The 72,089-nt window shown below is 42.8% G+C and overlaps 1 long non-coding RNA gene across 1 annotated transcript; it reads left to right on the forward strand.

Moving 5' to 3' along the window:
* Positions 1 to 1,918: 1,918 nt before the first annotated feature.
* Positions 1,919 to 34,417, forward strand: LOC117079381. Its single transcript, XR_004435410.1, has 3 exons — positions 1,919 to 3,632; positions 33,709 to 33,805; positions 34,111 to 34,417. It is a non-coding gene; the product is annotated as an uncharacterized LOC117079381 (long non-coding RNA).
* The last annotated feature ends 37,672 nt before the right edge of the window (positions 34,418 to 72,089 follow it).

Consider the following 72,089-nt stretch of genomic DNA (forward strand, 5'->3'; position numbering starts at 1 on the left):
TTTATGAAGTTAAGTATTTTTTATTCTTTTTAGAAAAACCAATCCTGAAATGAAGGATGAAAAGTAACATTAAGCACCTATATCCCAGGGTTTGATTTTGTTGAATGCCTGCTATAAGCCAGCATGGTCTGGCTGCTGGATATGCAGGAATACAAACATTACTTAAGGGAGTTTATACCTGATATAAATGACGAGTTGATGGGTGCTGACGAGTTGATGGGTGCAGCACACCAACATGGCACAAGTATACATATGTAACAAACCTGCACGTTATGCACATGTACCCTAGAACTTAAAGTATAATAAAAAAATAAATTAAAAAAAATAAGTATCATAGGTCACAAATTCTTAAGTAATGTTTATAGGTTAGAATTTTATTTGTTAAAGTGAAGCACAAAGTTTACTGCCCCAAAGTGTCTTTCCTTATGATGCTTCTGAAGGTGTAGTAAGGCTGTTGAAGAGTTGTAAAGAGAGGTTTATTGTTTTATATCCAAAGTGCTTTCTAATGAATATTTTATGATTTTTCTCACTGTTTGATAATTTTGTAGGATTCAAACAAGTGAGGAAACTTGATTTGTTTTGGAGAAAAAAAGAGAGAGAATCACTATAATTAATGACAGAGCCCATCTGTTCTGGGTACCAGAGAACCCCAGTTGATGACCCCATCCCTGACTACAGCATTAAGTCCTGAGTAATCTAACCCAATCAGCTGGTAGCATTCTTCTTAATGTCTCCTATTGTTTAAGCATGGTCATTTGCCTAAATCTATACAACAAGACTAAATTAAAGGATATATACTTCAGTATTTTACATGCTTCAGGTAAAGATTTCTCACCCATGCTGACATGAACATGGAGCACAAAGCTTTAAGACCACACATTTTTTAGCTGCTGTCTTGGCACTATGAGGGGACCCACTCTTAGGATGAAGCCAGGTGCTGAGGACAGCAAAGCACAGGAATGGAAAGAACTCATGTCTATGATAACATCTTTGAGCTGATAATTATACTGCACCTGGATCCCTCCTACCTCTGGACTTAAGGTTATGTGGGGCAATGGATTTCCTTATTCTTATGAAAACCAGTTTCTGTGAAACTGATCAATATCAAGCGTGAAGCATGCTTCATGAAGCAGCACCAGATGATAGAAAATACCAGGGCAGCTGCGGGTCACAGCCCTGAAATCTGGCCACCTCGGTTCATATTCTGCTTCCACCTGTGTCAGCTGTGTGGCCTTGGGGAACATACTCAACCTCTGGCGGCTTCAGTTTCTGCATCTGAAAAGCAATGATAATAATAGTGTTCCTCACAGGAGAAATGTGCGTAACACACACGATGTAGTGCCTGACCCATAGTAAGTCTCAGTAAAATCTGACTTGTAATTATGGTTCCCCCTAGGTGTGAAGATCATCTCAGGATCCACAGATTGATTCAAAAGTGAATTCTCAGTCCTCTTCCTTTCTGTCATTGACTCTGTGTCTCTTTATTACTTTGGGGTTTTCTCACTTTTCCTCTCCTGATCTTCTCTCCTCTCATTTCTTTAGCTATAATTGGGATTGATTGATAACTTTATTTGTTGTATTTTAAAATATGTAAATTTACATTTTCCCTTTTTAATTTAAGAAGTCAAAGAATGGAACATTTTATATTTCCTTCAATAAAAAAGAACCTCTTTATTTGCTTTATATATATATATATCCCCATTAAATTTCATCTGCTTGGCTTTGGTCCAGTGTTCCACCCTGTCAGAATCATTTTCCATCTTGACACTGTCAGTTATTGGCTTTGCCATCCTTTCTGGCTTTATTTCATCTGCCTTTTAAACATTCACCAAGTTCTTGACAAAACCTGCAATTTAGGATGGCTCTATCAGTTATCAGGTAGGTGTATGTGCTGGAAAACTCTAAATCAATGCTCCTTAAATTTCAGTGGCCATAAGAATCACCTGGAGAGCTTGTTAAAGCAGATTTGTGGGCTCCTCACCTGAGATTCTGATTCGGTGGGTCTGGAGTGGGGACTTTGCATTTCCAATAAGCTCCCAAGTGATGCTGAATAGGGCTGCCAGAAATAATAGAGGCTCAGTCAAGTTAGTATAACAGATTTCTTTCCTCTTATGTTGACGTCTGCAGGCAGGTAGTCCAGCCTAGTACCAAGGTTTCAGAACCTAGGCTTTTCCCCTCTCCTTCCTGCCTTAAATGGCATTTGGTTTCCTACTCATGCTTCACAGTGTTTGCTTGAGCTACAGCCATCATGTCCACATTCAAACCAGTAAGAAAGAGGAAGGGGGAAAGGATGTCTTCCCTCTTTGTAAGGACATATCTCAGAAGTTGTATGTGACACTCTGCTTACATCTTCTTAGCCAAAACTTCCTCACAAATCACACTAGCTGCAAATAAATCTGGAAAATATAGATTTTATTTGCGGTGTCGTATGCCCAGCTAAAAATCAAGGTTTTATGACCAAGGCAGAAGAGAATGTGTTTCTGACATTACTGGTTTTTAATGTTACAACAAACCTTTCCCAACTCTCCAGCCAGAGGTTTGCAATCTAAAACCTGCAATGGGCTAGGAAGTTCCAATAAAATTCTGAATTTCAAATTCTGATCCCCCCTCCACAGGTAAGTATTATTTCTTTCATTTCTGTGTTCAGGAAATTGAATCTCAGAGAGCTTCAGTGACTTTCCCGAGATCTCTCGGTAACTAAATGCCCCAACCAAGATCTAAACTCAACCCTGCCAAAGCCCAGGCTTCTAATGCGTCATTGACATCACAGGAATCATACATTTGTTTGCAGGATGAGCCTTGAATCAACCAACTACTGTTGCATGCTATGCAACCACAAAACTCTGAGACCTAGACACTTATTTTACTACTATGTCTATGAATCAACTGGAGACCAGCTGCTCTAGGCTGGGCTGGACTGGACTTCTCCAAGCCACAGCTGGGTCTGGGTCTGCTCCATGGTTCTGCATCTTCTTCAGACTTGTGGGCCTACCAGGGTGGAGCCTTCTCATGCCAAAAGCAGAGAAGCACATCTCACTGCTGCTTGTAGTGCGGTCTGCTTCCATTCCCTTGACTGAAGGAAGTCACATGGCCAAGACAAAAGCTAGGCAGTACAGTCCTCCAGGAGGGAGTAAATATTTCTCAATATGTTCTTATCTACCTCAAGTCCCTATGTGGATGCATTGGAATGGAAAAAGCCCCAGACTGAGAATCAGAAGTCCCTAGTTCTAGTCCCAGACCTGCCATGAATGACTTGTGTGACCTTGGACAAATTACTAGCCCCTTCTGGGCCTCAGGTTTGTTCTAGAGATCTCTAAGGCATATGCAGACTTTAACTTAAGAAGCTATGGCATGAAAAAACAAATCATTGCCTCTCAAAATTCTAATCTCCTCTGAATGTAGCTTAGTCTTTATGCAAAAATAAACATACACTAGAGTCTTTTCAAAACCACTGGGCTAATAATGTTCATGATTCTGCTAATGACCAAACTGGAGAACAGTGCAGCTGGTCCTGCTGGTCACGAGCTGGTCACGAGAAGGCCCTAGAAAGAAATGAAGCCATCAAGAAGCTATTGATGCTGTGACCTTCTGTTCACAGGGCCTGAATGCAGGCTGCTCCTCTACTTAGACAGGTGAGATTTAATTTTGGTGATTTATGATAATGCCTCTAAGTGCACGGGTAATCATGTCATGGTTTATTTTGCAAAATTAATGAGGTCTGATTAATCTCTTGGTCCGCAGCAGATTCTGCTCTGAGAAATGGAGCGAGACTACCAGGCTTTTGTGCAAATTATGGCGGAAGGATTGAAGGCATGAGAATCATCTGAAATCCACACAATCTGACCTTTTTTAATCCCGTGGATCCTTTAGTTGGATTCGTTGCCATCATACTGGATGACTGCTGACCAGGGAGAGACCCTTCTATGAACACAGTGTGCAATACCACAATTGCAGCTAAAGTTAATCAAGCTAGTTCCATGCATCAGGTACTTCACATGGTCCTTTATCCCAAGGATTGAAAAAAGCCACGCTTTTGACTTGGATGGATAGCAGTTCAAATCCTAGTCCCACAATTTAGAAGCTATTTGATCTTGGATGCATAGTGCAGGCACTGTTGGTGTTCTTCTGTGCACATTCAACCCTGTGTCTTCTCTGTCCATATGCATCCTACAGCATGGACAGTTCAGCATGTCGCCTTTTCATATTTTGGTGGGAGAGAGAAATATGTAAGCAACAAATTATATTGGAAATAAAACCCATGAGTGACTCTAAGCTGCAGATGGAAAAACTCAGTTTATCCACAACACTGGAGTTAAATCCTTCTTACTAAGAATTGGAGGCCAGGCATGGTGGCTCATGCTTGTAACCCCACCCCTTTGGGAGGCTGAGGCAGATGGATCACTTGAGTTCAGGAGTTAGAGACCAGCCTGAGTAACACAGTGAAACCTCATCTCTACAAACACACACACACACACACACACACACACACACACACACAATTAGTCAGGCATGGTGGCATGTGCCTGTAGTCCCAGCTACTTGGGGGCTGAGGTGGGAGGATCACTTGAGCCCAGGAGGTCAAGGCTGCAGGGAGCTGTGATCTGGCCATTGCACTCTGGCCTGGGCAACAGAGTGAGATACTGTCTCAAAGAAAAAAAAAAAAAAGAATTGGAGGTGGTAAAGATTCACAGCCGAATTTAGGGCTTTTGTGTGTCGAAATACACAAACAAGGTGGGAGAGATTGTGCTGCAGCAAAAGGAGTGCTGTGATAGCCATCAGGAATCTGGATTTGAGTCTTGATTCTGCTAACTACAAAAGATGTGACTGGGGGCAGTTACAAAACTGAAATCTCGGTTTCCTCATCTGTAAAGCGGGAATGATAATGCCTGCCCTGCCTATTGCACAGACCTTCTTATGGAGATTCCAGAGACAAAAGCTGTCAATGATTAGTAACTCCATTTTACAGATGAAGAAACCGAAGACAAAAATGTAGGCGGTGGAACAGAGACATGGATCTCGTAGTTCTTCTCCTACCTCATCTTGTACCACTGTTTTTCCCACTCACTCTGCTCCAACCACACTGACTTTTTGTCCTTCCCTTGAATAAAACAAGCTCATTTTCACCTCAGGGCCTTTGCTGTTTCCTCTTTCTAGAATGTTCTTCCCCTATGTCTTCATGCACTTCGAGGAGGAATTGGCCTTCCTTTCTTGATATGCAGGAGTCAGCACAAACATTTCTTCCTCATAGAAGTTTTCCACAGACCCCCATTCAAGGTGATCTCTCTCCTAGGCTCCCTTTTGCATACCAACCTGTTATTTTTTTGCTCTATCACTTCCCGAGATGATGACATTTATGTATTGACTTATTAATCATCTCTCACTACTCTCTTTCCTGGAGAAGAAAGATCCTGAATATCTAATTTTCTGTTACATTGTCAGTGCCAAGAACAGGACTTGGTATATTGTGAGCAGACAGTAAATATTTTTTTGAATGAGCAAATTAGTATGTATAGACTTATTTTTAATGACTTTATAATATGTTGCATGGATGTACCATCATTCATTTAACCAGAGCTTTAGAGATGGATACTCAATTTTTCTTTTCTGCTTTTACTTATTTTTATTTTCAAATTATTTTACTACAGCAAACAAATGAGTATAATCTGTGTATACTTACTTGATTTTATCCATAGAGCATATTCTTTTTTTTTTTTTTTTGAGACGGAGTCTCGCTCTGTCACCCAGGCTGGAGTGCAGTGGCAGGATCTTGGCTCACTGCAAGCTCCGCCTCCCGGGTTCATGCCATTCTCCTGCCTCAGCCTCCCTAGTAGCTGGGATTACAGGCGCCCGCCACTTCGCCCAGCTAGTTTTTTTTTGTATTTTTTAGTAGAGATGGGGTTTCACCGTGTTAGCCAGGATGGTCTTGATCTTGTGACCTCGTGATCTGCCTGTCTCGGCCTCCCAAAGTGCTGGGATTACAGGCTTGAGCCACCGCGCCCGGCCCATAGAGCATATTCTTAGCAGTGGGATTGCTGGATCAAAGGGCAAGTGCATTTACAAATTGTGATACATATTGTCAACTTCCCCTATAAAATATTTTCATCAATTTATGCTCCCATCATCTGTGTATGGCACCACCAGCTTGGCATTCCCTCTAAGTCCCTGACAATAACACATTATTGCTGAGAAGCCTTTGCTGCCTTTCAACTTGCTCTCCAAGTGCATCATCTACTTTCCTCATTACCCAGTGAGAGGCTGTGTGTGCAGCAGCTCTGCCCTATTTCTCTGAGATCTAAGTGCTTTGGGTGGTTTTCTCCTCTCATTTAGGTTGCATTCTCTAGCCTGCTGTGGCAAAAGAAGGGACATTTAAAATACATGGTAGTGTCTGTAAAGATTAGATTATTGTTCAGTAAATATTCATTCTCTTCCCCCTACCCTGTGGCAGGAAAGTAGTTTCTGTACTCCCTAACTTTGGCCTTGGCCTCGTGATTAGTTTTGGCCGGTAGGATGTTTGCAGAGGTTATATGAGCAGAAGATTCAAATATGCTAGTATTGTTGGGCTTGCTCTCATGCCTTTGTTTTTTTGCCATGAGAATAACATGCCTTATTTATCTAAATCAGCTAGATCAGATGAACTCCAGCTGTCATGTAGATGTGTAAACGTCTTGTCATATGACATCAAGATTTTTGTTCTTATTTGTTACACAGCAAAAGCTGATACAAATTCCAAAATGAAACTAGGGCTTGCATTTTGCAGCACTTGACACTTTCTATGTTAAATATTAAATATTCCCTAGGGCAGTGGTAGCAGAGGAATATTTGAACCTATTGACATTCATCTTTGTGTAGGTTTAATTGAGTCCTGAAGAAAGTACAGGGCTAAATGAGTCCTAGGTGAGGACTCATAGCAGGAGGAAAGGTATAGAAGAAGGACTGTGCAAGGCCTGTCTTAGGACTAGTGAGCAGACTAAAATATAGGCTATATGTCAAAGAGTACTGTAGGAGCTAAGGTTTGAGTCAGGAAACAAAGAAATTGAAGAAGTTAGAGACAGCTTTTATTCTCAGGCTACAGGTTCCAGCAAAGAAATATAAACTGCAAGGGAACCCTGGATGCCAATTATATGTCAATTATACCACAAGTCATTGACATTCCGAGGTCAACTATGTAATGAAAACTGGTAAGAGCCTAAGAATAGGCTGGCTGTGCCAAATAGAACAGGCTGGCGGGCAGCTTTATTCATACTTGTATTGTTTCCATTTAGAACATCATTATTAATTAAGCTGTATTTAATGTAGTACCAGCCCACACTTTTGCTCCTTAAATATTGTATGACTATGGCCCTATCTTCACAGAAAACAGACATCAATTGCAGTACTCAAAAGTTATTCTGAACGTAGCCTCATATTTATCCACTTTTTGATAGCATATTGTTTTTTTTTAGACAGGGTCTTGCTCTGTCACCCAGGTTGGAGTGTAGTGGTGCAGTCATGGCTCACTGCAGCCTCCACTTCCCAGGCTCAAGCAATCCTCCCACCTCAGCCTCACAAGTAGCTGGGACTACAGGTATGTGCCACCATGCCTGACTAGTTAAAAAAAATTTTTTTTGTAGAGATGGGGTCTCACACGTTGCCCAGGCAGGTGTTGAACTCCTGGGCTCAAGCAATCGTCCCACCTCAGACTCCCAAAATTATGGGATTGCAGGTGTGAGTCATTGTGCCCAGTTGAATAAAATTTTAAACAATTATTTTGTGAGTAGTTTTTGGTATTTAATCCAATCAATTGTGATAATATTCATTCATCCATTTTTAAATATTTAGCATCATGAGAAGTCATATAGATGTGAGTCTGAATTCCAGGTTCATCATTTACTGGTTATGTGCCCTTGAGCAACTTATTTTACCTTGATAAGACTTTCTTCGTCTGGAAAAGAGGGTGAATAAAATGCACCCCATAAGGTTGCTGTAACGATTAAATTAGTCAATGCGTATGGAGCTGTGTTAGTCCATTTTCATGATGCTGATAAAGACATACCCCAGACTGGGTAATTTATAAAGAAAAAGAGGTTTAATGGACTCACAGTTCCTCGTGGCTGGGGAGGCCTCACAATCGTGGCAGAAGGTGAAAGGCACATCTTACAGGGTGGCAGACAAGAGAGAATGACAGCCAAGCTAAAGGGGAAACCCCTTATAAAAACATCGGATTTCGTGAGATTATTTACAAAAACAGTACGGGGTAAACCACACCCATGATTCTATTATCATCCACCGGGTTCCTCACACAACACATGAGAATTATGGAAGCTACAATTCAAGATGAGATTCAGGTGGGAACACATCAAAACCATATCAGGAGCACATAGCATTATCCCTGGCCTAAGATAGGCTCAGTGAATGCCATCTCCTGCCATGCAGTTAAACATTTATTGAGAAGCATGAAGGGCTATGAGTCAGGTACCACGCTGGGCACAGTGAAGGAAACAGAATGTTTGTCCTCAAAAATCTCGAAGGCCAGGGACAAACCAGCCAGGGTTGACTTACAAACATAAGAAGGGAAGTGAGGGATAAGGCCTCAGTGTAGCAGCCCCTGCCATTTTGTCTGCCTGTTGTAGAGGGACGTCCACAAGTAGTAGCCATGATTCAATCACACAACCACATGCTTGGATGCCAGGTTCTTAAAACCCCACCATCGTGACTGACCCAAAGCTGGGCACCTGACCCTAATGGGGTCTTCAATTCAGTCTTCTCTGGAATTTTGTATTTATTCCAGATGGCAAATGGACTTATTCCAGGCTGCAGATCACTCTTTTTTCTCGAATTTGATTTTTTGGTTAATAGGAGTGTCACATACACCTTGAAAGCAGTACCAGATCCTTTGCTGCCTGCCCTACCTCTGTTCCTCCTTGAGGGGAAATGTGCATTTATTGGTTGGAGCCTGAAGTACAGATTAGGCTACACTCACAAGTGCCACTGGGGGGTTCACTGTGTATTGAAGGGTAGAGACTTGTTCTCATGTCCCTCTTCTCAATTCCCTTTTGCAACCACAGCTGGTTGGGTAAACTGAGCTTTGCCTGAACCTCTGAGACAGAGGGTCTGAGACTCTTCTCCCCGCTCCCTTTCTCTCTCTCGTGTCCTCTTGCTGCAGTGGTGGAAATTGCCTACATCTGCACTGTCTGCTATGGAAGCCCCTAGTTGTGTGCGGCTTTTGAGTACTTGAAATGTGGCTAATGTGACTGAAGACTTGAATTTTCCACTGTATCTAATTCTAATTAATTTAAGCCTAAATCTAAATAACTTCATGTAGCTAATAGCTCCTGTATTGGACAGCACAGCTGTGCCAGACAGAAAAGACTGGCAGGCAACTTCATTCACAAATTTTATCGTTTCCATTTAGGGGAGCAGTATTAATTAAGCTGCTTCTAACAGTGCCAGCCCACATTTTTGCTCCTTAAATATGGAGGAGAGAGTGAGAAGAGTCAAAATTGGTTTTTTTTTTTTTTGGCTGGGGCCAGGGGCTGGGGTAGGAGAGGCTACACTTAGCCTCTGGTCTAATCTGTGTGTTTTAATTCATCTGTACTAGGGAAGATTGAATTCAGGTGCCAGTTGCTGGCTCAGCTAATAATGAAAAGGTTTTTTGTTTGTTTGTGTCCTATATGACCACTGTTTCTTGTAGATCTATCTTTTAGGACTTCCTTACTCAGGAAGGGTAATTGGTGGGGCAGGATTCAGGCATTCCCATGGGCTCCAGAAATACTACCATGGCTTAGATGATGTCACTCCCTCTCAAGTGCGGCTTTATCAGATTCAATGGGACAAGGCAGGCTGAGGAACAAACGTGTCCCAGGAGTGCTGGCCCAGCTTGGGACTTTGAATTCCAGGTGCACCACCTCTTGATTGCAAGTCCTTGGACAAGTTACTTTACCTTGATAGGACTCAGTCATGTATGTATTATAGGTTGAGGGGCGGGGTGTCTTTTGTCTTTGCGCCAAAGGGATCTCCAGGTGAGATGACTCCAATTTGTCCAAGGGCCGTCCTCTGGAGAAGGCTGCAGGTGGGGGTGTCAGCATTATTAGCTACAACCGTCTCCCAATTTCTAGATCCCTGCCCTTATTTCTTTCATCCATTTCTGCCAATCTTGACTTCAAAAATTTCCCCAGATATGAGTTCTTATGCTTTCCCCAGTATCAGTTACCTTCTATGATACCAATTCTTTGATTTAAAAAGTGATTAACACTCCCTAAAATTGTGGTTTGAGTCTCCCTCCTAGACGTGAGCTCCTTAAGGGCAGGAATCTTGTTTCTTATCTTCACGTCTGTATTGCAGTATGGAGAAATGTGCAATGAGGCTCCATCATGAACCTGGTTTTCCTGGATCCTGATGTAGTCTGTACTCAGCTGGGGGCGCTCAGGACCCGTTTGGAATTAAGCAGACCCAACAGCCAGTCATGGCTCTGCTGCTAACTAGCTGAGACTGAGTAGATGAGTGTGGCTCCAAGTCTGTTTTCTTACCTGTGGAATGCAGATAGATGACAGCTACCCAACAGCGGGGTCATAAGAAAGGAATGTTATCAGGTATGTACAGTACTTAGTAAGGTGCCTGGCACACGGCAGACACTTAATAAGTGGAGTTATAACCATAATTAAACATTTATCACAGCTTGCTTTTGTTAGAAATGAGTACTAACCTGTTGTCCCTCATTTGACTGTTAGCTCGTCGAAAACAGTAACTTTGTTTTTTTCATTTTGGTATCCTTGTTTATCCTTTCCATCCCCCAAGCACTCAGCAAAGAGCTTGGGACATGGAGGGGATTCGTAAATACTTACTAGGTTGAAGTCTTAACACATGACAGTTCCTACAATAGGTGGAAAATGGAGTGGAAATAGAGTGAGACAGTTCAGGGAGGATGATGTAAAAAGACCCCGTGACAGTAGCATCTCCTTAGAAAAATACAGGAATGAACTTATCTATATACTGCATTCCTCAAAAGGAATTTTTGTAAATATACTTAAATGCCTTACATTCCCTAAAGGGGACTATTTCAAACAGACACAAATACTTGACTGTATCTTCTAAAGGACCTGTTTACTTAATTCGAGAGATGAAGAGAGAGGCAGGTGGCTGAGATTTTTGAAGGCAGGGCTGCCAAGAATTCCATTCTGCGGCTGATGAAATGCAGCACTTTCTTTGAAGGATGGTTCTTACTTTCTTTTACACAAGAGAGGAAGTTATTTCCAGGGCAGGTATTGTGTCCTTTGCAATTTTGCACCCCCACACCTAGCTCAGTGTTCAAGTGGTATAAGATATTTTGTGTTGGTAAGGTACTTGTTTAATTTTAATTAATGAGTATTGGATCCGTTGGATTGCGTTTCTTCATCTTTGTTTTCATAGCCTAAGAAAGGGTTCCTACCCTAACTGTACATGCGAGTCCTCCAGGGAGGTTTTAAGAAGACTACTGCTCCAATCTGCTCTGCAGATGTTCTGGCTTACCTGATCTAGGGGAGAACCTGAGCGGGTGTTGATCAGTAGCACCCCAGTGATTCCTCTGTGTGGTCCGATGTTGGGATCCACTGGTGAGGATGAAAGTCAGTAGAACTGGATTCCGGTCCATGTCACCCACTTGTTATGTGACCTGGGGCAATGACTGTCTCTTTGGGTCTAGGCCTTTTCATCTGTAAAATGAGAGCATTGGATTAGAACAGGCAGTTTTAATTTTTCTAGTACAGAAGCCCATTCAGAATGGGTTTTCCTTCTCTCCAGGAAAATAAGCATACTTATGCAAAATTTCCATGTATATCAAGGAATTGATGAAATTTCCTGTATTAGTTAGGATTCTTTTCTTCACGAGTGTCAGAGACCCAGGTCAAATTGGCACCTACCAAAAAGCAATGTAATAGTTCATGGTCCTCATAAATCCTGGAGTAGAAGTGGTCTAGGCATGCTGGAACCAGGAGCTCAAAGATGCCAGGAGGAACTTAGCTCCATATCTTGCCTCTGCTCTCTGAATTTTTGGCTTTCTTTTTAGGAAGAGTCTCTCCCAGTGATGGCAAAGATGTCCGTCAGCAGCACAGGCTGGTATTTTACCCACCTAGCAACCCCAATTGAAAGAGCACAACCTTTTTTTATGGTCCTGGTAAATATCTGGCCCAGCCCTGACATAACCTCTGTGGGTAGGGGGTTGGATGCTCGGCTGGCCCCATGCTTGTCACTATTACTTGGAGTGGATAGGCTCCACTTCATCTTGGTGGAGGGCAGAATGGGGGTGGTTTCCCAAAAGGAAATTAGGCCGTTGTTACCGTAAGACAGAGCAATAAATACTGGGAAGGCAAGGATACAGATAACATCTTACTTTGGAAGGCTGCACATCTGTGGAACCCAGAGAGGTGCATGGCCACAGGTTGAAAACACCTGCACCCTGAGCTCTGAAGTCACTCTTAGTAACGTATGATGATAGATAAGCGTGGTGTTCTTATCTTATTTCTGAAAGCTTTTGGAGATATATATGAGATATATATATATAATATATAAAATTCATATATAAGAAGGGCTATTGATTTTCCTTCCATGTTTAATTTTCTATTCCACTCACTTCTGGAGTGCCAGTTATGTGCTAGATCTGTTAACCCCATTTGTTTTGATGGCAGTAATGAAGCTTGCAGGCAGCTGGAAATTTGCAAAAACCCCACAGTGAGGAAGTATAAGAGCTAGAATTCAAATATAGGCCTCCCAATCCACACACAATGCTGCTTCCAAGAAAATACTGCCTGGTGTCCCGTCCTGTTTTTTTCTGTTTTGAGGGATTCACCCCATAGACTGCTGTTTAGCTTGAATGAATGGTTCCTCCTTGATCGTTTAGGTGAAAGTGCTTTCCTAGCGTCAAGGCCTTGTAACCCATCGTCTGACGAAACAGGGTAGTTTTGTCTGTTTAAAGTTGATCTTTTTATTTTAAGAAAATAATACACCCAGTGCTTTCTGCCTACCTCTGGGGACTATACTTATCTAGATTGTATTAGCCCCTGTTGTCTAGTACGTGAACCCGAGAGACATGCCTGCAACCAATGAGTGTGGCAATTATTCCTGTGTCCAGAAAACCATAGGTGATTAGTGGAAGAGGGGTTGTTAGGTTTGGTGCCCTGGAGCACCTCAGGTTTTTTGAAATGCTAAGACCAGAATACATAACTTGTCATTTTAAAGAGAGTATAATTTTAAAAGCAGTGGTCCAGCCCAAAGAAAATGGACGTGATTTTTGTCTGAACTCTCAAATAATTTAGCTTTTTAATCTAGGATCTCTAATAGTGATCTAATGAAAAAAGATTCACTGCTTAAGTTACCAAAAATGTGTTGCTCAACTTCCACAGATATCTGGAGAATGAGTCTAAAGGAAGAACAAAACATCCCGCCTTATTATGTGCAGAAATATTGTTGAAGAAAAGGAATAAAATGAATGATCTAGAAAAAAGGCATTAACTATTAAAGTCCATGGTAAAGGACATGGACACAAAATAGAGCTGACTTCTCTAAATAGGTTCTCTAGGCCCATGTCGTAATTCTAATACTTCTTTGCTTTTGAACTTTTCAGGATATTTGGGCACTTATTATCACATGCAAATTCTCTAACAACTCACCCACATTCTCTCTAAGCAGGGACACAGGTTCAAGTCCTAGCTCTTGCACTTAGTAGGTTGAGTCAATGAACCACTATTAACATCTTGTGATATCTCCTTCTAGCCTTTGTCTTTAGCATTGTCAACCATTGAGATACTAGTGCATGATTTTGTATGCTGACTTTGTCACCAAATATAAGCTGTTTATTTTCATATTGTTGAAAGCTCTGTTTTATATGTCATTTTAGATAGCTGCATATTATACCTTTGCATGGATACACAATGATTCTCATGTTTCTTTCTCTGCCATCAGAAGAAGTTCAACTAGGGAGTGACATGATGAGATTTGCGCTGGAAGCTTCTTGGAGGGTGACTGGAAAGAGTGTGGGTTCAGAGGGGCCAGGGCTACTGAGAATTCTTTTCATTAAATGATTATTACAGGAAAGTCTGAGCAGTGTCACTGAGGAAGGCCCTAAAGTCTATCAGTACAACTTTCTTGATTTATGATTGAAGAAGTGGAGATTCAGATGGATAAAATGACCTCACCAAGGTCTCCCAGCCTCACCTGGGGGATGTCTAACTCTCTGTCCACGGGGCTGTTTCTATTCAAGTTCAACATCTACCACAGCCGTATCAGAACTGAACATGGGCTAAACACATTCCCAGGGGGCTGTTTCAGTAAGAAGTAGATGGAGATCTAGTCTTGAAATGCATTTAGCTGTTCTTTTTTTTTTTTTTTAAACAAATTGTCGGTGTTATTAGTGATTACTGGCTGCTGGCTTCAAACGATTCCTTGCCTATTCAAACATAGCAAATTAAGGAGAACAAATGATGTAAGTAAATTTGTTTAAAAAAAAAAGCCATTGAAATGTCCCCCAAAGAGAGGAAGCTATTATTATCCCAGACTTATTAATGGGAAGATGTGAATAGGCTAGGCAACTTCTCCAAAGTAATCAGCCAGAATTAGAAGTCAAAATTCCTGATGTCGACCAAGGGGCAAGAGTTCTGCTGGCAGTTTGGCTTTGCCCGCTATAGGGAGGGCCAAGTCAAACAGGATACAATTAAGGATAGAATTCCCATGCCTTCTCCTGCTCTGTGACCCCCTGACCAAGCAGCTCTTGCCAAGTTTCTTTGCTGCTGTATAAACCTTCTGACTCTCATGCTGTCAGCAAGATTAAGTAGAAACAATTGGGCGGGGCTGAGTCTTCCACTGCCTCCTAGCCGTGCCCCACCCAGCAGTGGCTTCACCTCTTGGATCACAAATGTTCCATCTGGAACTGGAGATGACACCTAATTGCCTTCCCAGCTCCATAATCCAAGATGTAAAGTGAAGGCCGGCATAGGGGCTCATGCCTGTAATTTCAGCACTTTGAGAGGCCAAGATCATTTGAGCCCAAGAATTTGGCACCAGCCTGGGTAACATAGGGAGACCCGCCTCTACAGAAAAAAAAAAAAAAAAAAAAAAAATTTTCTGGGCATGGTGGCTCATGCCTATAATCCCAGTACTTTGAGAGGCTGAGGTGGGCAGATCACTTGAGGTCTGGAGTTCAAGACCAGCCTGGCCAACATGATGAAACCCTATCTCTACTAAAAATATAAAAATCAGCCAGGTGTGGTGGTGCATGCCTGTAATCCCAGATACTCGGGAGGCTGAGGCAGGAGAATTGCTTGAACCCAGGACACTGAGGTTGCAGTGAGCCGAGATCACACCACTGCCCTCCAGTCTGGGTGACAGAGCAATACTCTGTGTTAAAACAAACAAACACACACAAAAATCTGGGGGTGGGGGTGTGGTGGCATGCCCCTGTAGTTTCAGCTACTTGGGAGGCTGGGGTGGGAGGATCTCTTGAGCCTAGACGTTCGAGGCTGCAGTGAGCTGTGATCATGCCACTGCACTCTAGCCTGGGTGACAGAGTGAGACCTGGTCTTCAAAACAAACAAACAAACAAACAAAAACCCACAAAAAAACCAAAAACATACAAAAATAAGATGTAAAGTGAGAGGTATGCTTTCAAAAGGCATTTGCTAGGACTTTCTTAGTGGCAGGTAATAGAATGTCAATTCATAAGAGATTAGGCAAAAGAGAAATTCATAGCAGTTTAGTGCCCACCTTTCCCTGCAAAACATAGGATAATAATAATAATCCCTGCTTATAAACTGCATTAGATGGGGACCCAAGTCTTGAGTGATTTGTCTCATTAAATCCTTGCAAACTCTGAGATGCCTAGATTTTTTTGTTTGTTTGTTTGTTTGTTTTTTAGAGATAGGGTCTCACTCTGTTGTCCAGGGTAGAGTATAGTGGTGTGACCATAGCTCACGGAAGCCTGTAACTCCCGGGCTCAATGGATCCTCCTGCCTCAGTCTCTCAAGTACCTGGGACTTCAGATATGCAACACCACATTCAGCTAATGTATTTTGTATTAAAATTTTCTTTTTAGAGACAGGATCTTTCTATGTTGCCCAGGCTAATCTCAAACTCCTGGGCTCAAGCAATCCTTCTGCTTTAACCTCCCAGATTACTGGGGTTACAGTTATGAGCCACTGAGCCCAGCAACTGAGGTGCCTAGTTTTATCAACCCTGTCTTATACAGGGACAAACCAGCGCCTGGGGACCAGAAAGCTGTCAGGCACAACCCAAAAGCCAGTCTCTCTATGTGTCAGGCTCCAAGCTGCCACTCTCTCTGCCTTCTGCATCTGAGGAAGGACAGACACAGGCATTTGTAAGAACCTTACATCCTGGCATTGTGACAATTCTTTAGAGGAGGTATGATTATCTCCAATTGACAGACAAGAAAAGTGAGGCTGCCTCTACAAGAAGAAAGTATTTGTTTTATATTTAAAAGAGCATATGGATTATGTCTTTTTCTGGGTTTTGGGATCGAACCCAGTCAGGCTGCAAGGGTGTCTATGACTGAGAGGACAGCAGCTTGACCCTGGAGGGCTTGTGCTGAAGTTGGGCAAGCTGAGGATGGTAGCTCCCCAAGACTTGCAGGTATCTGTACGCATAAATGAGTGAATTAAAATTTACTGGTACCTTTGTTGGTCAGACCCTGTGCTGGCCAAAGTCACATTTGCCATCTCATTTAAGGTTCACAGCAACTGTGGAGTAGTAGTATTTCCATTCTACAGATGAGAAAATTGAGGCTCAAAGAGGTGATATGTCCTGGATCATTGAGCTAGCAAATGGCCAAGATAGAATTTAGACCCACGAATATCACATTCTGGATTTGGGGCTCATTCTGTTTTTCCTCAATGGTTTTATTTGGAATGAACACCAAAACTTTCTAGGTCCTTGGCCTAGAGGAGCAAAACAAACTACAGAAACACTTTATGTCTCACAGAATTACAGAATACCAGAGCTAGAAGGGCTGTTCAAGACTAGGAAATTTTGTATTCCTTGAATTTTGTGGAGTTTCAATGCTTTGACACTTAGAAAAAATCCACATAGCACAGATACACAAAATCTTGCTTACAGGTCTTGGGGGTGGGGGGAAGAATCACCCTTTGCTTCATTTTCCTGTCCTTCATATCCAACATGATTTAACATGATGAAAAGAAGTGGTAAAAAGAAGCTCACTAGACTATGAGCTTCTATACTATTACTTGTCAGGATTCTCCAGAGGAACAGAACCAATTGAATGTGTGTGTGCAGATTTATATTCAGGAATTGGCTCATGCAGTTCTTGGCGATGGCATGTCTGAAATCTGTAGGACAGGCCAGCAGGAGAGAAACTTAGGGAAGAGATGATTTTGTTGCTGGAGTCCAAAGACAGCGTAAAGGCAGAATTTTCTCTTCCTCAGGGACCTCAGTCTTTTTCTCTTAAGGCTGTCAACTGATTGGATGAGACCCACCCAAATTGTAAAGGATAAACTGCTTTTGTCAAAGTCTACTGATTGGAATGTTAATCTTATCTAAAGAATACCCTCACGGTGACACCTAAACCAATATTTGACCAAACATCTGGGTGGCATGGTGTAGCCAAGTTGACACATAACAATTAACTATCACAGCTGTGCAAAGCAGAGCCTGGGTCTGATTCACTCTGTGTCTCCAGGGCTGAGTGCAGTTCTTGGCAGAGAGTGGCTGCTCCTGACCCGTTGGCAAATAAATGAGTCAAATTCTAAAGCTCCCAGAATGACCTTGGAGGAAGCATGGTGGAAGGCAAAGAAGGCTATGCTCGGCCCAGAAGATTAGGTGTGGTTCCAAGAAGCAATTGGGAAGCAAAGGGTTGTGGGCTAGAGAGGTGACATTCAGGGACTTTGGCAGAGGTGTGGACTTCCAGTGACCCTGCAGGTGTGTCTCAGCGGAGCAACCCTGGTGGGGGCTCTGCGCCTGCTGAGATGCTGCAGAGCAACGGCTGGAGTGGAAAGTGGCCTGGCCTGGCAGCGGGAGCTCCAGTCCCTGTGCTGTCTCTGGTGATCATGCGCTGTGGGCCTGGCAGATTGTCTCACCTCTCTGGACTCAGGTGCTGCGTCTATGGAAGGGTCACGAACTGGCCATCTTCAGGCAGGATGTGACCAACAATCAGGTATGTTTGACCCAGGCAACATTTACAAAATGGTTTAAATAATTGCCAATATTAAAACATTGGCGGATTTTGGCCGGGCGTGGTGGCTCATGCCTGTAATCCCAGCACTTTGGGAGGCTGAAGTGTGTGAATCAGTTGAGTTCACAAGTTCGAGACTAGCCTGGGCAAAATGGTCTCTACAAAAAATACACAAATTAGCTGGCCGTGGTAGTGCACAGGTGTAGTCCCAGCTACTTGGGAGGCTGAGGTGAAAGGATAATTAGAGCCTGGGAGGCAGATGTTGCAGTGAGCTGAGATCTTGCCACTGCACACCAGCCTGGGTGACAGAGCCAGACCCTGTCTCCAAAAAACAAAACAAAACAAAAAAATTATATAAAACAATTGGCAGATTTCACACACAAAAAATGAGGATTTATGATTTCCCCGAAAATTCCCCTGAAGTCAGGCCAACAACTCTAGGCCTGGCTTTATCTGGTAGCCACCAGGCAGACAGAGGAGCCACTATGTCCTTAGCTGGGGAAAGTCCTTGTGCTGTCCACCACGAGGCTCCCATGGCTCCGTGTGGTCTCCCTGAGGCTGAGGTTGCAGTTAGCTGCCAGTCATCACTGAACTTGTATGGTGGTTTTTCACTCTTCTATGTAACCCCGCCAGGCCCTGGAGACCTTGGAGTTTCTAGACCTTGTTCTAGATGCTCTTCAAGGTCTCTAGATCTCTTTACACGAATATCAGTATGTTACTCCAACTGGGCCCTAACACGTGTCAGGCATAATCCTAGGCCGTTTATGTGCATCACAGAGGCAAAACATTCAAAGATTCTTAATTAAAATGCTGGACAGGCTTGGTATGGAGCAATCACAGGGTGGGGCTGGCACAGAGTGGGACGGAGCAGTGAGAGGAACAACACTGTCTGGCTAATTGCATGACTTGCAGTCTGAACAGCACTCAAATGATGTTTTCTCATGGTCCAGCTGCCCTGAGAGTTCTTGCATAACATGCCTTCTAAATATATATCTCTATACCTTTAAGAGTTTGAGAACATTTCATTTATTTCCCTAAGTCCTTCGAATGCCTGGGCTGGACATTTGCACAGCCACAGCCATTCCTTCATATGAGAGTGCCCAGGCCGTGTAGCCTTATGACCCCCTCTAGTTGATCTTTTGAGGCCGACTCTTGCTCAAGAATCTGTGGCTCTACAGTAAGAAGTAAACCTCCAAATTGTATTTTCTATGACTCTTTTGGTGGCAAGAAATCTAGTTTGAAATAGATCAGATGCAAGGGAAATTTTGTAGGTGAAGTTTCACCCATACCTGACTTTAAGCAGTTTTTGGGACAGTAGATGACAAGAAGACGTAATCCTAGGACTCAAGAAGCCTGTGCTCTTTCCCATGGGCAAAGGGAGCCTATAAGAGAAAAACATTACATTTGATTTTGGCATAGAAAGAATATGGGATTTGGGGCCAGGAAGCCCTGGCGTTGCCATATACTAGCTTAGCAAACAGTGCAGTCTCTACAATGGGACATTGATACTCCTTTCCTTGCTTGTTGATTTTGAGAATGGGCACGATGTGTGTAAAGTGTCTACCACATTGTCATCTGTCACACACTAAGAGCTTAACAAGTGACAGCTGTGGTTGTTCTTATTACCATAGCTAGTAGGTGGTCTTGGAGTTGTGGGGACCCCTGTGGTCTAATAGGTCTGGGTGGTTTCAGAAAGGAGCTGGGCTCTTGCTGGGGCTTGGAGGATGGGTGGGATGTGGCTGGGTTGTTAGCATTGCAGGTGAGGGAACAGCGTGTGCATGGGTGGAGGCAGAGGTGAGCACGGCATGTTCAGGGCACAGGTCAGACTGGCCTGGCTAGATAAGAGGGTTCACGTGGAGGCAAAGGGTTAGAACAATGCCTGGTTTTTGTGATAGCTGGTTAGAATTGCCCCGTGCTCCTCTCTGAAATATCTGTCCCCTTTGCCAAGTGGAAATTGGCATTCCTTGCTCTGGCCAGATACTCTTTTCTCCCCTGTCTGCCTACCTGTAGGCATAGGCAGTGGAGCCAATGAATTGTCCTTATTCTTTGCCAAGTTTCCAGTTAAGAGATTACATACCTGGCATTTCTATGGAGCCGGCCTAGGAGTGTGTCCTGAGTGAGAGTCAACCAGGCCCAAGGAGTCCCCCAGCTTGCAGTGTCCAGGGACAGTGGAGCAGACCAGGCTGGGGATCCTTTGACTTGGGGTGGCTGCTTCCCAGGTTTCTCTACCCCTTTCTGTGTGAACAAAAGAACTGGAAATTCAGAGAGGGAACTCTTCACCCTGGTACACAGGATATTTTACTGGGAAGAGCCCAGAGAAGACATCCAGTGCTTAGTCCAACTTCACATCTGACTTTGCAGAAAACACTGCAGAGCTTTCTGAATAGGTGGTTGCAGCTTCTACTTGCAGACCCCCAGTGCAGGTGCTCACTCCCTCCACAACAGCCCTTGCTTCTGTTGACGGCTTTAGCAGTTTGCAAACTTGTCCTTATATTGAATTATGTACCAATACTCCTTGTGTTTTCTTGTACTGCTTTTTGTTTTATTTATGTTTATGTCTGGTTATAAGATAGATAACATTATCTTAATAGCACTTCACAGAGAGCGCCTAAACTCTAGGAGGGGAGATGTGTAAATAAGAAATGCAGGCCAGGCATGGTGCTCACACCTATAATCCCAGCACTTTGGGAGGCCAAGGTGGGAGGATTGCTTGAGCCCAGGAGTCTAAAACCAGCCTGGGCAAACACAGTGAGTCCCCATCTTTACAAAAAATACAAAAATTAGCCAGGCCTGGTGGCATGCACCTGTGGTCCCAGCTACTTGGGAGGCTGAGGAAGGAGGATTATGTGTGCCCAGGAGGTCAAGGCTGCAGTGAGCCATAATTGTGCCACTGCACTCCAGCCTGAGCAGCAGAGCAAGACCCTGTCTGAAATAAAAAAAAGAAATGTGATAGAGAGGTTGAGAGGGGAAGGGAGTAGGGAAAATTCTGGCTGACGGTATAGGCAAGACTTTCTCAGGTTCCACACTGGGCACTCATCGTCAGGGGGCTCGTGGAGGCATGGCCAATAAGGAGAAGACCACTCAAGTTGTGGGAAAGGAGAGCAGGCTTGCTGGGGATAACTCTTCCTAGGTGCCCTTCCCCACTGACCATGGCAACCATCTTGTTTGTTTTCATTCCCTGGAGCTAAAGAACAGGTGTGGTCTCTGTCATACAGGAGAGCTCTTTGACATTTCCTTCCTTGGGGTGAGTAAGACATAGTCCCTGGCCACAAGGAGATCATAGTCTAGAGTAGAAGAGAGATCTAAGAGGAAAAGTATACGAAGATACTCTGTCCTGGGATGGGGTGTATGTAACAGCCAAGAGAAGGAAGACGAAGGCCCTAATCCACTCTGAGGCATGGATCTGTCCACCCTCTCTTCTCCACCTCTAGTCTTCTCCTGTACTTTGCTGATAGCATCAGGGGTCATTTTTATCTTTTCCATTTCTAGCACTCTCTGATAGTAACATTTTACTGAATACTTAGTGCATGCTGGGTCCTGCGCTAAGTGATTTTCTTAGATTATTTCACTTAACAACCCACCAGGAAAAGATTGCTCTTCTCCTTCCTTCATGACTGAAGACACTGAGGACAGAGAGGTAGACTAAACTGCTCCAGGTCACACAGCAAGAAGGGGCAGAGTTGGAATGTGAATTACAGCCACCTAACCACACAGCTTCCATTCCTTCCCCCTATACCAGTCTGAATACCTGATAGATAATACCACAACAGGTTTCTCCCAACAAATTAGGGTTGGCTGGGGAAGAGTTATTGAGAAGGAGAATAAATGGGTGGATGAAAATTGTGAAAAGCCTTCCATTTCATGGATTCCATTTGGATTCAATCTATAGGCATTAGGGAAGCCTATAGAGAGCAGTTATGTCAGATTTGCATTTAAGGACTATGTCTCTGGAGGTGTTGTGAGGGAATTGATTGCACAGAGGAAAAGTAGAGGCAGCAGGCACGGTGGCTCATGCCTGTAATTCCCAGCACTTTGGGAGGCCAAGGTGGGCAGATCACTTGAGTCCAGGAGTTTGAGACCAGCCTGGCCAACATGGCAAAACCCTGTCTCTACAAAAAATACAAAAATTAGCTGGGCATGGTGGCACACACCTGTAATCCCAGCTACTCGGGAGGCTGAGGCATGAGAATCGCTCGAATCTGGCAAGTGGAGGTTGCAGTGAGCCAAGATCACACCACTGCACTCCAGCTTACGGGACAGAGTGAGACTCTGTCTCAAGAAAAGAAAAAGAAAGGAAAAGAAAAAAGAAAGTAGAGGCAAAGAGACTGCTGGGAGGCTGTTTGGCTTTCCAGGTAAGAGTAAAGGTGCAGGGAACACCATTTGGCACTGACTGGGTACCAGGCATGGCGCTACACACTTTGCCTAATAAATAATTACATTTGATCTTTACAACAATTTTGTGAGGTGCAAATTGCAGCAGTGTTTCTCAACTCTGGCTGCCCCTGTAATTACCTGGTGAGCTGTAAAACAGTGATTCTCCAAGTGTGGTCCCTGGACTAGCAGCATCAGCATCCCTGGGGACTTGTTTACAACGCAAATTCTCGAGTCCCACCCCAGACCTACTGAATCAGAAACCGTAAGGGCGGGACTCAGCAATTTTCCGTTTGAACCAACCCTTCAGGTGACTCTACGTGAACTCGTGTGTAAGAACCACTGGACTGCAGGTTGGGGGTCTTCCCTAACCTGGAGATTAGGTCTCGTTGTTCCTCCCACATTCCCAAAGCGAGTGGCTGGTCTGAAGTTGTGAAGGCAGCGACATTGTTCCAGAGACACAGAGAGAGCTGCTGGATGGAATGCTTCAATCAGGAATTTATTAAGTGCCATGTGTGTACTCAGTGCCTTGCTACATGCTCTCAGGAATTCGAAAGTTAGGTCTCAGAGCCCACCTTCAAGCAGTAGAAAGTATGTTACTTATTCATCCATTCATTCTGTAAGTATTTCTTGAGCTCCTATCATGGGTCAGGCATAGTACTGGATGTGGTGAACAAGATACACGGTGAATTGTGAACAAGACAGATAAGATTGCCACTCTCAGTGTCTTTTTTTTAAAAATTTTTAAATTTTTATTTCTATTTTTTTTTTAGACAGAGTTTCACCCTTGTTGCCCAGGCTGGAGTGCAATGGAACAATCTCGGCTCACCGCAACTTCTGCCTCTCAGGCTCAAGCAATTCTCCTGCCTCAGCCTCCTGAGTAGCTGGGATTACAGGGGCCCACCACTAAACCCGGCTAATTTTGTCTTTTAATAGAGATGGGATTTCTCCATGTTGGTCAGGCTGGTCTTGAAATCCTGACCTCAGGTGATCTGCCTGCCTCAGTCTCCCAAAGTGCTGGGATTAAAGGCATGAGCCACCATGCCTGGCTCACTCTCAGTGTCTTAATCCTACGTTGGAAAAATCGAAGATGAACAAGTGAACAACTACATAAATGTAAAATGGTGATATTTACTATGAAGGAGAGGAAGCAAGGTCAAATGTCAGAGTAGGAGAGAGGTGGAGGGCAGGGGTGGGAGTGTCTCAGAGAAAGGGTGATTTGAACTGAGACCTGAATTACAAGAGAGGCTTGCAAAGATCTGACACAGGGCATTCCAGACAGAAAGAAGAAGGTTTGTGCAAAAGCGCTGAGGTGGGTGGGAGCTCCGTGAGTGTGAGGAAGAAGAAGGAGATCCACGTGGCTGGATTTTGTGGGGGGCAGAGTCAGAAGCTAACGTGGACGAGCACAACAGGTGGGCACCAGTGGTCCAGGTGAGGACTTCAGAGGTCAGCCCCTGAGAAAGTCTGGCGGGTCCACACAAGACTCGGAGATTATCCTCAGGCTGGCCAGACCCCTTCCTGTGATCCCCACACTTGGAAATCATGGGATCTGTCTTTGGTTCCTGAGATCCAAGGAACCTGTGGACTCTTCCAATCCAAGCTCAGTCTCCAGGAAACCCATTAGTGTGCATTTCTTTTTCTCATTCTCTTTCTCTTTTAAAGAAAAATAAACCCGGGAAAGGCTCCCTTCCAGAGGGGGAACCTGGAAGCCTGTTGAAGTTCGTATAAGGGTCACACTCTCAGAAGCTCTGGTGTTAGATATTAATCGTCTAGTGCTTAAGTCCAGTGTTCCAATTTTACAGATAAAATTGTGGCCCATAGAGCAGGGGCTTGCCACTGTAACCAGGAGATTGCTGACTGTGAGTTTAAATTTTTTTAGGGATAGAATCTCACCATGTTGCCCAGGCAGGAGTGCAGTGGCTATTCACAGGTGCACTCATAGTGCATTGTATCCCTGATCTCCTGGGCTCTTTGGCCATGTTTCAGAGTTTCCTCAAGTTGCAAGTGGTGGAGCCTGAATGACTTCAGGTTCTTTGACTCCAAGGGCACTGCCTGTCCTTCCAAAGCCTGACTGCTTGTCCTAATTACAAGGGAAAAATGCAGGATTCCCACCTTGACTTGCAAAAATGAGGTTATTGTGTTAAGTGATCCTCCTGCCTTAGTGTCCCAAGCAGCACACAACCACACCTGGCTCTGGCTACAGGTTTAATACTTTATCTTTTTGTATTGGACATTGAGTTACTGACTCTCAGCTCCAAACCCACCCTTTGCTACTCTGATTTATGATGCTGGGGCTGGGACTCTGCAAACCACATTTCTATCCTGTCCACTGGCTCTGAGTTTAGATTCTTGGATGGGGGTGTGAGAGAGGAAGAAAGCCTTGGGCATCTCTGTATCCTCTGTCCAAGAATGACCCCAGCAACAATAGTGGACTCCGGGAGTCGCCTTGGTTTCAGGTTGCAGGTGTTCCACACTCCTGGGATCAGCCTCCTTGCACCCCCAGTACCTACCAACTGGAGCACCTTCTTTAGACATTTGCATTCAAGCTCCAGAGGGTCTCCCTCCTCAGAGATTCTAAATTCTAATAATCCCAATCTTTTCTTCTGTTTCTTAACCCTTGGGTTGGGAGCTGCTTTGACAGTTGCTGCTCTTGTATTCCTTAGTGCTCCCCCAACTTTTTTTTCTACCCAGTACTTGGTGAACAATTCTTTGTATCAAGGTCTCTCTGTTAAAATAACTGGTAGAGTTTCTGTCTCTTGATAGGACCCTAACTAGACACGCTGTTTCTTTCTTTCAAATACGGTTTTAAAAGCCCCATTTGCATCCTTTTGCCTTTTCTGGTCTTTATTCTTATCTCATGAAGCAGGGTGTGTTAATGTTATCAGGGAAACTGAGGCTCAGGCAGCTTTGGTCATGTTTAGAAGTTCCCTCAAGTTGCAAGTGGTGGAGCCTGAAGGACTACAGTTTCTTTGACTCCAAGAGCACTGCCTGTCCTTCCAAAGCTTGATTGCTTGTCCTAATTCCGGGGAAAAGATGCAGAACTCCCACCTTGACTTACAAAAATGAGGCTATTGTGTGCTCTATTATAAGCATTATAAAGACTATGCTTTAAATTATATATTCCTTGGAAATGAAAGGGCAAGAACTAGAATTTGTTAGTAAGTCTTCATGATAAATTCCAAAATCCCAATAAAATAGGATTATTCTATGAGGCTTGCAGTACTAAAAAATTTTTACTGTGAAAATGGTGTAGGTTCTTGTTTATTTTTTGTTCATCTCTATAAGACATTTTATTGGTTATATATTTTAGGGGCACGTAATTTAGTTGTGTATTTTTCTGTATATCTTGTATTTTGAAGTGCATAAAGAATATGTGTGTTATCTGTAGTATCAAGGAATAGGATTTCTCCTTGAATATTCTGTTGGAGTGACTGTAATTGTTATATTGGCTAATCATTTGAAAATAATTAGAATAATGTTGCAAATATAGTATTTACAGTGTGCCATGCACTGTTCTAAGTGCTTTACATATATTAAATTAACTTATGTAATTTCCACAAAAACACTGAGAGTGGATAGTATTGTAATATTTTTTTCATCGATACCATTAAGGCACAGAGAGGATAAGGAACTTGTCCAGAATCACACAGCTGACAAGTGTGAGCTGCGAATTGAACCCATGATATCTGGCTCCAGAGTTCTTGATCCTATGCTGTATACTGACTCTGTTTCTAAGATCACTCCTTTTTTGAGTCTGCAGCTGTCATAGTCAGGTTATTTATGAGTGCTGGAAAATAAGAAAGAGAACAGCAAAGCCAAGTCTGTAGAGCATATAAACATGATGGTGCAGAGCTACTTTAACAAAGGGATGCCACCACCCCCAGCGCTTACAGAGTATGATGGATTGATTGCATTAATAGCCCTGATTATTCATGCCTCTTTTTATTCTACTTTTTGGTAATGCTCTCCCATGCTGACTCTGGGATTAACAATGTCAACTGCTGTATTAGATGTCTATGTTGTGTAACACATTACTACAATCTTACCAGCCTAAAACAATGTATCTTTCTTATTTCCCACAGTTTCTGTGGGTCAGGAATCTGAGCAGGGTTAAAGGGGCCCTTTTTCTAGGGTCTCACGAGGCTGCAATCAAGGAATCAGCTGAGCTATCTCCTTTCTGCAGCTTAGGTTCCTTTTCCATGGTCACATCATTTGTTGACACAAGTTAGTTCCTTGCTGTCATAGCACTAAGGTTCTCATTTTCTTGTTGGCTGGTAGCTGGGGATGACTCTTGGCTCCTAGATATCATTGGCTCTTCCTTGCCACACATTGGCCCTCTTACACTGTGACAGCTCACTTCTTCAAGGCCAGCAGGAGAAACTCTTATTCACGTTCGCTATGATGGAGTCTTACAGAACATAATGAAATCATGACAATGACTATTCCAACACCTGTATATACCATAGGAGGGGACTTCCAAAAGTTCACAGAAAAATGGAATTAAAAGATACAAATTTAAAAATGTAAACTTTATTTCCCAACACAAGTTCCATCAAGTTCAAGACACCTTTGTAAGTGATTATAAAAGTCATGGCTGGGCGTGGTGGCTTACACCTGTAATCTCAGCACTTTGGGAGGCCAAGGCGGGTGGATCATGAGATCAGGAGATTGAGACCATCCCGGCTAACATGGTGAAACCCAGTCTCTACTAAAAATACAAAAAATTAGCCAGGTATGGTGGCAGGCACCTGTAAGTCCCAGCTGCTCAGGAGGCTGAGGCAGGAGAATGGCGTGAATCTGGGAGGCAGAGGTTGCAGTGACCCGAGATCATACCACTGCACTCCAGCCTGGGTGACAGAGCAAGACTCCGTTTCAAAACAAACAAACAAACAAAAAAAGTCATTTAGTTCATCCCTAAAGAACTGAGGGTCCTAGGAATTTAACCATGTCAATGCAGTCTTTTAACATGATTAACTGAAGAAAAATGGGTACCATTTAAAGATTTTTTTAAAGATTAGGAAACAAAAAGAAGTCAGAAGAAGTCCAATCAGGAGTGTAAGGTGAATGCCTAATGATTTCTCATCAAAACTCTTGCCAAATTTTCCTTGGTTGATGAGAAGAATGAGAAGCAGCAGTGTTGAAAGACTCTCTGGTGAAGCATCCCCACGCATTTTTCTGCTAAAGCTTTGGCTAACTTTCCCAAACCACTCTCAGAATAAGCACATGTTCTTGCTCCTTGGTCCTCCAGAAAGTCACACAAAATTCCTTGAGCATCCCCCAAAACTGTTGCTATGACCCTTGGTCTTGACCCCTCCACTTTTGCTTTGACTGTAAACTTTCATCTCTTGGTAGCCAAGGCTTTGATTGTATTTTGTCTTCAGGATTATACTGGTAAAGCCACGTTTCATTTCCTGTTAACATTCTTTAAAGAAATGCTTTAGGGTCTTTTTTTTTTTTTTTTTTTTTTTTTTTTTCCCCTGAAACAGGGTCTTGCTCTGTCACCCAGGCTGGAGTGCAGTGATATGATCTTGGTTCACTGCAGCCACAACCTCTGAGGCTCAAACCATACTCCCACCTCAGCCTCCTGAGTAGCTGGACTACAGTTATGCACCACCGCATCTGGCTAATTTTGTTTATTTTTTATAGAGACACGGTCTTACTATGTTACCTAGGCTTGTCTCAAACTCCTGGTCTCAACTGATACTCCTGCCTTGGCGTCCCAGAGTGCTGGGATGACAGGTGTAGCCACTTTATCCAGCCAGTTTTAGCATCTTGATCCCAGATGTTTAAAATTTCCATTTAAAGCTTTTCTCTTGTCTGCAGTTGATCTGGGTGCAACAGTTTTAGCACCTATTGAATGGAAAGTTTGTTCAACTTTAATTTTTCAGTCAAAATTGTGTAAGCTGAACCAACTGAGATGTCTATGGTGTTGGCCATTGTCTCTGGTGTTAATTGTTGGTTCTCTTCAATTACGGTATGAACAAGATTAATTTATTCCTCACAAATTGATGTGGATGGTCTGCCACTGTGGTCTTTCATCTTCAACATCGTCTCGTCCGTTCTTAAAACAAGTTATCCATTTGTAATTTGCTGATTTTGTAGGGACATTGTCCCGTAAACTTTTCATAAAACATCAATGATTTCATCATTCTTTCATCCAAGCTTCACTGTACATTTGATGTTTGTTCCTGCTTCAATTTTAGTAGAATTCGTGTTGCTCTGATAGGGGTTATTTTCAAACTGATATTTTATCCTTCTTAGTGCCTCAGATTAAATCCTGTTCACATGTTATAACAAGGTAGTATGGTTTTATTTGGTACAAAAAATTTTGACATCCATGCATAGTTTTTAAAAAATATGTCTTGTCCATAAACTTTTTGAAGGCCCCTTGCATTCTACTGGCCAGAAGCAAGTCATAGGTCCCACCTGTATCCATGAGTAGATTATACATGGGTGTGACTCATTGGGGGCTCATCTTAGATTCCTTCCTACCACTCTTGTTTCAGCCACTGGAATGTACATACTTAATATTAGCAGAAATGTGCTCGCAGGTTTCTTCTGGGCCCCTAACATTGCCCTGTGGCCATGCCTGGGCTGATCTACTGTGAGAGACATGTAAAGGAGAGCTGAGCCATTCCAGCTGAAACTTAGACCAGCTTAGAGCCAGTCAAACTTCAAATGTGAGAAAGAGTCTGACCAAAATCAGAGCTGCCTATCCAACCTGCAGCTGACTAGATGTGTGAGAAAGCCCAGTCACGACTAGAATCATCAGCTACCTCATAAGTTTGTGAACAGTAATAGATGGTTGTTTTTAAGCTGCTGAGTTTAGGTGATTTTTATGCAGCATTGTGCTGTCAACAGATAACGAATACAGTGTTACCATTCGTTGCCTACCATTTCTTGCCAGGTATCATGTTAGTTTTTCCATGCTTGCTTTCTCATTTAACCCTCAAAGCAGCCCTGAATGAGGGCTTGTGTCTAATCAGTATTTTCACTGTAGACATTGGTGAGGACGTCAATATTATGATTGCTAATGGCCAAAAAGCTCCTGAAAAGATGCTCAACATCACTAATAATTAGGGAAATATAAATCAAAGCTACAATGAGATGCCACTTTGCAATCATTAGAATGGCTACCACAAAAAATAACAGAAAATAACAAATGTTCGAGAGGATGTGGAGAAATCGGAACCCTTGGGCATGGTTGGTGAGACCGTAAAATGGTGCAACTGCTGTGGAAAACAACATGGAGGTTATTAAAAAATTAAAAATAGAATTACTGTATGATCAAGGAATTCCAATTCTGGATATATACCCCAAATAATTGAAAGCAGGATCTTAAAAACAGTCTGTGCATGAATGTCCATAGCAGCATTATTCACAACAGCTAAAAGATGGAAGCAGCCTAAGTGTCCATCAGCAGGTGAGCAAATAACCAAAATGTCACATACACATGCAATGGAATATTATTCAGCCTTTAAAAGGAAGACAGTTCTGACACAGGCTGTGATGTGAATGAACCTTGAGGACTTATACTAAGTAAAATAAGCCAGCAACAAAAAGATATGTACTGTATGATTCCACTCCTATGAGGTATCTAGTGTAGTGAAATTCATAGAAACAGAAAGTAGCATGGTGGTTGCCAGGGGCTGGAGGGGAGAGGAGTAGAGAATTATTGTTTAACGGGTACAACTTCAGTTTTGTGAAATGAAAAAAGTTCTGGAAAAGGATGGTGGTGATTGCACAACCATGTGAATCTATTGACTGTACATTTAAAAATGGCTAAGATGGTAAATTTTATGTTATATGTACTTTAATCACGATTTTAAAAAGCAGACTATGGCTGGGCACAGTGGCTCACACCTGTAATCCTAGTACTTTGGGATGCCAAGGAGGGTGGATTGCCTGAGCTCAGGAGTTTGAGACCAGTCTGGGCAACATGGTGAAACCCCATCTCTACTAAAAATGCAAAAATTAGCCGACATCATGGTGCACACCTGTAGTCCCAGCTACTTGGGAGGCTGAGGCGTGAGAATTGCTTGAGCCCAGGAGGCAGAGGTTACAATGAGCTGAGATTGCACCACTGCACTCTAGCCTGGGTGACAGAGTGAGACTCTGTCTCCAAAAATAAAATAAAATAAATGAATGAATAAATAAACAAATGCAGACTATGATTACCATCTCTTCTACTTGCAGTGCAAATCCTCCTGTAAAAAGCCTACTTTTTTTTTTTTGAGACAGAGTCTCACTTTGTTGTCTAGGCTGTAGTGCAGTGGTGCAATCTCAGCTCACTGAGACCTCCACCTCCCAGGTTCAAGCGATTCTCCTGCCTCAGCCTCCTTAGTAGCTGGGATTACAGGCAAATGCCACCACACCTGTCTGATTTTTGTATTTTTAGTAGAGACGGGGTTTCACCGTATTGGCTAGGCTGGTCTTGAACTCCTGACCTCAGGTGATCCACTTGCCTAGGCCTCCCAAAGTACTGGAATTACAGGTGTGAACCACTGTGGCTGGACTTACTGTTCTTTAAACTACTTCCTCCAAGAAGCCCTCCTTGCTGACATGCCTCTCTCTCTCTCTCTCTCTTTTTTAATATTCCAGTTTATCTTTTGTTAGTAAGACCCTAAGTTTAAGGGTAAGTGATGCATGGAGTTTGCAAAGTCTGTAAGTTCAGGGTCTCTGATGTTGGACTCCCTGGGTTCAAATTTGGACTGTACCCTTGATCAGCTATGTGGTCTTGGGAAATTTACTTAATCTCTGTAAGCATCGGGTTTCTCATATGCAAAGTCAAGATAACAGTACAACCTCATAGCATTGCTGTGAAGATTGAGTGATGAGAGACATGTAAAATGCTAGGCACAGTTCCTGGCAAGAAGTAAGCACTCAGTAAATGTCAGCGGTTGTTGGTACCTGATAAAAGATAATACCTGCCTAGTGATCCTAAAAAAACACAAGATACTCATCATTATGCACAACATAGAGGACACAATTAACAACTTGGCAACTGAAAAAGTATAGCGTAGTTTCCTACCTATTGTGTGATCCTAAGAACAAACCATTTGTTCTTTTCCTTTTAGTTAGTATTCAAAATTAAGGGAAAATTGTCCACAATCAAAGTCTGGACATTATAGAAATGGGTCATAGTACAAAGCCTTCCACAGTCAAATGACTCAATTAGTGTTGAAATGGCCACATCATGGCATTAGTGGCTCTTCCCTGCTCATCTTATCTTACAGTTGTCTCTCACCTCTTGAAGACGTTGGTATGGGATGTCCTGTATGATCAGTGTTGTGCAGTCCTATGTGGCTCAAAGCAGGGTGAGCTTTTTGAGGGATGGGGCCACGTCTGATTCACCCCCTGATACATCACTGTGCTTGACACAAAGAAGACTCCTGTGAGTATGCACAGGATTGAATCAATGATGTTGTGAGGACTTAGGGGTCATAGTTAGAGGTTTCCTAAGAATCGGGAAACATACATGTACACATAGAGAGTTGAACTTTAAATTCCACACATAATGGATCAGAAAAGAGTAGTGCAAAATGTAGCAATTTTAGCATGAAGACACTCAGGCTACCTGTCTTGGTTGGCCAGGGCTGCTCTAACACATTATCATGGACTGACTGGCTTAAACAACAGAGAATATTTCTCACAGTTTTGGAGCCTAGGAAGTTCTAGATCAGAGTGTCAGCGTGATTGAGTTCTGTTCAGGGCTTTTTTTGTGGTTTTCCGACAGCTGTCGTCTTGCTGTGTCCTCACATGGTGGACAGCACAGAGAGGAAGCAAACTCCTATCTCTTCCTGTGAGGGCACAAATTCCATCCTGGGGCTCCACCATCATGACTGAATTACCGCCCAAAGACCCCATCTCTAAATACCACCACATTGGGGATTATGGTTTCAAAATATCCATTTTTGGCAGGGGGCAGGGGACACATTTAGTACACAGCCACTTAACACTTTACTTAGGATTAACCTTTAAAGAGAATGTGGGGATCGCACCCTTGCACTCCAGCCCTGGCAACAGTGGCCAGACTCCATCTCAAAAAAAAAAAAAAAGAAAGTGGGACCATCAGAAGTTGGCACTGCCTGGTGGTGTCAGTGGTGGTTTGTCAGACTTGGAGGGATGGCACAGGGTGTCACAAATGATAAATATCACCAGGACCCCACCCAGCTTTCATCAGGGTGGGAGTCATACTGGTTTCTGGGTCCACTGGTCAAGTCATGCCCATGGTGGAGGTAGATACCATTGACTATGTAAGCCTGACACCACCTAGGCTCCAGTTGCATGCTCAACAAGCCTGTGGGTAAGCCTGTCAATGGGGAAATCATGGAGTGGCGAAATGGACTCAAGTATTCTTTTTCTCATGTGTGTTAGGTGGAACCAAAGATGTCCACATCTTCACCCCTGGGAACTGTGACTATACTGTGTTACATGGCAAAGGCAAATTAAGTTTGCAAATGGGGTTATAGTTTCTAATTGACTGACTTTAAATTGGGGAGGTTATTCTGGATTATCTGGGTGGGGTCAAGGTAATCACAAGGGTCCTTAAAGGTGGAAGAGGAAAGCAGAAGAAGAGTGAGATTGGAAGGATGTAAGCTGAGAAGGATTCAGCTCACTGTTACTGGCTTTGAAGATGGAGGAAGGGGCCATGAACCAGGGAGTGCAGGCAGTCTCTAGAAGCCGGAGGAGAAAAAATAAGGATCCTCCTTAGAGCCCCCAGAAGTAATTTTCCTGCCAACAGTGAGACCCATGCCAGGCTTCTGATCTGCTAAACTGTAAGATCATACACTGGTGGTGGTGTAAGCCACTAAATTTGTGATTTTGTTACAGCAGCCATTGGAAACTAATACACCAGAGCAGTGATTCCTCAGTGTAAATGAGTAAATTAACATTTTTATTTGTTTCAGCTTCAGGATATGTGGTTTAAACTCTCCATGGGATGATACAACCCTATTTCTGACTCTGAAAAGCTGACCAGACTTTGCCCCTTGCAATGAACTGAATGTTTGTGTCCCCCCAAAATTCAAATGTTGAAGTCCTGCCCTCAAATGTGATGTTATTAGGAGGTGGGGCCTCTGGGAGGTGCTTAGGTCATGAAGGTGAAGCCCTCTTGAATGGGATTATTACCCTTGGAAAAAGGACCCCAGAGAGAACTCTCACTTTTTTTTTTTGGCCATGTGAGAATACAGGGAGAAGATGGTCGTCTATGAACCAGGAAGCCCTCACTAGACACCAAGTCTGCCAGCACCTTGAACTTGGATTCCTCAGTCTTCCCAACCGTGTGAAGTAAGTGTTGTTTAAGCCACTCAGTCTATGGCACTTTCGTTATAGCATCCTGACTAACATATTAGGACTCTCCACTAAGAGACCATAAGAATTGTCATCATAATATTGGGAGCTTCTATGTGTTGAGTGCTTTACCAGTGTGTTGCCTAGAATTACCTCTATAACCCTATGAATTAGGTGCAGTTATTCCCATTTTATAAATGTGATAACTGTGGTTCAAGCTGAGCCACACAACCTCAGATGATGTGATGTGGATTTAAACCCTGGTCTGGGTTCTCCACTCATGTTCTTTCGAACACCCCCAGCTGCCTCACCGCCATGCTGTCTCTGAGAAGACTCCATCTCTCGGAGAACAATCTTCCTTGTTCATGGCATGATGCATCAAGAAAAGCAGCTGGGCAGGAGAGGGACAGAAAAATCTCCCATCTTCCTGCATAGCTGAGGCTTTCTCCATTCCTAGGGAGAAGGCACTGGAGTGAATCCCATGAACATTCTCAACTATTTGCAAAATGTTGCCAATATACTTCTGTGTATTGATATTTTGAAACTGTAATTCCCATGCGGTGGTATATTGTATTTTAGCTGTTTTACAAATTGTATATGCTTCATTCTAGCTCGGTTTCTGTCATTCTCAATGATTTCTTTATTTTCTTAAATATTTCTGATTAAAAGGGCCTCCTTAGTTAACCTAAGACAGGTGTATTTAACCTGAACCAGGTGTGGTTAACCTGAATGAAGAGGAGGCAACTGACAAATCGTCAGAGAAAGCTGATTAGGAAATGAACATCCTATATGGTAGAGGTTCTTCTTTATCATACACACAACTCTTGATGAAATGAGAATACATAAAATCAGCACCAGCACACCTGCTTGGTTTCACCTGCTGCCTCCAAGATCATGATTGATCTGCAGAGCAGAGTTGAGAGCAGATACCATTTGTCTATGGTCTGTCCCAGTGGAATCATATGACATGTCATATCTGACTATGACTGCCCAAATCCTCCCGACTCACTTTGCCAAAGAGGGAACTAGGTCTTTGGGATTGGAGTGACTTACCTAAGGTCTTTCTATGGCAAGGTGGCAGGGCTAGAATTTAAACCCAGACTCTAGGTTCCAAGTGCACACCCTTTCTTCTATAGTATCATAGCCTCTTGTTTCCCTTCAGTGCTTAGCTCAGTTCCTTGAATGTATTGAGTCAGCTCTGTAAGTGCTTCCTGAATGAAGCTGAGGTTGTACACATGAGAATAGTGAATACGACTTTTTGTTTCCCAGCAGTTTTGCTGGGTGACTGCAGGAAGCACTTGGCTTTCATCATCGGCCAACTGGGGATATCCACCCCTGGCAGTCATTTGATCACTTAAGCTCTCAACTCACTCAGGAGGTTGCCTGCAAGGGCCTTGCAGCTTTGATCCAAATTTTCCATCCAAACAGCCATGTAAGTGGAGAGGCTCCCGATTCCACCCAGCCCCCAAATTGCCGCTCTCTTTCTCAACGAAAAGAAAGAAGATGTGTCTTCCATTGCGGCTGGGCTACTTGAACAGATCAAGTGCTGGAATGCACTGATTGCTTTGAGGAGCAGGATCCTTTTTGGCTTCATCTTTTTGTTTTGCTGCTGGGCTTAAGGAGACTCTGTGTTTATTGCTTATTATAAATCTCACCAGAAAATATTCCAATCTCATCATCTTCACCATTCAGGCTAAGGCCAATGCACGCAATTCAGTCCCAGAAACAGTAATCATGCACCATCGTATCCAAGCACTGTGTCAGAAGTAGGGATGTGGAAGTCAGTGTGGGGCCATATTCTCTCAGGGAGGGCACAATATCTGGCCCAGTGGAGGAAGAGTTAACCCAAAGCAGAGCTGTCTGTGTTAAGCTGTGACTGAGTAGCCTGACCTGAGCATGGAAGACATTTCCTTTTTTGAATTCGTACTGTGTGAAGCCTCATGTCAGCTGCCAGATGCTTTCATGACCTGAATCATCTTTGGCAAACCCTGTGACAGGAGCAATGTTCTTCCTGTTGTACAGACAAAGAAACTGAGGCCCAGAGAGAGAAGCCAGAGCATTGGAGTGGAAAGGTTCTGGGGGACCTGGGTTCAAACCTTAGCCACAAATCCTGAGGCTTTGGACACTTTTCTCAGCCTCTCTGAGCCTCTGTTGAGTCATTTGTAAGTGTAAGTAAGTGGTTGTGAGGTTCCACGGGTAGATGCAGGTGTTAGAGGGATTAGCTCGGCGCCGGACAGAGTCACTGCTCTCACAGCTCAGAAGATCCTGTGAGCGACAGAAGCTCAGGTGCCCCTCTCAGCTGAGCCTCATAGTTTTGAGACTACCAGTGGGTTATCCTATCACCCCTGAGGAAATGCCCGAATGGATTCTGGAGGAATGTGTTTATTGGTTGTGTTCTTCATTATTGATCTCTCTGGAGGGATGTCTGCATCACCCCTCTCTGGCAGGTTTGGAATTGATGGATGAGAAGGGAGGGAAGAACAGCCTGGATGGTCTCCCTGTAGGAGCCTGGTCCAGAGTCTACTTGCTTGGGGGCAGCCACCCATGCAGTGGTGGTCCTGCAGCATCCTAAACTCCTGACCTATCTTACTGCTCCCGTTTCCCACCTGGGAGGAAGTGGCTGAAAAACCCACTTGCCTGAACTGTAGGACATTGTCTGGCCCTGGTTGTGTCCTGGGTGGTGAAGGGACTACCTGGGGAGACTTTTATTGATTTGGGATGATTCTTCTTTTTCTTCCTTTCTTGTCTTATTTTATTTCATTCAAGTGATGGGCTTTCTTCCCACTGCCTTTGAGACAACCCTCTGGAGAGTCTGACTTGGGTCTTCCTCACTAATGCACATTGGCTCAGGACTGCTTTGATGGATAGAGGCAATTTTCCTTGGAAATCGGCTGTAATATTGGCAGTTCCATGGGACACACATTATATTCCTCTCAGAGAGAGATTTTCTGTGGGGTCTTGAGATGGAGTGATGCTGTTCAAGAGGGTTTGGGGAAAGTTGAAATCACCTGAAAGGAAAGGCATCTATTTCAATGTTTAGCATAGCTGCATCTCCTGGCGAATGGGTCCAGCCCACTCTTGCAAAGGGGCTCCTTTAGAAGATGAGGGAACTTGTCCATGTCTTGTTAAAGGTAGATAAATTAAAAGGCGAGGAAGCAGAGGCACGCCCAAGTAGAACAGAGCTCCTGCCAGGCGCAAGAGGACTCAAAGGCCCCTGCATCCCAGAACTCTTGGTTTTCAACTGAGATAAGAGAGACCCATTGATCAAAGGATGTGTTACATATAGTGGAAGGTGCTGGGCACTCGGGAAGAACAGGGTACAGTCACCATCCTTTTCCTACTAGAATTGACTGTTCCTCTAGGGGCACCCACATGCACAAAGAGCCCTCTTGATGTAATAGGACAAGTACTAATAATAACAGCTAAAATTTGTTCATAATCTGTAAAAGCATTAAGTACTTGACATTCACCAAAGCTTTTCAAGGTAGGTATTATAATTATCATCTCCATTTTACAGATAAGGAAACTGAGGCATGGGGAAGTGAAATAACTTGTCTCAGGTCATCCCTAGTAAGTAGAGGAGCTGGGATTCAAATCCAGGTCCTCTAGTTCCCTCGCCCCTGCTCTGTGCTGCTGTGTTGCTCTCTTGCTGACCTCTGCAAATGCAGAGACATCTGAAAGCTTCCAGAGGTGCATTTGCTGGCTTGTAAATCTCAGATCTCTGTTTGATCAGCCCAGCACCATTTCCCCCAACCTTACTGCTTCTTGGAAACTTTGCTTCCTTCTGTGTGTCTTGTCTTGTTGTGGTCAAAGGGCAAGGTCTGGAGGCAGCAGGGTGTGGGGTGGGAGGGCAGAGACATTTGTCCAGAGGAAGCTGCAAGCTTCAACCCAGGAGGGTTTGTTCGGGAAATCGGGGCCCGCTCTGGACCAAGCTCTGTATTGGGTACAGGGATGTGCCGGTGAAGGGTCCCTGTTCTTTTGGATCCCTGCTCTCTTGGATCTTACCGTCTTGCTGGGGCACCAGACAATAAGCAAACCAACACATGGAAACCCAGGTGGATGCTGTGCAGAGCATTAACACTGGATGCTGTGAGCAGGGAGGATGAGTATCTATTTTAGGTTGGATGACCAGGTAAGGCCTCACAAAGAAGTGACACTGAAAATGAGATCTGGATAATAAAACAGAGCCAGCTCAGGGATCATAGGAAGGATGGGTGTTCCAGGGAGAGGAACCTGTGTGTGCCAAGGCCCAGGTAGGAGCAGGACGGGCAGGGCGTGTTTGAAGACAGAGGCTGTGCAGTTGGGATCATGGGGGTGGGGAAGGCAGCAGGAAAGGAAATAAAAGAGGAGGCTGAATAATCATGTAGGGCCCTGTAGATCATGAGGAGGAGTCAGAGTTTTATTCCAGGTGTATTAGGAAACCATGGAGGCTGGAGGATGGAGTAGGGACATGATCTGCTGAGATACTGCCATTCCATGGATACTAGCTCCTTGACCTTGGTTCTAGGCATTTAAGCAGGTATAAACCTCATGGCAAGATAGTGAGTACTGATGGCTAGAGCCCTCGTCAGGGATCAGAATGGCAATTCCATTCATTCTCTTGTTCTTTATCCAGCAAACAGTGTTGGAGCATTGGTCATGTGCCAGGTACTTTGCTAGCTAGCACTGAGGATATGAAGCAGTCTGGGATAATACACTCTTAGCCTCCAGGAGTGCCCCTTCTGTGGGTGAGACAGGGAAACAATTGGTCCAGAACAGGCCAGCAGGGGTATGACAGTTTCCCCCATCGCTAAAAGACACAGGCAGGTTAAGCCCTCCAGCCTTTTGTGAAATGCACATGAGACACATTCAAAAATAAGAGTAATCTTCTAACTATGAAGAAATCTTAATACAAACAATTAAAACACAAGGTAATAAATATTAATGGAACAATTAAGTTTGTCTGCTCTGCCCAGGGAGACTCATAGGGAAGTGAAATGAGTAGAAGCTGGTTAGGATGAGAAAAGCTTGAGGAAAGAAGAGAAGGTGCTCAGGATCCTCTTACTGGAGCACGGGAGCGGGGAGGAGAGGGAGCAGGTCATGCTTAGAAAAAAAAAATCTTTGTCATTCCTTCATACGAATATCACAAATGAACATTTTAGCCAAGACCCTTTTATGTGCAGGGATATGAGGAATGCCCAGAATGAATCAAATCCCTGGATGCTACAAACTTAGAAGACCTTGTTGAAGATCTAGTCTGGTAAAGAAAGACACAAGATTAAAACCAAAACCAGCTTTCTTCTAAATACCAACGTGTATTGGACTTCCCTCTAGTGGTTACATGCAAAATAACAAGTCTACCGGTCCCAAGCAGAATGTTGCATTGCTCTCTACTCTGTGTACTTAGCAATGAAGATGTTAACTGTGCTTCACTCCATGTACCTTCCATTCACACACCTGGCAAACACCATCTCTTCCATGATATTCTCCTATATCTCCTTCCAGAAGTAACTTCTGCCTTCTCAGTTGTCATTAGTCATCCAACCAGCTTTCACTTATCTACTGAGAAACTGTTACGTGTAGGACCCCCAGATGTTATGTTTCCGTCCCTGCCTTACATTTGCGCTATCTGGGAGGACACGTCTGCTTCCCTGGGCACTCTGTGAGCTTCTGGAAGACACTGGGTCTGATATATTACCCTCTGTGTTTAATGGAGGAGGAATAACATTAATTCGAACCAAAGCAAAGGTGGCCACTAGTGCCTTCAAAAAGGATGTGTGTGTGGAACAAATTCACACAGAATTGGAATGAGAAATCATTACGAGTTGATGCTTCTGCTAGCTAACGTTTATTGAGTGCTTACAGGCCTGAGGGCTTAGCCTTTCTGTGCCTCAACTTATTCATCTGTCAAATGGAGATAATAGTTCTTAGTGCACAGAGAACTATGCAAGAGTTAGCTGAGTTACTGTGTATGCCGTCTCGTGGTTAAGAGGAGCCTGTGTCTGAATCCTGCTCTGCCATTTCCTTGAAAGTGACTATGGCTTACGGGATTTTAATAACAAAAATACCTATCTTGTTGTGATGAGTAATGATGATAATGCCTGGCATATACGAATAGCCCAATAAGCATTAAATTACTATAACAGTACTTGCCATGACAAAATAAATCTTAGTATTAATCTTACCATCTCATTTACTTTGCGCAACAAAACACTGAAATACTGCTATGATTAGTTCCACCATGTGATGAAGAAACTCAAGCACAGAGGGGTCAAGAGATTGCCCAAGAGGTGAGCCAATCTTTGAACCTAGTGCCTGAATACAGAATTGCCCTCCACACCCCTCTTTTCTGGCTGACACGACTGAAGAACATGAGTCATAATATTAGAACATATTGGTGAGTCCTTGGGGTGCAAGTAGGCAGACACAGCTAAGTCATGGGGTATGGACTGGAGAGAGGTGAATTGCTCAGATGAATAAAATAGTTATTTGATGTTGTTGCTGGTAGTAGAGGAGAGATAGAAGAAGAGAAGAGAGGGGGAAAGTAGGCAATGCAGCAAGAAGCTAGTATTTGGGGAGATAAATACTAAATAATTTATGCTTACATTCTAAAAAATTGAGATATAATTCACACACCAAAAAACTTACCCTCTTGAATTGTGCAAATGAATGTTTTTTAGTGTATTCACACAGTTGTGCACATCAGCTCTATCTAATTCCAGAACATTTTTATCTCTCTAAAATGAAACATTGTACCATTAGCAAAACTCCCCATTCTCCCACCCCACCCTCCAGGCACGAATCTGCCTTCTGTCTTTACACATTTGCCTATTCTAGATGTTATGAATGGAATCACCAATATGTAGTCTTTTGTGTCTGTCATTTTTCACTTAGCATAATGTTTCCAAAATTCATCCATGTCGTAGCATGTATCAGTACTTCATTTTTTTTTAATAGCTCAGTAATATTTCCCTGCATGGAGAACCCACATTTCGTTTACCCATTCATCCAGTCTCTGGGCATTTGGATTGTTTATTCCTTTTTTGCTATTCAGGTAACACTACTATGAACATTCCTGTCCAGGTTTAGTGTGAACATATGTTTTCACTTCTCTTGTGTATACTTAGGAGTGGAATTGCTGGGTCATATGGCAACTCTATGTTTAATTTTTTGAGGAAGTGGCAAACCATTTTCTAAAGTGGTCACACCATTTTACATTATCACTAGCTATGCATGAAGGTTGTAATTTCTCCACATCCTGGCCGATGCTTGTTATTTTTAACTAAAAAATTACAGCCATCTTAGTGTGTGTGAAGTAATACCTCGTTGTGGTTTTGATTTGCATTTCTCTAATAACTAATAATAATTTTTTTTGTGTATATTATCTATTTGCATATATTCTTTGTGGAAATATCTACCTAAATTTTTTACCCTTTTAAAATAGAATTATTTATCTTTTTATTGTTGACTTGTAAGAGTGTTTTTTAAAATATATTCTGGATACAAGTCCCTTAGTAGATATATGATTTGCAAATATATTCTTCCATTCTGTGGGTGGTTGCTTTTCTTTCTTGATACTGTCATTTGAAGTACAAAAGTTTCTAGTTTTGATGAAGTCCAATTTTTTCACACTTGTGTTGCTTGTGATTTTGGTGTCATATTAAGAAGTCATTGCCTAATCCAAGGTAATGAAGATGTATGTCTCTTTCTTTCTTCTATAGTTTTAGCTCTTACATGTTGGTCTCTCATCTATTTTGAGTTAGTTTTTATATACGTATAAGGTGAAGGTTCACATTCATTCTTTTGCATGCATGTGGATATCCAGTACCATTTGTTGAAAAGGCTTTTATTGGGAGGCCAAGACGGGAGGATCACGAGGTCAGGAGATCGAGACCATCCTGGCTAACATGGTGAAACTCCGTCTCTACTAAAAAATACAAAAAACTAGCCGGGCGAGGTGGCGGGCACCTGTAGTCCCAGCTACTCGGGAGGTTGAGGCAGGAGAATGGCGTAAGCCTGGGAGGCGGAGCTTGCAGTGAGCTGAGATCCGGCCACTGCACTCCAGCCTGGGGACAGAGCGAGACTCTACCTCAAAAAAAAAAAAAAAAAAAAAAAAAGGCTTTTATTTTCCCCATTGAATTGTCATGGCACATGCTGAAAATTAATCGACCATAAATTTAAGAGTGTGTTTCTGGGCTCTGAGTTCCATTCTTCTGCGTGGCTATCCTTATTCCAGTACTACACTCTCTTAATTACTATAGCTTTGTAATACGATTTAAAATTGTTAAGTGTGAGTTCTCCAAGTTTGTTCTTCGTTTTCAAGATTGCTTTGGCAACTCTGGGTTCTGGGCATTTCAATATGAATTTTAGGATCAGCTTGTTAATTTCTGCCAACATGAAAGGGAGCTGGGATTTATTTACCTGGGCCACATTCCATCTGTAGGCTGCTCTGGGGAATCTGCACCTACTGGAGAGTGTGGCCATCCCCACAATATTAAGTCTTTCAATGTAAGAACATGGACTGCTGTCCATTTACTTAGGTCTTTAATTCTTTTCAACAATATTTTGCATTTTTAAGTTTACAAATCTGGCACATCTTTTAAAAAAGTTATTCCTAAGTATTTATTTTGCTGCTCTCATAAGTGAACTGGTTTTCTTAGTTTCATTTTCAGATGATTCATTGTTAGCATATAGAAAGAAATACAACTGATTTTTGTATTGATCTTATATCCTGCAACGTTGCTGAACTCATTTATTAGCTCTGTTTACGAGACAATGTCATCTGCATAAAGATAGACTTACTTCTTTCTTTCCAATCTGGAGTCTTTTCTTTCCTTTTCTAGCTTAATGGTCGTGGTTAGAATTCCCAGTACAATCAATGCTCACACAAGTGGGGAGAATGGACATTCTTCTCTTGTTCCAGATCTTCAAGCGAAAACTTTCATTTTCTCATCATTTCGTGTGATATTAGGTATTGCTTTTTGTAGATGGCCTTTAGAAGTTGAAGAAGTTCCCTTCTATTCCTAGTTAACTGTTTTCATCATGAGAGGATTTTGTTGGAGATAGAATTCTTGAATTTTTTTCTTTCAGTAGTTTGAATATGTTACCCTACTTCCTTCAGGCCTTCATAGTTTCTGGTGAGAAATCTTAATAGAAGTAAAATTATTACTTAATTCATTATATTATTAATTATACTTCTTTTAAGATTTTCTCTTTGGCTTTGAACAATTTGATTATTATGTGTTTAAGTGTGGATCTCTTTGAATTTGTCCTCTTTGGAGTTTGTGGAGCTTCTTATAGGTGCAGGTTAATGTATTTAAATCAAATTTGAGAAACTTTGGGTTATTATTTCTTCAAATATTTTTATGCACTCACCTATTTATCTCCAACTTTTGGGATTCTTATTAAGTGTATGTTGATACACTTGATAGTGTCCCACAGGTCTCTGAGACTCTGTTCATTTTTCTTCATTCTTTTTCTTTTTCTTTTTTTTTTGAAATGGTGTCTAGCTCTGTTGCCCAAACTGGAGTGCAGTGGCACTATCTCGGCTCACTGCAAGTTCTGCCTCCTGGGATCATGCCATTCTCCTGCCTCAGCCTCCCGACTAGCTGGGACTATAGGCGCCCACCACCACGCCCAGCTAATGTTTTTGTATTTTTAGTAGAGGCAGGGTTTCACCATGTTAGCCAGGATGATCTCGATCTCCTGACCTCGTGATCCGCCCACCTCAGCTTTCCAAAGTGCTGGTATTACAGGCATGAGCCACCACGCCTGGCCCATTCTTTTTTTTTTTTCTGTTCCTCAGACTGGATAATCTCAACTGATCCCTCTTCAAGTTTGCTGATTTTTTCTTCTGCCTATTTAAATCTGCTGTGGAATCCCTTTAGTGAATTTTTCATTTCATTTACTTTATTTTTTTAAACTACATCTCTTAAGTTTGGGACTGTTATTATAATTTTCATCTCCAAAATTTCTATCTGGTTCTTTTAAGAAAATAATTTGTATCTCATTTTTTTGATAGAATAACACTCCTGCCCCCCTTGTTCGGAGGGGATATATTTAAAGATCCACAGTGGATGCCTAAAAACATGTATAACATCAAATCCTATATATACTATGTTTCTTCTCTACATATATATCTATAGTAAAGTTTAATTTATAAATTAGACACAGTAAGAGATGAACAACAACAATAAAATAGAACAACACTTCTAACAACATACCGTAATAAAAGTTATGTGAATGTGGTTTCTCTCTTTTTCTTTCAAAATATCTTATTCTACTGTACTCACTCACTTCTTGTGATGAGATGATAAAATGCCTATGTAATGAAATAAAGTGAAGTGAATGATGTAGGCATTGAGATGTAACATTAGCCTACTATCGACCTTCTATATTCCTTAATCTAAGTAGCCATCCCTTAATTGTTGTAAATGCCTAGGTGCCACTTGTTTCAGGGACCCCTTGCTGAAGTCTTTGCACAGGCTCAATGCTTTCTGGAATAACACATTGTCATCAATTGGAATGTGTTTTCTGTTCATGTCTTCTACTCATACATTTAATGTTTTTTTCCCTCTTAACTAAACATTTAGCACACATTGTAGCTACAACTTTTGCAGTGTGATGTATGACAGCAAAACTAGCATGAATTTCTTTTTCCTTCTCCATAGTTTCCTGGATAGATTTGTTCATACTGTGGATCTTACCAATCTAAGCATACATCTTTTTCCTTTCCTTATTAATTAGAGAACTTTCACCTTTTACTTAAAGGAAACAGTTTATACCTTCTCTTTAGCATAGATGAATTGCTATTAAGTAAAATAAGGGTTACTTGAACATGAGCACTGTGGTGCTGTCAGAATCGATTTGATATATGAGATGGTTCCTAAGGGACTAGTGGGCAGGTAGCCCATACAGTGTGGACACCCTGGACAAAGGGATGATTCATGTCTCAGGTGGGATGGAGTGGGGTGGCATGAGATTTTATTGTGCTACTCAGAAAGGTGCACAATTAAAAACTTATAAACTGTGTATTCCTAGAATTTTCCACTTAATATTTTTAGATCACAATTGACCCTGGGTAACTACAACTGTGGAAAGTGAAACCTAAAGTATTTCCATGAATAGCACAGTAGCACAGGCATCATCATGATATAAAAGACTCCTATATCATTTGGTGGCAGTCTGTGACCAAAGGTGACATTAAGATGACAAAACTTAGCCTGGGCAGCATAGTGAGACCTTGTCTCTACAAATAATAAAAAACTAGCTAGGCATGGTGGTGTGCACCGGTGGTCCCATCTACTCGGGAGGTTGAGGCAGGAGGATTGCTTGAGACCAGGACATTGAGGCTGCAGTGAGCCGTGATTGTGCCACTGTACTCCAGCCTGGGTAACACAGTGAGACCCTGTCTCAAAACAAACATACAAACAAAAAATGACAAAACTTATGCATTGTTTATTTCTGGAATTTTTCATTTAATATTTTTAGATCACAATTGACATAGATGACTATAACTGCAGAAAATGAAACTGTGACTGAGGAGGAACTACTTACTTGGTAAGATATGGCTGAGTACTTTCTTCATAGTTCTTAACATTGTTTCCTTTAGTTCTTTTTGTCGCCCAGGCTGGAGTGTAGTGGCACCATCTCAGCTCACCGCGACATTCGCCTCCCAGGTTCAGGTGATTCTTGTGCCTCAGCCTCCTGAGTAGCTGGGATTACAGGCGCCCACGACCATGCCTGGCTAATTTTTATATTTTTTAGTAGAAATAGGGTTTCACCATGTTTGCTAGGTTGGTCTCGATCTCCTGACCTCAGGTGATCTGCCCACCTCGGCCTCCCAAAGTTCTGGGATTACAGGTGTGAGCCACCATGCTCAGCCTCCTTTATTCTTTAAGCATATTTAAAACAGCTGATTTAATAGCTTTTTCTAGTAATTCCAACTTCTGGGTTTCCTTAGGGATAGTTTCTAATGACTACATTTTATCCTGTGTGTGGGCCATAGTTTATTGTTTCTTTTTATGCTTCACATTTTTTTTGTTGAAAACCGGACATTTAAAATAATATGTCATTTATCAGGTTCTTTCATTTCTCCAGGGTTGTTTGTTGTTGTTTATTAGTTTAATTACTTTATTGTTGCTGTTTGTTTAGTGACTTTGTTTATTGTTGTTGTTATTATTATTTTGAGATGGAGTCTTGCACTGTCACCCAGGCTGTAGTGCAGTGGCACGATCTCTGCTCACTGCAGCCTCCGCCTCCCTAGTTCAAGCAATACTCTTGCCTCAGCCTCCCAAGTAGCTGGGATTACAGGCGCTCAACACCATGCCCAGCTAATTTTTTTTTTGTATTTTTAGTGCAGACAGGGTTTCACTATGTTAATCAGGCTTGTCTTGAACTCCTGACCTTGTGATTGCCCGCCTCAGCCTCCCAAAGTTCTGGGAATACAGTCATGAGCCTGGCTGTTATTATTTACTGTTGTTGCTGTTGGTTTGTCGAGTGACTTCCCTACATGAATTCTGTGAAGTTTCTATTCCTTGTTGTTTGTGGCCATTGCCATCTACGCTTGATTAATTTAGTGGTCAGTGAATAATCAGACAGTTATTTCCTTAAATGCCTGGGACCAATGAGTCTCCTAGACTATACCAAACGGCTCTTTGTGTGTTTGGGACATGCATTCAGTGTTCGTTTCAGTAGCTTACAACTCTGCCTTAGCCTTTACTTCCTGTTTGCACAAAACCTCAAGGTGAGTCAGAAGTGAGAGCTTAGGGCCGACTTGTGTCTTTCCCGGGCATGAGCACAGCCCCACACGTGCATGTGACCTTCTAAATTCCCAGGAACTTTGCAAAGCCCCCATTAGACATCTCATTCCCCTGTTTTCCTTTTTTAAGCTGGTCGGCCTATTGTTTGTCCCAGCTGTGATGACTGCCTCAGGCAGCTACTATGTTTCACAATGGCCACTAAATATTTTTCACAAATGCCCACTGGGAAAGCTCCGAGTCAGTCAAATGAAGACAAGTCCTGCAAATAAAGTTTTCCAGTGAACTACCAGAGAGGTCAAATAGTCTCAGTCTTTTCAAAGCGAGCATTTGGAGGAGCTTCAATCCCATTCTACCTCCTTCCAGTGGCTTGCAGGCTGCTGTTGTCACTGTGATTTACGGCTGTTAGTTTTCAAGCATGGTATGGAGCAGAGGAATGGGGGAATGGAAATAGGGCAGGTTAAGATTCTACATGGCTTACATTAAAAAAATAATAATAAGATTCAGCCACTTTACCTGAGTAAATGCTTCCCGGATTGCTACAAGCCTTTGCTTAAGAGTTCTGAAAAAGTTGATGTTGGCAATTCTTGCCAGTGTTCTTGTGGCTTTTACGGAAGAGTGGATTTTTGGAGGTCCTTACCTCACCATTGTCACTGATGTCATCCTCCCACATAATTTTTAGGAACAATTAACTTGCATTATTTGCATTGTGTGTAATACTCCCTTTCTTCTCTCCTCAAATATTCAATAAATTCTTCCAGAGAGTCACACGGCTCATACAAGTAAGTTTCTTTGTGTAAATCAGGAGGAAGAATCAAGGGTCCCATCTAGGGCAAGAGGGTACAAAACAGGGACAAGAAGCAGGAAAGTAAGAACTTGGAGCCAGGGAAAATGAGGAAAACAAAAACTCTTCTTTACTTCTCTCCCTCACTCTTCTCCTGAGTCCCTAAAGAGATTGCAGTGGAGGTGAAGCTTAAACACATTTCACTTAAATTTCAGAAGACTGAGAATAAGACAGATATCTTGGAATATAGCAAAAGAATATTTGCTGAGTACACACTGCAGCCAGGGACTGGGTGTCCAGAGATGAGTATTTCTTTTGAATACCTCTGGCTTAGTGGAGAAATAGAGATATATGATTATGACAGATGAAATCTCACTGAAAATTCAGTCACTTAACACCACAAGTGTTTATTTTTTACACACATCACTTTCAGATACAGGGTGTGTCAGGGTGGGTCCCTTGCAGACATTCAGAGACCCAGGTTCCTCCAATCCTGTCCCTTCCTCTCTGGGTCCTTGGAATTCTCTCCATTCAGTTTGATGGAGAGGGAAAGGAAGTCAGAATTGTAAATGGGAGGCCACAGTGGGTCAACTCAGATGTGTACTTCACTTGTTCATACTCCCGTGGCCTAAACTCAGTCACGTGAACACACTGAACAGTAAGCGAGGTTGGAAACAAAGTTTGTTTTTGTGCCCTGGGAGAAGAAGAGAGCACGGATGCTGGTGCATACCAGCAGTGTCTGCCACCTAAGTCAGGCACATATGTGGCTTTGATCCAAGCTTGGAGGGGCCAGGTGTCCTATGAGGGATCATGGGCAAGTTGGTGGGAGGTTCTGAGTGTGGAGCGGGGTCTTCTAACTGAGAGCCCTGGGAAAGCTTTCTGGAGCAACATCCTCTTAGCTAGGCCTCAGTGGCCCAGGCTTTATGGTGGAGACGGGGTAAATGTGGGTGGTGTGGCCTTCACATTCAGCTTAGGCATCATCTTCTCTAGATGAGTTAAGAATCCTCCCTGACTGCTCATGGCAGCCAGGCCTCGGCAATATTAAAGTAGTTTTAATTGTTTCTTTACTCATGCATCGGTTTTCAGACTCTGTCAGTTGCACGGGATAGAAATAAAGTAGCTTAAGCAAAGAGGGGCTTTATCATGTAAATGGTGTTGTATTACGCTACCGTAAAGAGACAGAAATCCACAAATACACGCGAACAGGGTCACTTTGATATAAAGCAGCATTGATTGTAACAAGGGATTAGAGTAATGAGGCATTGGCTTGAAAAAAGCAAGAGAACTGAAAGGATATAGCACTAGCTGATAGAAGGAGCAGCCGCCACGCCTGAGACTGAGATCCAAACTGGGTTGGAAGTGGCTTGGCTGAAGCTCGCTGAAGAGCAGAAAGTTGCTGTGCTGCCATGCCAGTGTTACTGGAAACAGGCTCTCCAGAACTTGCCAGAAATCTCTGCTCTCAGGGGTTCAAGGAAAGGGCTCACAGGGAAGTATCTCACCAGGGGCACTGTGCTGCAGTCACCTGAGGGCGCTGCCAAGGGATGCCGCTGTGCCCTGCAGCAGCCAGGCGCTGGGGGAACCATCTGTGCTGCTGGAGCTAGACCCTGAGGGGAGCTGTGTGTGTCCTAGGAGTTGGCCCAAGTTGCATCCCGGGACCAGGGGAAAAAAAATCACTCCCTCCTGTAGTGTCTCTCCAACCCCCTCTACTGATAAATCTTAATGTTATACCAACAGGCAAAGAGAAGAGTATTGAAAGGATCCAGGTCTATTTTTGCAGAGTAGGTAATGGAGAAGACATTTGATGCTGAAAGACAATGGATGGATGATTGGCACAGTAATCAGTGGGGATTTGTGACCTCCGGTAAGGCTGGATCCAGGGTAGTTTAAAGACATAATAAATAAACCTTCTTTTCACCTCTTTGTTCCACTTGTCTTTTCTTGATTTCATTTCACAGGCAAGTTCCTTCACATGAGTCGGGCTAGACAGCTTTTGGCAGCTCTAGGCTCGTAGCTTCTCAGCTTAGGCACGTTATAGGAAGAGAACTTTTCTGTCTGCACATCAATCCTATGGAGGAATCCAGCTGGCGCCACTTGGGCTGCAACCCATCTCTGAACCAATAGCTGAGGCTTCGTCAGACTGAGACATCTGCCTTTGCTGTTGTGTACTATGACGAGCCCATCAGGAACACTCAGAAAAGAGAAGGAGTCCTTCCAGGAGCCAGTAACGTGGACTTTACGAGGCTAACACCGCACCCCCGATTCTCCTCACCTCATCTCACCCATAGGTTCCTCCATTTTACTTACTAGTGCCACCAGCCTTCTGGTTGTTCAGGCCCCAGACCTTGGGGTCATCTTGCTGTATCTTTTGTTTTCACACTCCACATCTGATCGGAGAGAAAAGTCTCCTGCCTCTGCTTCCACTGCTGCTCCCTGACTATCTGCCACGGTCTCTGGTTAGATGCTTGCCACGGCCTCCAGCCAACGCCTGCCTCTGCCTTTGCCCTCCCTTGTCTATTCTCTTCACTGTAGTCAGTTTCTGTGAATTTGTAAGCCAGCACCTGTGTCCTGTAAATTTTAAGTCAGGCCATGTCACTGCTCTGCTGTAAACATTCCAAAGGCTCCCACATTCCTCTTGGTGTCCAGACAAGTCTAAAAAAGATACACAGGGATTAGTGAAGCAAACCATGTATGAGTCAGCCTGCTGGGGTGATTCAGACCTTCATCTCCATAGCACTGAGGTCCTCAGTTGCTTTGCCCTCATCAGGGTTTTGCTGTTGGGATTTCTACAGCTACTCTTGGTCTTGGAGGCAGCAAGAGCTCCAATTGTTCCATCTGCCTTGCTCCTCTTCAAATGAATTCCTTAAGCACAGCTTCCTGCCTCCATGGTAGAACAAGCCTACTTCCTCAGTGTATTAGTCAATCAGTGTATTAGTCTGTTCTTGTACTCCTATAAAAAGCTCCTAGATACTGGGTAATTTATAAAGAAAAGAGGTTTAATTGGCTCACATTTCCATGGCCTGTACAAGAAGCATGGCTGGAGAGGCCTCAGGAAACTTTCAATCATGGTGGAAGGGGAAGCAGGCAGGTCTTATATAATCAGAGCAGGAGGAATAGAGCAAATGGGGAGGTGCTACCCACTTTTAAACAACCAGATCCCATGGGAACTCACTCACTATCACCAGAACAACAAGGGGAAAATCTGTCCCCATGATCCAGTAACTCTCCAACATGGGGGACTGCAATTCGACATGAGATTTGAGCAGGACGCAAATCCAAACCACCTCAATCAGAGTCATTCACCCTCTGTCTTTATGCTAATGACTTACCTGGTAACAAGACCCAGACCCTCACCAGTGTGAGTCTGAGCTTCTGGTCACCATGTCACCAAGCTCTTTTCAGGCTGTAGCTGTTGCCATTTACCATCAACAGTTAACCATTTACCATCAACAAAGGGATTGGGGAGTACCAACGAAACTCTGAGTGGATCATCTGGGTGCTAAGTTTATTTCCACCTGCTCCCATTGCCTAACAACAGCTCTACCCCTTCTAATGATTATAACCAGTGACACCCCTGCCAGGATGATGATGCCTTTCTTTGCCTGCTGGTCTCTTGAAATGAAGATTCTGAAGTGTTAGGGTGGTGGACAAATCATAAAATTTAATAAGACTGTCACTGTGTGGTGGAAGCACTTTCTCTGAAAGCTAAGACCTCCATTCCACAGACCCCAGAACAGTGGGAACAGGAAGTACATAATCCCCCTGTGGGTTACTGAGGGTGATGGTAAGTGGGGTCACTCATCCTTCCACCTGTTGGTTTCCAGACCTATGGTTTGGGATTCCAGTCGTATAAAACTGTTGATTTAGAGTGCATGCCACATTCTGGGAGATGGTGCCTTGTCCTGATGGGATATTCTTTCCAAGTTAGTATCTAAAACAGGCTGTTCCACTGCTGAATCAGACCAGCAGCTACAGAGGGATGTGGTATATAATAAGACTGGCAGATCTTGTGATCAGTGCCTACCAATGTATCTGTTTAGGTCCAAGGTGATATTATGCAGGTCTGCATGCCAGTAGATCAAATACTTTGTAAGTCCTCATGTAGCAGTATTGGCTGAGTGGTATTGACTTACGAGGACAGGTAAAGTCATACTTGGAATATGTGTGTTGATTCCAGTGGAGATAAATTGGTGTTCCCTCCAAGTGGAAGGGGTCCAGTATAGTCAATTTGCCATTAAGTGGCTGGTTGGTTTCTTTGAGGAATGATGATGTATCAGGGGTTCCGTGTTGTTCTCTGCTGTCTATGTCTTTATCAGATTGATGAGTCTATCAGATACAATTGAGTCCAGTCATGGCCATAGTCCCTGCCACCATGACTGCTTCACTTAGGTACCCATTGTTCCGTTAACAAATGGCTGGTAATGTAGTCTGAATGACATCAATGAGCTGAGTCATTCTGTCTACTTGGTTAGTGCTTCTTCTGTAATGAATATTCTTTGTTGTCTCCTTGGCTGTCATCTGACTGTGCCACTCATCGTGACAATTGTACTCAACTCTCCTCTGGTGGAAAAGTATCACCACCCAGCCCCTATTATTTCAAGATCCTATTATTTCCGTTTTACCAGGGAGCCCAGATACATAACAGCATTTCCTATCCTCTGCCATACTTTCAGGACTACAGAGGAGAACCACCATTGAACTTTGTAATGATGCTGCTGTTCCTCTAATGGAGAGTCTTTCAGGCCCTCCCATGATGCATAGTCATCTGGTGGGATTCTAGTCTTAAATAGTATATATTCTCTAGCATGTCCATTTCTATGAGCCTTTTGATTTCTTCTCCTTCCACCTGCCACATTTCAAGTACTCAATAGCCGCATGTGGTTACTGCCTGCCGTATTGCACGGTGCAGCTCTCTAGAATCCCACTTCACCCCCTGGCGAATGTTTTCACAGTTGCATGGCTACTTTGCAGGAGACCATGAGTGTTCCATCTGCTACCAGCAATGGGTCCTCTTTGTTTCTTGGCCAGCAGATGATACAGATTCAAAGTCTCCTTTTAGAATCTGCTTTCTTAGATCACCCCTTATATGAACAGGAGTGAGTCATTTAGGAATCAAGCTTTGAGATGGAGATTTGAACATAGGAAGTTCTCTTGCTCTCTCCCTCTCTCCTATTTTGTTCTGACCTATTTGAGAGTAAGTTGTAGATACAATGCCTATATCTCTCTGAATATGTCAGTTTGCATTTCCTGAAATCAAGGCATTCTTGTACATAACCCACAGTGTAAACATCAAAATCAGAAGACTAACACTGATGCAATGCTATCATTATACTCTTCTATCCACTGTCTCTGCAATGCCATTCGTAGCAAAATAAAATCCAGATCTCTCATTGCATTCAGTTGTCACATCCCTGTAGCCTCCTTTAATCTGGGACACTTCCTAAGTCTTTATAACACTGACTTTTTTTTTTCTTTTTTAATAATATTATTTTTTTTGAGTCAGGGTGTTGCTCTATTGCCCAGGCTGGAGGAGTACAGTGGCGCGATCATAGCTCATTGCAGTCTCGAATGCCTAAGTTCAAGCAATCTTCCCATCTCAGTCTTCTGAGTAGCTGAGACTACAGGCATGTGCCACCACACCCAGCTAATCTTTAATTTTTTTAGGTAGAGATGGGATCTTGTTATGTTGCCTAGGTGGGTCTTAAGCTCCTTGCCTCAAGCTTTCCTCCCTCCTTGGCCTCCCAAAGTATTGAGATTACAGGCATGAGCCACTGCACCAGACCGACACTGACATTTTTGAAGGGTGCAAGATAATTATTTTGTAGATTTTTCCTCAATTTGTCTGATGTTTCCTTGTGATTAGATTCAGGTTTCATTTTGACAAAAAAGACCACAGAAGTGATGCTTTATTCTTCACTGTGCTTCATATCAGAAAGCATATGATGATGTTTTTTTCTATAATTGGGGATGTTAACTTTGATCAGTTGGTTAAGGCAATTTCTGCCAAATTTGTCTGTTCCAAAGTTGCTATTCTGGGGAAATTATTAGAAACTTAGATAATTATCCTGTTACTCTTCAACTTTTACCACTAGTTTTAGCATTCATTGAGTCTTGCCTATAGATTCCATCTTGTTTCAATGTTAGTATTTTAGGTCATTTATTACACTTTTTACTTGAAGATAACTTTTAGAAAAAGAAACTCCTATAGATATTTTCCTAATTCTAATAAAATCTGCATCGTCTTTATACTACTGAGATGTTAAAACCTAGAGTGAGGTCATAGGCAATGGGTTAATTATCACAAAGTTGGTCAGGATGACTTTCCTATTTATGGCAATTTATGGGACTCGCCTATTTATGGCAAACACAGATGACAGCTTTAAGTGAATGAACATGGTTCTCTATAATTAAGCATTCTAGCACATGTAGCTTCATATAACAAATATTTATAGTCCCAAGGTTACAAGTCGATGACCCTTGGAATCATTAAAATAATATTATTGGAAATAATATTCCTTGGTAAATAGGTAGAGGTAGAAACATAATCTGATGACTCAGCGACAAAAGTGTAAATTTAACTTAACTCTGATAATTGCTATATAAATATTTGCAAACTTTTTTCTTTGTCTTTTTTTTCCTGAGTAAAGGGTAAAGGTTAATCCAGTACTTCAAGTTCTCAAAAGGATTTGAGTTAACAGCTTCTTGTTAAGATTCTTAGTAAAGAACAACATTTGTGGTGGCTGGTTGTACAACTTTAGTTTTAATCAAACTTTAACCATAAGGGCTAGGGAAAATTCATTTCTACCCTTTTCAGAGATGGTAAAATTTGTTTAATAAATTGAATGAAGTAAGTATATGGCAGAAATTTGCTCTGATAACATTTTCAAAAGACCTCATTGCCGTCACTGCAGGAATGTTATGTGGCTTGCCACAGTGCTTGGTGAGCTGACTCTTTTCTTGGCAAATTGGTAGTAAGCTCAGCTTCTCAGAACTGTTAGTAGTAGGAGCAAAAGAATGAATAATCAGGCCTCTTTGACTTGCCTTGATGGAGAACTAAGTGAGAATAGCTAGGTAGAAGGGAACAGAGCATTTCCTGTAGCTGCCAAGTCCAAGGACAGTCTAGCTTCAGGCATAGCTAGATCCAGGGGTCCAGTTGAAGCCCTCAGAGCTCTCTTTCTTTCCATGTCTTTTCTTGGCTTTGTGCTGCAGGTGGCCTCTCTCCATGTGCTGGGTATATGAATTTCTTAGGGATGCCAAAACAAATTATCACACACTGGGTGGCTTAAAATCAGAGACTTTCTGTCATAGTTCTGGAGGCTAGAAGTCCTACATTGTGGTGTGGACGGACCCACACTCCCTGTGAAGGCTCTAGGGGAGGATCCTTCTTTACTTCTTCCTGGCTCTGGAGGCTCCCAGCAATCCCTGGCATTCCTTGGCTTGTAGACACATCACTCCAGTTTCTGCCTTCATCCTCACATAGCTTCTTCTCTGTGAGTCTCTGTGTCTTCTTCTCTTATAAGGATACCAGTCCCACTCTAATCCAGTAGTAAACTTCATCTTAGGTTCACTAATGACATCAACAAAGACCCTACTTCCAAATAAGCTCATATTCTGAGGTTCCAGGTGGACATGAATTTTGGGGACATGCTGTTCATTCTATTGTACTGGGCTTTTATTATCATCTGCATACCCCCAGTGCCTAGTTGGGGGATATAATTGGTACTCAAAATGTTTGTTGAATTGAATTGACTTGATTTCAAACAGAAGTGTGCTGAAACCACATAAAGATGGTATCAGAGATAGAATGGATTGATTCTCTGGTCTTCTGCTCCTGTGGACCCTGGCCAAAGATCCCTCATGTCTCAGGCTGATGGAACATGCCTGCTGTCTCTGACCTTTCTGAGTACTTCAGGTTTTAGGGTGTTTTCTTGCTGGGCTGCCAGGAGAATACAAAGTAAACAAAGAAAGAAAGTGACAAGCCACTAGGCAGAGTGCTTCAGGGGCCAGCCTTTAGAACTTTTCCTTTTTTTCCCAATAGCTCCTCTTCTTCGACTGGTTTCAAACCTAACGAGGTTTGAAGCTTGGAGGCATATTCATTCCCTTCCTGCTCATGTCCTCTCCTCAGAGTCACTAAGGTTTTTCTGTTTTCCCTCTAAAATGCCTCCCAGGGGTTTCTCCTCTTCTCAACTGTCTAGTTCAGTCCTCTGGGATATCTTCTCATGGAATCTCCTCCCTCCAATCTCTCTTTGACCTCAAACCATCTTTCCTGTGGTCACTAGGGAGATCATTCTTAAACAAAGGCCTAAGTAGGGCTCCTTTCCCAAAGCCCCAGTTGCTTCCTACTGTGGCCCAACTAAGCTCAAGTTCATAGGACAGTCCTCCAGCCCCTCAGAGATCTGGCCTTCACCTGCTTTTGTAGCCTCACGCTCACATCATCCTCAAGCTTCAGCTCAATCTACCCTGGGTCATCTAAGTCCTATTCCCTGTTCCTTTCCTGGCTGCCCCAATTCTTCAAGGCATGTTGCAAAGAGTGGACTCTTTTCCTGATGTTCCAGCACCAACTTGGTCTCCTCTTTTGTGTTCCTGGAGACTGTTGATGGTCTTTCTGTTGGTTACTGAATCTTTACTTACAAAAATGTTGTGGCTTTCTCCTCAGCAGAGGGACCCTTTATAGTAGGTGGATATTTTGTAAAAAGCAGAGTTTGGGATTGATTTGGATGTCACTCTTGGCTTTGCCACCTATACTGTCTGCAGCCTTCTTCAAAGGCTTTAACCTCTTCCAGGCTGCAGGGTCCTTGTTGGGATATGGGGGTAATGGCCCCTGTTGGAAGGATTCGTTTCTGTATTCACATGCCCACAGCCCCACTAGACCATGGGATCTTGAGGCAGAGTCTGGATTTGATTAAACTCCAGGTGCTTATTTATTCCCCATATGTCCCGCTCACATATGCCAGCTAGAAAGGGAACTGGAGACTGATTAACCTACAGTGGGGCTGTGGCATTTGGCTACCTCGCTCCTGCCACTGCTGCCAGTGGGTCCCAAGTCTGGCATATTCTTGCCCACTTCTGCAGTGACCTCTTTGTGAATTCAGGTCTCTGTGGGGGCACAGGGTGTCACAGGGTAGATGACCTACCCCCTACAGCTCCACCAAGCATGCTCTTCTATGCTCTCTTTAATCTGACTTTGCGTGTTCTCTCATTTTTCTTGTCTTAGCCTGAGGGTAGACCACTGGCCTCTTCAGACATGGCCCCAGCACCTGTGCTCCTTCAACCCAGAACCTCCCCTGGGCCTTGGGGTTGAGCAGGTTGTCCCAGTTCTTCCTTTGTGCTGGGCTTCCTTGTGGTTCTCTTTCCTGCCAAGGGACTTTTTGTGACCACCTTAGTTTACAAGAGAGGTTCCAATAGCATTGACTCTTCAAAATGTTATGTGTGGGAATTGCTGGCCTCCTTGTCTCTTGGCGAACGAGCATCTCTCCTAAGCCTTGTCTACAGAGGAGGGGCACTTGGAGAGACAACCTTTGTGATGTTACCAAATAGTCCTGTTATATTTTTCCCTCCAGGGACACATTTATATTACAAAGAGGGCCACAAAAGTGACCATTTGTAGAACAAAGAGGATTTGATTCAAGCTCTTTCTGAGTCTATTTAGACAAGGAAGCAAGGCCAGTTTTTCAGAGGGAGTCTCTCTTTTTTCAAGATCTACTACAGGATTTCTCAAACTTTAAAGTGTTTGTGAATTGCCTGGGGATCTTGCTAAAATTCAGTAGTTCTGGGGAGGAGCCTGAGATATTCTACATGTTTAAGAAACTTCTGGGTGACAACCTTGGTGCCTGTCCTTGGACTAAGCTTCGGAAACTAGGGTCTGGCACCTGGCCACATCTGTATCCCCAACACTTAGTATTAGTCACCTGGTAAACAGTGGGCCATGGGTAAATTGTTATTGGGTGGATTAAATCATTAATTAATCCTAATTGTAATATTCACAATAAAAAACCATTGATTGAGCTTTTAGTATCTTCCAGACACTGTGATTTACATCAGTTCCCATAAGAGACTGGTGAGGGACTTGTAATCATCACTTTCGTTGGCAGATGAGAAAACCAAGACTCAGAGAGGTTGAGTGGTTGTCCTGGTGATGAAGCAAGAATGTGAACCCACAGCCTGGGCCCTGAACATCTGTCTTATCCAGACTCTCTATAGGAAGGCGTAGAGGTTATACTTCTACATCCCTTGCCAACTCTACAAGTAGCTTTGAGTATGTTGCAGGTGCTTGATAATTTCTCTTGTTTAATTAATGAATTACACTTATCTTCAAGTTAATGTCATGGTACTTTAAAGTAGAAAATGTTGTCATTTTTCTCTAAGCATAGATTTCAGGCCAGGTGCAGTGGCTCATGCCTGTAATCCCAGAACTTTGGGAGGCCGAAGTGGGCAGATCACTTGAGCTCAGGAGTATGACATCAGCCTGGGCAATATGGCAAAGCCTCGTCTCCACTAAAAATACAAAAATTAGCCAGGCATGGTGGCACACACCTGTAATCCCAGCTACTTGGGTGGCTGAAGCAGGAGAGTTGCTTAAACCCAGGAGGTGGAGGCCCCGCAGTGAACCGAGATTGCACCACTACACTCCAGCTTGGGCAACAGAGTGAAATGAGACCCTGTCTCAAAAAATCAAAACAAAACAAAACAAAACAAAAAAACCCTTTAGAATAGGAACTGTTAGTTGAGTGCTTAGAGAAGCATCATAGTTTCTGAAAATCTTTTGAATTGTATGCAGCATTTTACTATATATTATGTGGGTGCATTTTCTGGTGGACTGAGTTCATAGATTTCATGAGACTCTCAGAGGGTAGGTGACTTCAGAAGAGCCAAGGACAATTGCTTCAGGTAATTAAAATTATATCAAGGATTATGCTTATGTATATAATTTACTCTTCAGAATTGTTACATACAGGAAATAATTTTGCATGTGTGACCCTCCCAAAAAAGGGCAGAGTTGCTAAAGATTTGTTGACCTGATTATGAACTGCTGAGTAGGTCAGGCACTGTGACCTCGCTCTTGTAGTTTCTCTCACATCCTTCTCAAATAATTTGAGTCTCATCTCTTACTATGTTCTGTTCATTATTGATTCTCTGAAGGCTGGCTCAGTGTCTGGCACAGAGCAGGACAATTAAAATGCTGGAGAGATATCTGCACTCCCATGTTTAGTGTGGCACTATTCACAATAGCCAAGACATAGAATCAGCCTAAGTGTCCATCAACAGATGAATGGATAAGAAAATGTGGTATATATACACAATGGAATATTATTCTACCATAAAAAATTAAATCCTGTCATTTGCAACAACATAGATGGAACTGGAGGACATTATGTTAAGTGAAATAAACCAGACACGGAAAACCAGATATCATATGTTCTTACCAATTTATGAGAGCTAAAAAATTTGAACTCATGGAGATTGAGTAGAATGATGATTACCAGAGGCTGGAAAGGGTAGTGGAGGTGGAGGATATAAAGGAGATGGTTAATGGGTATAAAAATACAGTTAAATAGAAATAAGATTTAACTTCAGTAGTGCAATAGGGAGACTGTAGCTAATCATAATCTATTGTATATTTCAAAGTTACTAAAAGAGTAGAATTCAAATATTCCTAATACAGAGAAGTGATAAATGCTTGGTGTGACGGTTACCCAGTTATCCTGATTTGATTATTACACATTGTATGTTTGTATCAAAACATATCAAAACCCCATAAATATGTGCAACTATCATGTAACCACAGTAATTAAAAATAAAAAACTGTAAAAAGACAAAAATGTTGGTAGAACTGGTAAGCTTGAGTAGCTTAGCCTTTCTTTAGAAATTGATATCCCACCAAAAATGACGGTATCCTGTGCCTCCTATGAGCCTGTGATGACGGGGAGATGAAGTTGCCATCTCTTAGATCGCCACTAGGCTGTGCTATTGGTCTGCAGTAGGGTCCCTCTGTTGCCTCTATCTGCTCTGTGATGATCCATTATTCAAAAGGGTGGTGCTACCAACAGTTAGACTTATTGTGTATAATGTCACACAAAAATGATCAATGCTTTTTGCATCTGTGCACAGGGCAGATGATAGCTGCATTCCTCCTCCCTTGTACCTGTTGTTGCGTGATGGTACCTGCAGGACTGAACACCACCTTTCCTATGCCTTGAGTCACAGATTCACTGCGAAAACCCACAGGCTGCTGCAACTATTTCAAAGGGATATGTCTTCCTCGCTCCATATGCTTCATCATGAGGTGGATGAAAAATGATCCCTCTAGCGAAAGCTGCACCTATTTTCAGTATCAATTTTAGTTTGGCAACATTAGATTGTATAACTTACAAGAGTGTCCCCGGAGGGGTATGCAGGACGTTTTAAGTGTATGGGCAGCAGCGGGAGGCAGACCTGTGGCCACCCCTGGCTAGGCTGGAAGTAGATGGAAGTCGCCTCTGAGGCTGCTCCCAGCATTCCTCTTCCTCCACTGTGGCCCTGCCACCTGCCCAAAGCCCGTCTTCCTCGGGTCCCTTGCTCAAGGCTGCCTCTAGGCGGCAGTGTCGCATAATAGAAAGCGCTCCGGAGCCTTCCGTTCTAGCTGATGCTGGTTCTGACTAGAGCTTGCGCTGTGTGATTTTAGGCAAGTCACTTCCTGTCTCAGGTCTCTGTTTTCTCCTCTGTAAGATGGGCTAATAGCCACTCTGTCAGGGTATGAGGCTCTTCCTATACTGTGATATGCTTTTCAAGTAGGAGGCCCTTGGAAGAACTGGGAAACCTGTGTTCTAGGTCCTGATTTGCTTTGTGGCCTTTGGCAAATCTCTTAACCTTTCTGGGCCTAAAATCGCTGATTTATAAAAGACAGGGTTGGAGCAGATGATGCTTATCTTAGTCCATTGGGCTGCCAGAACAAAATATCTTAGGCTGGGTGATTTATACATAACAGAACCTTCTTTCTCACAGTTCTGGAAGCGAGGAACTCCAAGATGAAGGCACCAGCAAATCTAGTGTCTAGTGAGGGCGTTTTTCTGCTTTACAGGTGAGAGGGGAGGCCTCTTGCTGAGTCCTTTCAGGGTGGCAGGGGCAAACAGTTCCCTTTCACCTCTTTATTTTTTATTTTTATTTTTTAAATTTGATTTTCCTTTACGTTCTGGGATACATGTGCAGAATGTGCAGGTTTGTTACATAGATAAATGTGTGCCGTGGTAGTTTGCTGCAGCTCTTAACCTGTCACCTAGGCATTAAGCTCCACATGCATTAGTTATTCGTCCTGGTGCTCTCCCTCCCCTTTCCCCCCAGTGACAGGCCTTGGTGTGTGTTGTTCCCCTCCCTGTATCCATGTGTTCTCATTGTTCAACTCCCGCTTATGAGTGAGAACATGTAGTGTTTGGTTTTCTGTTCCTGTGTTAGTTTGCTGAGGATAATGGCTTCCAGCTTCATCCATGTCCCTGCAAAGGACATGGTCTCATTCTTTTTTTATGGCTGCATAGTATTCCATGGCCTTGCAACTCTTTATAAGGTCACTCATCCTGTTCATGAGGACTCTGCCCTCATGATTTAATCAGCTCCTAATGGTAACATCTCGTTTAAAAAATTTTTTAATTTATGTTTATTTTTATATTTCAATAGTTTTTGTGGTATAGGTGGCTTTCAGTTACATGAATAAATTATTTAGTGGTGATTTCTGATATTTTGGTGCACCTGTCACCCAAGCAGTGTGCACACTGTACCCAATGTGTAGTCTTTTACCTGTCACCCTCTTTCCACCCTTCCTCTTGAGCCCACAAAGTCCATTATATCATTCTTAATGCCTTTGCATCCTGATAGCTTAGCTCCCATTTATAAGTGAGAACATACGGTATTTGGTTTTCCATTCCTGAGTTACTTCACTTAGAATAATGACCTCCAACTCTGCCCAAGTTGCTGCAAAAGCCATTATTTCATTTTGTTTTATGGCTGAGTAGTATTCCATGGGGCATATATACCACATTTTCTTTATCCGGTCATTGGTTGATGGACATTTAGGTTTATTCCATATTTTTGCAATTGTGAATTGTGCTGCTATAAACTTGCGTGTGCATGTGTCTTTTTCATATAATGATTTCTTTTCCTTTGGGTAGATACCCAGTACTGGGATTCTGGACTCAATGGCAGTTTTGCTTTTAGTTCTTTAAGGAATCTCCATATTGCCACCAGCACTATAAAAGTGTCCCCTTTTCACCAACATCTAGTATTTTTAATGTTTAAAATTATGGTCATTCTTGCAGGAGTAAGGTGGTATCTCATTGTGGTTTTAATTTGCATTTCCCTGATAATTAGTAATGTTGAGCATTTTTTCATATGTTTGTTGGCTGGTTGTATTTCTTCTTTTTATTATTGTCTATTCATGTCCTTTGCCCACTTTTTGATGGGATTATTTGCTTTTTTCTTGCTGATTTGTTTGAGTTCCTTGTAGATGCTGGGTATTAGTTCTTTGTCAGATACATAGTTTGAGAATATTTTCTCCCACTCTGTGGGCTGTATGTTTACTCTGCTGATTATTTATTTTGTTGGGTAGAAGCTTTTTAGTTTAGTTAGGTCCAATTTATTTATTTTTATTTGTGTCACATTTGCTTTTGGGTTCTTAGTCCTGAATTCTTTGCTTAAGCCAATGTCTAGAAGTTTTTCTGATGTTATCTTCTAAAACATTTATGGTTTCAGGCCTTAGATTTAAGTCTTTGATCCATCTTGAGCTGATTTTTTATAAGGTGAGAGATGAGGACCCAGTTTTATTCTTCTACCGTGGCTTGCTACTTATCCCAGCACCATTTATTCAATAGGGTGTCCTGTCCCACTTTATGTTTTGGTATGCTTTGGCAAAGATCAGTTGGCTGTATTTGGCTTTATTCTGTGTTCTCTAATCTGTTCCATGGGCCTACATGCCTATTTTTATAACAGTACCATGCTGTTTTGGTGACTATAGCCTTGTAGCATAATTTAAAGTCTGGTAATGTGATGCCTCCAGATTTGTTCTTTTTGCTTGGTATTGCTTTGGCTATGCAGGCTCTTTTTTTTTTTGGTTCCATATAAATTTTACCATTGTGTTTTATAGTTCTGTGTAGAATGATGATAGTATCTTGATGAGAATTACATTGAATCTGTAGATGCTTTTGGCAGTATGATTATTTTCACAATATTAATTCTATCCATCTATGAACATGGGATGTGTTTCCATTTGTCTGTGTCGTCTATGATTACTTTCAGCAGTGTTTGGTGGTTTTCCCTGTAGAGATCTTTAACCTCTTTGCTTAGGCTTATTCCTAAGTATGTCGATTTTATTTTTTGCAGTGGTTGTAAAGGGATTGAGTTCTTGATTTGGTTCTCAGCTTGGTTGCTGTTAGTCTATAGCAGTGCTACTGATTTTGTACATTGATTTTGTATCCTGAGACTTTACTGAATTTATTTATCAGATTCAGGAGCTTTCTGGATGAGTCTTTAGGTTTCTTTAGGTATACAATCATATCATTGGTGAAGACAGTTTGACTTCCTCTTTTCCAATTTGGATGCCCTTTGTTTTTTTTCTCTTGTCTGATTGCTCTGGCTAGGACGTCCAGTACTACGTTGACTAGAAGTGGTAAAAGTGGGCATCCTTGTCTTGTTCCAATTCTTAGGGGGAATGCTTTCAATTTTTCCCCATTCAGTATGATGTTGGCTATGGGTTTGTTATAGATGGTTTTTATTACTTTGACTTATGTCCCTTCTATGACAATTTTGTTGAGGGTTTTAATCTAGGGATGCTGAATATTATCAAATGCTTTTCCTGTGTATATTGAGATGATCATATGATCATAATTCTGTTTATGTGAGCGACACCTCTTAATGATATCATATTAGTGATTAAGTTTTAACACATAAATTTTGGAAGGACACAAATATTCAGACCACAGCACCACTTCAGGTCTTTTCCATGCTGCACTTCAACCTCTCCTGTGTTCTACACCTTTACAGCCTTAACCTGGAAAATAATCAGGTAGACTAAAGAATACAGAAGCAAGTACACAAATGGGCAATTAGGATGACCTGGATTACTCCTGCAGCAGAATTCATCTTTTACCAGGGGACAAAAATGCCAGGACACTTTCTTTTCCTGGTCTGCTAGTGAGTTACTATTGCAGCTCCGAGACCACCCCACACCTCCCCAACCCCACTGCCAAGCTTTTTCTAATACCCTCAGACAATGTGAAGTCCTCTTGATTCTGTGCTTGTTCACTGCACCTCACCACACAAAAATTATATTTGTCATGTGTTTGTCTCTGAATTAAGTCTTATTTTTTCCCTGTTTTTACTGCTCTTTTAGCATGTCATAGATAAAACTTACTTTATATTGTCATTATCTGAACATGCCTGCTTCTCTATCTGTAAAGCGGATATCTATAATGGGACTGTCAGTCATTTCCATACTCTCAGCCGCTAATACAGTGCCTGGCACATGGTAATCACTTGAGAAGAGATTTTTGGATGAAAGAATGAGTAAGGAGAATAGATGACAGAAAGAATAAATGAATCATTGGGACATCCCTAATAATGGGGTTTCCGGCCCCACGGCAATGCTGCTGACAGGGACAGATTTTATGGCCTCATGCAATGTGTTAGGCTGCCTCCTTTAACAACGCCGATGAAAACCATCCTTTTTATACTGTCCAAACAATTGGTGTCAAGTTCGTATATTTGCAACCTTAGGCTCAGGTTTTTCTTTCTTTTTTTTTTTTTTGGTGTTGTGTGTGTTCAAGTATAGAACTTCATGTTCTCTTTTATTTTCCTTGAAGGTTAAACTTTTGCGTTTTTTCTTTTATAAAGGTGTTTTAAAAATCCCATCTTGAAGCTTTAAAGATTTTTCTCCCAGCAGCTAGATATGGATATATAAAATCCACCCACCTTACAAATGAAAATGATTGATACACATCAAAAATGTTATCAGCATTAGATAGTAAAACCCAGCTCAAGTCTCTCTTTAAAAAGCTCACTCTAGGAATTTAACTGAAAAGACAGATTCCTTAGAGACTCAGTGATAGGGAATTTAAGAATGAGGAGAGTTGGTAATGGTAAAGAAAGTTATATTTACTAATGTTCCAGGCACTTTATATAGGACACATTTTCTTTTTTTTTTTTTTGAGACGGAGTCTCGCTCTGTCGCCCGGGCTGGAGTGCAGTGGCCGGATCTCAGCTCACTGCAAGCTCCGCCTCCCGGGTTCACGCTATTCTCCTGCCTCAGCCTCCGGAGTAGCTGGGACTACAGGCGCCCACCACCTCGCCCGGCTAGTTTTTTTGTATTTTTTTAGTAGAGACGGGGTTTCACCGTGTTAGCCAGGATGGTCTCGATCTCCTGACCTCGTGATCCGCCCGTCTCGGCCTCCCAAAGTGCTGGGATTACAGGCTTGAGCCACCGCGCCCGGCCAGGATACATTTTCTAATCCCCCTAACATTGCAAGGCGATGAGCACCAGCCCCAGGTTTGCAGGGAAGGAAACTTGAGGCTCTGATACGTGAATCAGTGTATCCAAAGTCATGCATGTCAGTTGGCAGTACTGGTCTCTGATTAGGTTTCTGTGCATGTAACCTCCACATGAATGATCCCACCATCAAGAAACCCCATGAAAAGGACCATTGGTAGGACTGTGGCTTCATGCAAAAATTATGTGCCTCTGTTGTTGCAGGCCTCCTTTGATTGCTTCTTGCACAAGGCTGAGTCCTGGTGTGCCTTTGTCATCCACAGAAGTTGAGAGTGAGGGTTGCCAAGGTGGGCAGACATGGGGTCAAATCCCAGCTTCTCCACTTATTAGCTATATAGCTTTGGACAAGTAACTCTCTGGGTTTTCTGATCTGTAAAATGGCGGTGATGATGTTGCCTGCTTCACAGGATTGTTTTGAAGATAGACGTCATGAATAGAAAGTCCTTAGACATGTACCTGGATATAGGAGGTGCCCAGTAAATGTTAACTCAGTAACTGAATGTCTTATTGAGAAATTAATGGTGTTTTGAATTTCCCCCTTTTGCTTTGTAATAGACTCCTCCCAACCCCACCTCTAGCCCTAAAGATACCTTGCTATGAATTTACAAAGTCCTTCCCTCCCTCAAGTTACTCTGTTTTTGTCTTCTGGAGATGCTCTTGATAGTTACATCTACGATGACTATGAATACGAACAGCATTTTCTAGGGTTATACAGTGTGAAACCTCTATAATAGTTCCCTGCCACCCTGAATCACTTAAGAGAAAAGCAAAACACTATTTTCCTTTTCCTAAAAGGAAGAGGGAGACTTCATGACTTTGGGGGATTGCTCTCCCTTTTCCCAGGGTGGAACTGGCCCGTGGGTGGAGGCTTAGCCCTTTCCTGGTTGGGGTGGGAGTGGAAGCTGATTTTCCAGAGGAGAGAAGGACACAGGCTCAATCCTGGAAAAGGAGCGTTGAACTTCCTGAGCCACCAGGATGAAGATGGGAGGGTAAGATGAGGGAGATGCCGAGGCAGTAAGACCTTGAGATGGGAAACAGTGGGAAGGTTATGGGTGGACTAAGCCCCACTGTGCTATGGTGTGGGCTCTGGTTGACTTCTGCTAAAGATCTCCAGGTTCAGGGGGAGTGTGGTCCCCAACAAAGCCTTTCCCTTCAAATGGACCCTAAAGTACTGGACAAGGAGAACTAGGAACTGCCACTGCAGCCTTGATAGGCCAGAGACTCTTCCTTATGCTTTAGATTGTAAAAGCCTCACATCACATGTGTTATGGTGTGTCCGTTAATAACAAGAGAGTTAGAGGCACAATACTTGAGTTGAAATCTTTCTCTATCACTACCTTGACCTTGGGCAAGTTAATCAGTTTCCTCATCAATTGCATGGAAATGCTAACAGTGGGTAACCCAAAATGTTGTCATGAGGATTAAATGAGTTAATACACATGAAGTAGGCAGAACAATAGCTGGTATACAGTAAGTGCTCAATAATGTGCTATTTGCATCATTTTAGAGTCTCCAGGGAGATGGGAGGTCTCCAAGATCCCTCCACTCATTATCTGAGAATGGGTTCATTGCCGATCTTGGCTGATGACGCTGACATAGATTTATTTTTATTTAAAAATACATGAAAATATGCAATTTCTGGCACCAGAGTGTTAATGAAGCCCTTCATAGGCACTGCAGCTCTTGTCATCATCACTGGGGTATGTGGCATTCTGCAGGCCCAGGGCCTCAGCCGCTGTCCTGCTTCAGACACCATCATGAGGCATCTTACAGCTCAGTGTTCTCCCATTACTCTCCCATCCCAGCTGTTATCTCAGCTGTCCTTTTGGTTTATGGTTCTTTATTCCCTTTCTGAGCTCTTCAGAAACTCTATCCATTTTAGATTCTGCTTTCTGACTCCTACACACAGGGCTTGGCCTCTTCCTGTCTTCAGTCACTTCTTCTTCTTGAACTTCCCTGTTTCCCAAAGACCCAAGAAGTATCCTCCAAAGGTGTCTTAGCCACAGAACACAGAGCTCGAGGCAAAGCTTACATGCCAGGGCTTTGTTGTGAGGTGCAAGCCCAGGGCAGCAAGAGAGGGTGAACAGAAGAAAAGTAGATAGTGGGAGAAAACGAAGGCAAAGATGCATTATGGAGCTACTGCAACTCCACAAGAAAACACGTTTGGGGGCTGGCCATGGTGGCTCACACCTGTAATCCCAGCACTTTGGGAGGCCGAGGCAGGTGGATCACCTGAGGTCAGGAGTTTGAGACCAGCCTGTCCAACATGGTGAAACCTCATCTCTACTAAAAATGCAAAAATTAGCTGGGCATGGTAGTGGGCACCTGTAATCCCAGCTACTCAGGAGACTGAGGGAAGAGAATTGCTTGAACCCAAGAATAGGAGGTTGCAGTGAGCTGAGATCATGTCATTGCACTCCAGCCTGGGTGACAAAAGCAAAACTCTGTCTCAAAAAAAAAAAAAAAAAAAAAAAAAGCAAAATGCATCTGGTTACTTGGTCAGGTAGGGTGTCCTTAGTGAACCACAACTCAGAACAATCCATCACTGGGAAGAAGGGACAGAATATAGCTGCCAGCTCTTTCTCATCTCCTGCCTCTCATTGGTTAAAGTTTGCTCCAGGAGGGTTAACTCTGCATTTCTGGATGTGATTTGCAACTACTCTGGGGCCTGATGGAGAAACCAGACTCCACGACTCAGAGCACAATCCTTTATCCTGCATCATGAAGTGGCCAGACCTGGGCTTGTTCTGGTTGAATCTGAATGCCCGAGCTGCTTTGGCTCCTGCTGCAGAGGGTGTCATGGGGGGATGCTGAGGACAGTTGCTGGTGTTAGGAGGTGAGGCAAGGAGGGCAGTGCCAGGGTCTTCTTTAAGTGGCCAAGTTGTGTTCTGGGAGGCAGGTAGGTGGGCTGAATGTGCATCCGGGTGTGGGGGCTGCCCTCTCTCTAATGACTGAATGACCTAAGCTTAACTTAACTCCATCATGTGCCATCACCATCACAACATGTGGCTGCAAAATTCACTGCCCAGGGAAAAAGCATGATGGATGAAGTCCTCAGATTCTTATCTCCTTCACTTGAAAGGGATACATTCCACTTCTGTTCATCACCTGTGGTCCTGTCAATGGCCTTACCCTTACTTCTTGTGAAGCTGAGAAATGTAGGGGGTCACCTGGAGGAGTCTTGTGATTGTTCCCTCTCTCAGCAACACCACCTCCAATTTCGCCTCTCCTGTCCTTCAGTGTTAGTTGTTTATATCAATACTCAGTATTTACATGACAGTGGTCCTGAAGATTTACCACTCCAATCTCTTGCTGTGGTTCCAAGCTGCTGTCCTATTGGAACTGCCCCACACCAGGCTTCCTTCAGCTGTCCCCAGTCAATTAGTACCCAATGCGTGGGTAGTAATTCTGGCCCCTTTCTGCTAGATATGAGACTCTTAATGAGGAACTTTGGCTGGAAGACTCCCCATTGGCCTATCCAAAATGTTCTTGTTAACTTTTTTTTTTTCCAAAATATCAGAACTGCCAGGTCTTAACGCCCCCTCCCCTTTCTCCTTTACAGGTGTTTTCTCCAACACATCTCTTTTACCTCTTATAGCATATGCTTCTCAGAGAACCTCAGCTAACACATGCATCATGATACTTTGTAGCTGTTTTCCAACTCTGAGTTAAGGAGCCTACTGTACTTTCCTGTAGTTAAACATTGTGTCATGTATTTCATTTAGTTTTCTAAGGATCTACTATTTACTGTTTTTTTCATGACCTAATGTCACAAATGCCCTCAACCCATTTTACTGCCTGAAGACCTTCCTCCAGGTGTGTTTTGGCCCCTTCGCCAGTGTAGAGTGGGACTCCTCCAGACCTGGATATTGAGCTGTCTAGATCCTCCCTTTGCCTGCATTACATTTCCTACATTCCTCTTGACTTACTTTCTTGCTCCAGCGTAACCTCCAGTAGCTTTCCAAGAAAAGGTGCATAGAAGATAACGTCCTAGGCTGGGTGTGGAGGCTCACACCTGTAATCCCAGCACTTTGGGAGGCTAAGGTGGAAGGATTGCTTGGGGACAGGAGTTTGAGACCAGTCTGGGCAACATGGTGAGACCTCATCTCTACAAAAATAAAAAAAAAATGAAAAAAATTAGCTGAGTGTGGTAGTTCACGCCTATAGTCCTAGCTACTAGGGAGGCTAAGGTGGAAGGATTGCTTGAGCCCAGGAGTTTGAGGCTGCAGTGAGCTATGATCCTGCCACTGCTCTGTTGGGTAACAAAGCAATACCTTGTCTCTTAAAAACAAACAACAGAAAAGATAACTTCTTGACTGCAAATATTTGCAAATGTCCTTATTTTAATCCTTCTGTGGAAAGCAGTCTGATGGTATTCTGATTCCAGTTTCTTTGTATATGACTTTGTTTCTCGATGTAGAAGTACGTAGGATCTTAGAATACTTTGTCTTAGTGTGGGTTTTATTTACTTTACTGTGCTAGGCATCAATGGCTCTTCTCCATCTGAAGATTCAAAAGTTACCAAAAGATGAACGATGAAAAGTCAGTTTCCTCCCTAACCCTGTCTGCTGGCCGTGTTCTTTCTCATCCCAATCAGTTACTCATGTACATCTAGAACTCAGCCATTATGCTCAGGCAGATTTGTCCCCTGACATTATCTTCAACGTTATTAACATATCCTCAACCCATTAAAAAGTCTTTGCAAACATCCTTTTAATAGCATCACAATATTCTAATACATGTATATACCATAAAATTGATTTAATCAATTCACTCATGTGAAGTGTCAGACTCTTTTTATATTGTATACTTTTTATATTGTAAACAGTGATGTGATAAGCATGCCTGTAAATCTTCAGGTGTATTTTAAATTCTTTCCCTATATTCTATTTTCAAGGTATGTTCACATGCAGGATCTCAGTTTTGGGGTTAGAGTGGATCTCCTGTGGTTTGATATTCTGTTCTCTCTGTGGACAGTTAAGGATGGGGCCTCACTTTATGGGTAATCAAGCACGAATGTCAGGGAACATTTGGTCATCTCTTGCTCACATGCAGAGTGCAGAAATTCCCTTCCCGCAAATCACTTTTTGCTAAAGGGAGGCTTTCTCACTCATGCCAGATGACATCCTCTCCAGGCCCAGCTGTCCGCAGAAGCTCAAAGCTGTGAGCCTTAGAAGTCACGATTTTCCAATCCTACTTTGAGCTTCTAAAGCAATGACAACAAAAAATTACACACCTTGTTCTTCCTCTCCACAAGTTCTGAATGCTTAGAGAGTTCAGATGGTTTTAGAATTCTGCTCTCAGCAAGATCTGATGCATGCAGGATGAGTTCTGTAATATATTGCTTGGGCCGTTTCCCTCTTTAAAGCATTTTTATATCTGGAAACACATCTGATCCCCACTCCACCCCTGTAAGGTCTCAGAGCCAGGCTTGCTGTCCCTCTTGATGATTAAATGGTCTCAGAGTGGGGTCAAGGTCACACAGTGATTTCAGGGAAGATCTGGGTCCTGATCCCTGGCCTTCCAAGCCTACCTCCAGCTGGTTTCACTAGGCAGCATAACTGGGGTGCTTTTAGAAAACAGAAAGAACCATCAGAGAATCAGAGTTACTGGTTAAAACACACACACACACACACACACACACACACACAAAAGACTTAGGATCTCTGGAGTCAGGAGGGACCTGGGTGTGAATCCTAGCAAATCTCATCCTGCCTAAGTCTCATGTGCTTTTGTTTTTTTTTTCCTGCAAGAAGAGAATAATGCCACCTATCCCCAGTATTGTTATGAGCATTAAACACAAGCATAAGAATATCTATCATAGTGCCTGTCATATAGTTATATGACTGTAACTAGTATCCCAACCTTTCCAAATGTCCTATTCAACATGATGGCTCATAGCTCCCAAAGGCATGCATCCTGACAGACAGTGGGTGAACCAGAGGCCACCTAACATATAGCTTCCCTTCTGCCACATTTTATTGGTTGAGGCAGTTACAAAAGTTTGCCTGTGTTCAAGGGAAGAGAACATAGGGCCTCCTTCTTGATGAAGGGGTGTCACACTGTAAGAAAAGTATATGCGATGAGATTTATGTTGGTGCAACCATCTTTGGAAGCACAATCTACATCCCACCTTTTGCATGTCTCTTGGCTCCTGTACCCACAAGTTCTCTAGTGATTATTTTCTTGGACAGGGGTTCTGGTTGCCTGCTCACCAGCCATTCTACTTCCTTCTGGCAGCTGCACCTTGATTCCCACTTGGGAGTTGCTCCCCCTGAATATGAAGTTTCAGTGGGGCTGTCAAATATGGGCATGAACCTCAAGCTTAGCCAGTCAGGTTCTTTCCCCCAAGAATCGGAGTCTTGAGTGGAGTTACAGGAAGCAGAAACTGGGAAACAATCAATAGCTAGAGCTGTTTCTCCTGGTGGTGCCCAGGACCTGGAAGCTGCTCTCCTTGCTGACTTTTCTGAAGTAGGCTGTTCCGCTTTGCTGCAGATGCTTAGAGCTATTTCATATACTTCCATGAGTTTATTTATTTTTTTCCTAAAGATAGCCAGATCGACTTTCTGTTGCTTGCAACCAACAAAGTCTAACTGGTACCACTGTTTTATACTTGCTATTTAAAATGCTAATACACTGTGACCATTACAATGCAATCAGCTGCCATTAGTGCTGTATTCCACCAACCAATAGCTAAAGCAAAAGAGTGAGAGGCTCTGCCACCTGCTCCAAAGTGAAGACAGGGATGATTTCCTTCCCTCTGGATTCACTACAGTGAGATGTGTGGAATGAGCACTCCCAGATGGAGGCAGGAGACATGGGCTTGAATTTCAGCTGTTCTGTGTGACTTACAACAAGTTATCACACTTCTTTGAGCTCAGGTTTCCTCTCTGGCATACGGGTCCAGAGGATATTCACCAGATACGAACTTAATGAGAGCAGGCATTGTGTCTTATTCTCTCTGTATCACAAGGAGTAGCACATAATATATGTTAAATAAATAATGGTCACATATAGGAATAATGGGACATTGAAGAACTACTTTACAGAGCTACCAGATAATCACCTCTTTTAGGTAGGGACTGTTTCTATTTTATTTGTTTATGTACAGGCCCCAGCACAGCCCTGAAACATGAAGTAATTAGGCTAAATATATTTTATACTTATATTTATTAATTTATATAATATAATATGACATAATATAGTATAATGTAATATAAGTACTAAGCATGCATTAGCTGGTGCACAGAGACTGTT

This window comes from Trachypithecus francoisi, unplaced genomic scaffold (assembly GCF_009764315.1).
Source record: "Trachypithecus francoisi isolate TF-2019V2 unplaced genomic scaffold, Tfra_2.0 Lachesis_group7, whole genome shotgun sequence".
Lineage (NCBI taxonomy): Eukaryota > Metazoa > Chordata > Mammalia > Primates > Cercopithecidae > Trachypithecus > Trachypithecus francoisi.